The 63,577-nt window shown below is 37.9% G+C and overlaps 1 protein-coding gene across 6 annotated transcripts; it reads left to right on the forward strand.

Moving 5' to 3' along the window:
• The first annotated feature begins 3,769 nt into the window (after positions 1-3,769).
• Positions 3,770-59,879, forward strand: MAP3K1 (mitogen-activated protein kinase kinase kinase 1). Of its 6 annotated transcripts, none has more exons than XM_082783225.1 (20): positions 3,770-4,334; positions 37,526-37,676; positions 39,146-39,352; positions 41,078-41,278; positions 42,134-42,250; positions 42,799-42,947; positions 45,412-45,533; positions 46,270-46,351; positions 46,474-46,651; positions 48,655-48,945; positions 49,394-49,515; positions 50,675-50,766; positions 51,021-51,210; positions 51,525-52,800; positions 53,848-54,000; positions 54,655-54,817; positions 56,035-56,166; positions 57,180-57,322; positions 57,785-57,916; positions 59,157-59,879. In XM_082783225.1, the coding sequence occupies exons 1-20, from the start codon at positions 3,811-3,813 to the stop codon at positions 59,304-59,306; spliced, it is 4,575 nt and encodes a 1,524-aa protein (XP_082639351.1). In that variant the 5' UTR covers positions 3,770-3,810; the 3' UTR covers positions 59,307-59,879. The 6 variants fall into 6 exon arrangements, with proteins under 6 accessions (XP_082639351.1, XP_082639354.1, XP_082639353.1 ...); XM_082783228.1 differs by lacking the exon at positions 3,770-4,334 and adding an exon at positions 4,723-5,142; XM_082783227.1 differs by lacking the exon at positions 3,770-4,334 and adding an exon at positions 4,723-5,049.
• Positions 59,880-63,577: the final 3,698 nt, after the last annotated feature.

Genomic DNA, 63,577 nt, shown 5'->3' on the forward strand with positions numbered 1-63,577 from the left:
AACACAGCCAACAAGAACATCCAAGTCAGATGTCAATTATTGATATTATAAAAAAATAACTGAGATGACAAATATAACTGATTTTAGTAGTTTATGCAAAATATACTAAATAGCAAGAAAAAAAAAAAAAAAGTTTAAAGCAGCAGATAGACTTTTGCTGTACAAGGACTGTAGTCTAGATTGGGAATTGTTCCATTTCTCACCTGTCTGTCATATTTAGATTGCAAACTCTTTAGGAACATTTCACCTCGTTACTTTAGATAGCATGGTGCATAGACCAAAACGTTTGCCAGTTCATGACTAGACCACAGAATCACTTAAAGGTTTGTGTTAGAAGGGGCCTTAAAGATCACCCAGTTGCCCACTGCCATGGGCAGGGACACCCCCTACTAGAAGGTGCAGTAGACGCTACAGCCAGAGAACTGACAACTCTAGTGAACATGGCTAGACAGTACAGGACTGTTAGAAGAAATACTAATTCTCATTCAGAAACAGAGAACTGTCCTTTGGCAGAAAAGGGAGGTTGTATATACAGCTATTTTCATACATAATGTGTTCGACGCCTAAGTCAAGATGTAATCTCATGTCTTGTGGACCCAAACTATTTTTAACAGTTCAGTTGTGTGTGAATGGAAATGTGAGGGAAGAAACCTTTAAATGCATTTTGCATAGAAATCAATGCTGAAATCGATAGGTAAACTGAAGAGAAAAATAAGTAACAGTAAGACTAGACATTCCCAGCATCTAAAATGAAGCCAGAAACATCCCTGTAACAGATCCTGTTTCTCCCTGGCTTTCTCTCTCTTGAAAAGTGATATAGCATCCTGATTTTCTTAAGTGGAATAGCTTCTAAAAGGCACACCTGTTACATTAGGAAGTGAGCATCAGCAAGATGGCAAAGCATTTCTAAAGGCAAGAGAGATGCCAGCATATTCTCAGCAGGTCTGTGGAAACACGAATGAAAAGGACCTCAGGCTCTATGTCCTCATTTAGTTGCTTGACTTCTCCATTACACAGAGGAATAAACAGGAAAGGATTATGGCTCAGGAGCAGTTCTGCTTTCCCTTTCTCACAATGGAAAGAATGAATGGAAGATCAAGGTGGGGATAAGTATTTCTCCACAGAAGAATAAGGCAGGGAGAATCTAGTCTCTATACAGTATTAGCACTTTCTGCATGTTTAGTCAAGACCAGAAGCTATGGACTGTGTTATCTCTCATATTTATTCTGTTTGTGGATGATGATGCCTACTTTATGTATTCAGAGGCATGGCAGATTCCTATCTGTAGCGTGTTGAAAATTGTTGGTTATTCATGACACTGTTACAGGTTTTATGCAACAAGGAAACTCCTTGGCTTGCAAAAACTTAGTGTGTTCCCAAACAGAACTTTCTTTGTGTACAACGGTTGATGTTCCAAATGTTGCACGATGCTAATTTGAGGCCAAAGGCTTCTGTTTCATAACAAACCCTGAGTGCCGCTACTTATGACTTAGGGGAAATTGGCCCACTGGAAACTGCTAAAAGTCTCATATTACCCTCCACAACTGTATTCTAAATTGGAACCTTGGAACTCAGCACTGTGACAGACTGAGAAAGAATATGTGCAAGAGGTAACTCAATATCTTTCTGGGTTCCTCAGTAAGTTTTATGGTGGTTTGTTTTTTTTTGTTGTTTTGTTTTATTTTCTACAATCAGGTCAACTCCTTCAATAAATGCAAAATAATAATAATAATAATAATTTAGAGCAGATCACAGGAAAACACAGACCTCTGAATATTCAATTAATGATTTCAAAATTTAGTACTTCTAACAGAGCACCTGCCACACAGTATCTCTCTATTGTACATAAATCCGTGTTGCATACAGGCATAACATTATCTAGCATTCTGGAGTGAGGCATGGGAGATGTCTTCTCATTTGCCACTGTGTTCCCCTAATCAAGGCAGAGTGGAGAGACATCCATCTGAAACAATGGGATGAATATAAGTATCAGAGCCAAACGTAATTTATTAGTTGGATTTTAGTCAAAAATCAGGGGATAAACAGACCTTATAAGGCATGCCTTGTATCAATACATAAATAGTAAGGTTTGCTATTTAACTAGCTGCTAGATTGCTTTTTGCTATCCCCAGAAAGTAACTCAAAACCTTGCTAGTGCAGGCCTTATTCAAATGGCAAAGCCATGTCTTAGGAGGAATGGTGACTGCATCTGTCGGCATGCAGGTGCCTCACAGTACCCCTGGATTTCATGTTTTGTCCTGTTTTTCTAAGCTGCTTTCCAGAAACCATTTCATCTCAGTGCACATGCACATTCCTCAGTACCCAAGTCCACTCCGACGTTTTGCCTCAAATTTCCTGTGTTTCCTTCTCCTGTAGGCTTTCTTGGAGCCTTGGCACCTGGGAGAGCTGTGCCCTGTGATTCTGTTAGACCAAAGGATCTCCCAGATCTAGTTTTATAAGAGATTTGCTCTTTTGTTCTTCTCTCTATCCCTTTCTAACCAAGTGATTGCTATTCAAAGCTGCTATTCTCCATGTGACCTGCATTTAGTACATTTGTAAAGTTGTTTTACTTCTTTTCAGAATACTTCAGAAATGCAGTATGTTTATTTTTCTGTGAATGTGATTTTACAGCACAGAGGAATATACAAAAAAGGTATAATTGTGCACTGTTGTTTTATTCCTGTTGAAAACTACTGCACATGCAGGTTACACTGCCAACAACTGGTAATAATTTGAGTTCATTTCAACCATCTGCCTCAGAATTTGCATGCAACTAATCGCCTCCTGCTTCTACAAAACAAATACTTTTCTCTGCTCTTCCCACACTTACTAACATACTGACTGTGACAATAAGGCCTGCTTTAGGAATCCTGCAGAAAACCGTCCCTAATTTACCCATAGTTTAGGCTCTAAACAAGGAAGCTATCAAATACTATATTTCTGAAATTCAGAATGACTCTTCCTTTAACTGCACAACCCTGAGCTGCACATTACAGGAGGATATTTAGACGACCCGTTTATCCCAGAGGTGCCTTATTTACAAGATGACAATGAATGCAGCTGACTTTTGCACAGCATCTTTCACTGGGAAAACTTCGGTAAGGACAGTTGCAGCGTGGCATCTTGACAGACCATCCAAGTGATCCACTCAGCATGACCTTGAGGCCACGATCGTGCTGATATTGATCTGTAATTACACAGAGCAGCATTTGAAACACTCTCCTTGGGTGTTTTGTCTTGCGTGTTTAGAGGTAAATAACTCTTGTACTATGCTTGTGGCAACCTCCAGAGAGGACGCTATGTTTGGGTCAGCATCTGACCGTGTACGCTAAGGCAGATTGTGCTTCTGTTAGGAGCAACGTCTCGTCCCAGCTGTAGTGGGGGGACACACAGCAAATTCTGCGCAGTATGCGTGAGATACTCTAAAGAAGCGTGGTTCAAGTGGTGCTGAGGGCACAACCACCCTGTCTGTGGCTGCGGGGAAAGGCAGCAGCCCATGAGGGCTCATGGCCAGCAGCAGGTACCCGCCCCTCCCCCCCACCTCCCCTCACGGGGCACGCCCCGCCAACGGCCCACACCTGCGCGGGGGCGGGCGGGGCGGAGCCACGCGAGGCCCCGCCCCCCACCCCACCCCACCCCACACCTACCGCCGGCCGCCCCGCCCCCTGGGGGCCAATCGGCGCCCGCTCCCCGCTACGCCGTTTGCGCAGACAGCGCCGTTTGCGCAGCGTGAGGGGAGCGTTGCCCCCCCCCTTCCCCCCCCCCGCCCCGTCCCGCTCCCCGTGAGCCCGATGTGACCCGCCAGAGAAAATGGCGGCGGCGGCGGGCACTCGCGCCTCGCCGTCGGGACTGTCCGCCGAAGCGGCCGCCGCCGCCGCCTCCTCCTCCTCCTCCTCCTCCTCCTCCTGCGGGAGCCCGAAGGGCGGCGGGGCAGCGGGGGGGAGCGCGGCCGCCAGCAGCAGCAGCAGCACCAGCACCAGCGGCGGGCCCCTGCGTGAGGCGGGCGGCGGCCGGGAGCAGCGCTCCGACTGGCGGCGGAAGCAGCTGCGCAAAGTGCGGAGCGTGGAGCTCGACCGGCTGCCCGAGGCGCCCCTCTTCCCCGCCGCCTCCTCCTCCTCGCCCTCCTCCTCCTCCTCTTCCTCCTCCTCGCCCTCCTCCTCCTCGCCGGAGCCCCCCGAGGCGCTGCTGCTGCACTACCTGCCCGGGCCGCGCTCCGGCCCCGCCAGCCCGGCCGCCTCCCCCAGCCGCTGCGCCGAGCCCAGCGAGCCCAGCGAGCCGCCGGCCGCCGAGAGGAGGAGGAGGAGGGCGGCGATGGAGCCTCCCCTCGCCGCGAGGTGAGGTGACAGCGGCGGCGGGACGGGGACGGCAGCGGGGACAGGGGGGGCTGTGTGTGTGTGGGGAGGGGGGGGGAGAGGCTGTGGGACGCGGAGGTGCGGGGCGGGAGGGTTGGGAGGGAGAGGAGGCAGGCTGCGAGGAAGGCTGCGAGGAAGAGGAGGCTGCGAGGAGGGAGGCTGTGAGGCAGTGCCCCCGCAGCTGTCAGCGCCCGGTGCCCCGCGGCTTGCCCGGCAGCTGGCTGCGCAGCGCTGCTGCTCCTTTCCCCCCCCTTTTTTTTTTTTTTTTTTTTTTTCCTTTTTTATTCCTTTTTTTTTTTTTTTTAAAGGGACTTCTGGAAGGTCTTGAGGCCGGTTCGCGGCCTCGCGATACTGCCGGACTCATTTTGTTGTTTGTTTTTTTTTTTTTTCCTTGAGGCTTAGCCATAGAGAGGGGAAATCCCACCGCACTGCCCCGTCCGCGCTTATTTCGGAGCGAAACGACGTGGTAACAGCGAAGCGATAATTAGCGAAGCGGTAATTAGCGAAGCGGCTTTGCAGCGCAGCCTGGGCACTGCCTTCATGCTGTTGCCTTCACCTGCTGGTCGCCACCAGCCCCGAGCCCTGAGGTGCCTGCCATGTGCCCTCGCCAGCTCGGTGAGGGTGTGAGGCCGATGGTGTGGGGCTGGTGGTTCCTTACGGGTGCCTCCTAAGGCGCTGGGTGGCTTAAGGACTCAGGGTGAGCATCAAGAGACCTGTTCTAATGAGAGGCCTTACTGCTTGGCTCGTTATTCAAACCTCGTAAGAAGTGCGCTCCCCGGTTTAACAGATGGTGTGTGTTCTTTATGGCTGTGTCTTATGCCGGTTAAACCTTAAGGATATATTTTAAAGGTTAACTTGCGTGGGAAAAGCTGTAGTAAGAGCTGTCTTCTAGACCAACGTCTTGTTTGTATGAATTCTGAGCTACTCGGATGAATTTTGGTCAGCGCCTAGGGCAGTGAGAAAATACTTGATGTGGTGGGGTCCTAGCAGATAAGAAGTCCCTCTGCAGTTATAGAAAGATTAGTGGAAATCTGAAGTGTTTCAGGAAGGTAAAAAATCACGTATGGATTTTAGCAAGTAACTTAATTCTGACTCTTTAGCACCATCTTTTCCTCTGTCAAGTCATGAAGGTATAATGAACTGTATCTTGTAATACAAATTGTTGTTTTATGGCAATATTAAGAGGGAGTTAGGCTGAATATTAGAGATTCGGGAAGGTCAATGTATGTCACATCAGTGCAGGAATATTGACTCCATCCTTGCTAGTCAGTCCCAGGGCAGCAATGACAGAGCAGCTGTGGAATTTTTCCTTTCGCATGGACAATTTTGCTTACTTTAAAGTACCTACATTTGGACAAGTTAGTGTTTTGAGTGTGCATGCAAGTTATAACCCTTCTCCCCCACCCAAATGCTCTCTCACGTTTGACTAGGAATGTTCACAAATCACAGAAGATGGTAAATGGCAACTGCTTGTCTCTTATTTATTTATATGTCTCTTCAGAGATGGCCTATTTTGAATTTATCATGAGTATGGTTGAAAATACATGGCAGCGTTAATTGTAAGTGTCCTTCAGAAATACTCTACACAAGGATTTAAGGAATATCTCAGTAATTCTGTATGTCCTGTTACTAGTAAACAGATGTTAGATAAGTACTACTTTGTCAGGCTATATCAAGAATTTAAAACGTCTCTGCCCTTGTTGTGATTTCATTAACTTGTTCTAGCCAAAGGAGGGGGTTATTTGTTTGTGAGTTATGTGAGTATGCAGTTAGCATATTACACGTTAAATAAGTCAGTACATGCAGTTGTTACCCAGACACTTATTAAGAGGCAAGCTGAAGGACGTGATCAAAATAATGTGTGGAGGTTTTCTGTTCTGGTTTTAAATAGAGCAGTTATCCTCTCCCATAAGGATCTACTGCTCGTTAAAAGATGCTGTACTTGCTCCAAAGTCCCCTTGTCAGTCTTTTTGGTATTACAGTCACTTACTTTCTAAATAGATTTTCTGTTTGTGCGGGAAGACCTGCATGAGCCTTAGAATGAAGCTGAAAAGGGAAACTGACTCTGCTGTTAAGTCATAAATGTAAATATTACCCTTTTTCTTCAGTCTCTCAAGCGCTCTGTTTGTCACAAGAGCAGATCACATTTTCACTAAAAGCTGTGACATTGTAAGCTATCTCTTTATACCACTGTAGGAGGAGAAGGGAGTTATTTTACTAGGAAATGCAGCTTCCACGTAAAACATTAGAACCTTTTATTCCATGGCAGTGTAATGATTTGATTTATATAAATAGGTCCTAACAATGAGTTCAGTGGTAACTGTACTAAGATTTCTTGTAACTTAAGCTGTAACTTCTGATTTGGGGGGAAATCCATGAAGGCAAAATGCACCTCCTCCTGTGTGATCTTAACGATGTTCTTTTAAAATGTTCAGACAGTTCAAGTGATGTTTATTTTTGTCTAAAATTGGTGTAGGTAACTTACTGCATTCCTGGGTGCAGTGTTGGTTATGCTGCCATAACCTCATTTTTATAGAAACAAAAAGCAGGAAATGCTGTGATTTGTCTTCTCTTTATACAGTAACCATGCACTGTGTGACTTGCATGAAAATTTAGTGTTCCAATTTCAGAATGTATGTGCTAGATACAGCAAGCTTGTGGGTTCAGCTGCAAGAAAACCTGTGTAGATATTTATGCTGTATTATCTGCAATTCCTGTTTGACGCCTGCTAGAGACAGTAAGAACACAGTGAAAGCAAAGTTTCGACAACAAGTACAGGAGTACTGGTAAAAGCTTGCTCGTCTGGGGTTTGGTTACAAATTGTAGCACCTTTAAAGGAGTGCACGAATGCATTAACAGAGCACTGGTTTGGGCAGCGAGGTGGGAACAGGGTGAGCAAGTTCCGTCAGAGCACAGCCTAGTGAAGGTTTGATTTTTCTTTTTCTTTCCACTGAAATGATACTTGTCTTGGCTCCCGTTGTCAGATCGTACTTATTGTAAAATATATAGCCTATTTACTGTAGCTATTTTCAGCTAATGTAAAATATAATCGCGTGTTTTATTGCTTTTCATAACTCTTGATATTTTTCACTGGCTGCTTAAATAAGCCACCACATTTTCTGCTTCCAATTTAAGCTGAATCCTCCTGTGAGAGAAATTCCACTTCCTACCTCTTCAGTGCTCTGTGGCTCGAAAGTATTTTTGGAAGAGGGTCACCCTCTCCCATGTCTGATTTTTATCACTCTTAGTTATTGCAAGTGGTAGGGTTCTGCTTAAATGGCTTGATCTGCTATGGCAGTTTCTTTGTTCCTATGCAAAGTAAATAGATTGTAACTAACTAATCTGGAGCTTTCTGTCTGGTTGGATTTAGTGATACTAAAGATCCAGTCTTCACTGTCACTGAGGGAAGTCTAGGTGCTGTTACTGAAATGGATACCTGGGGGCAGACATGCGGAACCAGGCCTTTCCCAAAGCTGCGAGATGTTCTGTCAATTACAACACATCTTTGATGATCAGTTTGTCCTTCTGTAGATAGATTTGAACCTCAGAAGATCTTCTGGAGCGCTGATGCGTTTGTTATTGTTTGAAGTCAGAGTAAAGGTAATGGTGCAGCTGTGCAAGAGTTTATCCTGGTGCGTGAGAGGATGAGGTGGGAGTGGAAGCAAGCAGCTAGGGGTGGGGTGACTGTGGGAATGCCGCTGTTGGCTTTTGCTGGCTTCCAGTATTCGCGAAACTTGGCTCCAGTTTGCTTAAAATAGAAATTATGCGCTGCCACGTAATTGTTCTTCAAACAAGCTTTCAGAGGTAGTTCTTAGCAGTGGCTGTGATAAGAGAACGGATCTGTCGTGAGCTCTGGAGTTTCTAATGCTAGTCTCGGTGTTCTCGGAGAGCTCAGTGAAAACCCCAGGGTCGTCTTGTTTTACTGTCTATCTGCTCTGCTCTCACTTAAAACTCTAGAATTACAGCTCATTCTTTTGCTTGAGACAAAGTGGACAGAAACCCTGTAAGAGGAGGGCTTCGTTACTTGTCTCTGGGTGACTAGGCGAATCTTGTTAAATGGTATGTGGCTTTCTGTTGCTTCCCTCCCTTTTTATCTTTACCATGCTGCCTCCAAAAAGCTTACTAGTTCCTGCTTGACCACCATGCAGAACTTGAGAATCCTGCTCAGTGGTGAATCTTCTTGATTTTTTCTTTTTACCCTGTAATATAAATGAGGGGGGGGGTGTTCTTTTTTTGTGTTTTTTTTTGAGGGGATGTGGGAGGGATTGTTTGCATGGAGTTTTTTGTTTGTGGTTCAGGGATTTTTTTGAAGATTGATTTTTGTCAGATCTTGACTGAAAATTGTCGGGGGGGGGGGGGAACAGCTCTCTTGACTTGATGCTTAAAAATCATCTGAAATTGGGAATTGTTTACCTTCTGCCTGGAGACTGACATGGCTTTTGAAATGTATTAATACAATAGTAATGATCCCTCACTCCCCCCCTTAATTTTGCTCAGAAATACTTCCTAATTTTTTGATAGTGCTTTGTGTCCAATGGCGATGGACTTGAAGGTGTTTGCAAAAAGAGTTCTGCTTCTTTTTCTGTAATGTTAGAATGTCATTGAGTATTCCTGTTTCTCTGCTATGAGATGAGATGGGAATTGAAGTCACAACCTCAGTTTCACACTTTCTCAGTATATTTCTTTTGTATCCCTTAAGTGTAAATTATTTGTGTCATTGATGGAAATCTTACATAGTCCTGCATGTTCTCATCTCCCTTGTCCTAATATTCTGGGTTGTAATGGAATAGCCACTAATGTACTTATTACACCAGGGGACTTACGTCCTTCCATAGTGGTTCTCATCGATACATTGCATATCATTTATTGCTGACACATTGCTGTTGATAATTAACCACTTTATCCAGGGTCACTGTGGAAGATGGGAGTGAAACACTGGAGAAATGGATTGTGTCTGCTAGTCCACACTGACATCTAACCACATCTGATGTCTTGTTTTCTGTGCTCTTTTTCTTTTTCAGAGCATCCTGTCATCTTGCTTTTGAGCAAACAGAAATGAGCTTTTGCTCAGTTGTCAGCAGTGATGATCAGGTCACTTAGTGAGCTGTTAGTTAACCCTCAGAGGTGTGCAACTAATACTCCTTGTTTTAACCCACAAACACGTATTGCATTTCACTAGTTATTTCTGTCAAATAACACTCTTACATCCTGAGGGCTTTTCTGTATATCCTAGTGACCACTATGCTTGTATCTTCAGAATTGTTCCTCTCGGATACTGTTGAAGAAAAAAAATCTAATGTGTGAAAATACTAATTTGAGAAACAAATTTATTTTCTAAACAAATTCAGTGTTACCTCCCCTGCTACTACCAGTAAATGTCTGCAGACTTGTTTTTAGTAATTCTGTAAATAGGCAGCTTCAAAGGTTAGTAGGTAATCAGGTCTCCCGACTACCTACGGGTAACATTTACCTGTATTTGAAGAGGCACATGAAATGCAAGTATCTGAGTTGTATGATGAATCTTGCAATGACCTCCCATTTGCAGTTCATGTAGAGTTTACTGACCTTGTCAGATTAATACACTCTAGCAGGCAAGTGTTTGTTTATTGTCATGGTTAAGACAATATTCTAATTGTTTTGAATCATGACAGAGTCCTTTAATTTCTGGTTGCTAAATGTGTTCTTTGAAAACTCATTTGTAGTCAGGGACGGTTCTTTCAGTCTATCAATGTCTTGCACTATTTTTTTTTTTTTTTTAATTTTGTCATGTTTGTAGACTGCTGAGTTGTTTGGTATGATACTAATATTCCTTCCAATTTTTTCCTCATACTAATATTCCTTCCAATTTTTTCCTCTTGTTGTAGGTTAACTTTACAATCCTGATTACTTATCTAATGATAAATGTTCCATTAAAATGCATCTGAAATGTTTGTTTTTTTTCTCCACTAAAGTAAATATCAGTACAGATGCCTAGCCTATGACTAAAGACTTGTTTGCTTAATCTGCGAAAATATTGAAGTTGTGATTAGTACAGAAACTCACTGAAATAGTGCTAGTATGTTCTTTAAAAAAAAAAAAAAAAAGGGAAGTATCTGCCACATTAAGGATCCATAGTGCTTATTAATTTTGCTGATTTGTTCATAAAGTAAAACATATGTGATGGTTCGTGGAGTTGTGTAAAGTTCATTCTGAGGAATTTCAAACCCGAAATGGAAATGTGAACAGCTGGGTTTTAAACAGAGGGGCTGGATGGAGTTCCTCTTAAAACTCCAATGTAAATATCAATATGCAGAAGTTTGTTTTCAAAAAGTTATTTCAATAACATCTTGTATTTCCAGCAAATGAGCACTTCCGTAAATACAGAACAGACATTACTTTGTTGTATGGGTTTTTTGTTTTGTTTGCTGTGTTGTTGGTTTTGTTTTTAAGCTGTAAGTTCTGCATTTATTTGTAATCACCGTTTCAGCACAGTAGGCTTCCTGTGCTCTGCAGGCACATCAGATGCCCCAGCCGGTCGGGAGGGCAGGGGCGGTGTGCTTTCTGCAAGGGTTTCCTTCACAAGCTATGGAAAGTAGTTCGTCCATGCTGCAGAGGAAAGTGCAGCCACTCTTCCATGCCTACCCTGCAACTGTGGCCCCAGGCTGCTGGGCAGGCAGAGCTGTCTTTTCCTTCCAGCCTCCAAGGGCAGGGCAGGAATCTCCTGCACCGGTACCTCCTGCTCCACGTGGGCCCGTTCGCGCCCTCAGACGTCTTCCTGAAGTTAACTCAGTTCCCATTTGGTGGCCTGGCAAAAACTTGTTCTGAGTCAGAGCTGTGTGTTTCTTATTCCTCCCAGAGGTGCTAGGGAGGAATAGCAAGGGAAGAGGTGGTGGAGCAATGCAGGTTGCTCGCTGTTTGTTTAAAATCAGCATTACGGGAAGAGGGAGGGGAAGGATCTCCCTCCCCGCCTTCTGTAGGAGAGCACAGTATGGCCCTCCGTAGGCCACGCGGATCTCAGGCAGAGACCAGCGCAGATAATCTCCAGGGCTGTCATTGTGGGAATGCGTCGTGCCAAACCGATTCGGAAAAGGTTGGGTGACTGTTTTATGGTTTCTCTCCCTGTGAAAACTGTTACGCAGACTGACACTGAAACTGCCTCCTTTGTGGAAGGCAGGCAGACAATCCCCATGAAGGGACTGAGTAATGAAACATTTCGGATTAAGCTAAAAAGCCTTCCATCTGTTAAAAGTTGGAAGGTGCTTTCATGTAGGGATGCATTAAGTATTATAAACTGACATACGCTGATATCTTCAGCAAGCTGAAGGAGAAGAAATATTAAGGACTGGCAGAGTGTTTAGTTCAGGCGAAACAGGGCAATTTAGAACTGGAGTAGTGCCTGGCCATTGCTTTTGCTTTCTGTTGGAGGTCAGCTTGCCTTTCTGTTGTCTCTGACCCTACCAGAGCTCTGTAAAGTGATGGGGGAACAGCAGGTCCAGTAAGAGAGGATCAGCAGGCATTAAGGAAGCGCTCTCTTCTACCCCTGCTTAGAAACACCATCATCTGGCTGCCTTTTCAGAAGCCAAAGGACTTCGGGTCCGTTCAAAAGTGTCTGTGTTGTCAGTAATTTCAGCTTTATTGTTGGTAATGAAGGATTCAGTTCATAACAGAAATAAAGCTTTTTCCTTTCTCATGTATTTCAAAGGCAGGTGGGTCAAGTGACTTTCCTGGAAATGGAAATCATGGAGGAAGGGTTCAAAAGCAGCAGATCAGTAGAATAAACAAACAGAAACTGCTTCCTTGTACCTGAGATACGCATTACTTCACACGCTATTTCAGCCCAAAAGAATTTCTCAGATCAAGCTTTTTTTTTATTAGAGATAAAAATGAAATCAGCGCTTGCAGACTGCACTCCTAACATATCCTATGAATCGTGTTTCACCTCTACAGTTGAAGCTAGATGTCGCCTTCTGAAGGGGAAACAAATATTGGAAGGCTTTGAGCTGAAAGCTGCCCGATGAGATGTCCATGAGAAAGGTCTTGATGCCATCTCATTCGAGTACTTTCTGTACCATCAACTGTTGGTGGTGGTACCTTTCCCTGACTGTTCCTGAGATACTGTATATGATGCAATTTTACTCATAACATCGCAAGCCTTTAGGAAGACTCTAGCATTTCTCAGAAAGGTACTGACTTTTCCCAAAACTCTTCCCCATTTTAGATGGTAAACTAATTAAATTGTTTAATGTTCATCTTCCTGAACTCATTTAGAGTATAATTATATTTGGTCTTGAAGTTGCCAAGTATAATTGGTAACTTACATTGGAAAATTTTGAACTATAGACGAGCTCTTTAGAAAGTTGTTGTGTACGTACTGTAAGAGAAACAGCACTAATGTTTCTTCAGTCTCTTGAGCATGTGTTCCTGCATGTTCAGGTACAATGGTAAGCCATCTTGTCCCAGAAAATATGCTGAAGCGTATAATTCCCCTCAATACCTCTGCAGAAAATTAGTATGCTGAAATGTTTGCTTGTTATGACTTGCTCAGCATCACGCGTGTGTGGCAGTATTTTAGTTCTGCTACCAGCAGTGGGGGTGCCCGATGAAGCCAGTTGGAGAAGGACAATGGTTTCAGTATTTTGAAATCAACTACGTATGAATTGCATTCCTATATTTTAAAATGTACTGCAAAAGGGAATAGCTATTCAGTGCCAGGGCAGGCCACTTGAAGACCCTGGGAATCTAGTCTGCCAGGAAGAGTGCAGCCAGAGAGTTTAGGTTTTTGGCTTCCTTTCAGCCCACAATGTGGACTGCTAAGAGGAACCAGTAGGAAATCTGTCAGCTTTTACCATGTAGACTAAGTTCCATAGGGACTTCATCAAATTGTCTTTGACTTTTTTTGATTTAACAAACGATTTTAAAAAACGAGTTTCTTTCCAGGCTGCAACTTGTCTGTACTCATAAGTAGTTCCATTACCTTTACTCACAAATGTAGAAACAACTGAGAGCTAAATAACCATAAATAGCGGGACCTAGGGGAAAACACAGGTTTTAATCTTGTGATTGAATCTCTAGTAAAGCCTCAATGCAATTGTGGTGCCTTATAAGCTTGTTGTTCTTTGTAAGCAAGTGTCCATTTTCATGTATTTCTATTTGTGGTGTTGGTGCCTCAGGCTGAGATAAAGCAATGTGTATCACTAAGTAAGTGAGCCTTTGCTAATCTGTGTTTCATTCAAAGCCTGATCCCAACTCAGAGGGAAATCAGAACCAAATTACCACTCTGTTCACCTTGGAGTGGCATGTGACTCTTGCAGTGTTCTGGATGAATCTTCTCCGCTCATCAGCCCCACAAAGCTACTGGCAGCGGGGTTATGCTAGCACAAAGACTGCTGTGCTCACAGTAAGTGCTGTGCATCTTGTAGCCCTCAGCTGTGTAAAAGCTTGGTATGGGCCTTACAAGATACGGGTGCTTATCAGAAAAAGACAGACTTTCTGTGATGCTTCAGGTGACTGTTGCGTATAGACTGGGCTTTCATGGAAGAACTTTAAGCACTGAATTTGTGATTCAGACAAGAAAACAGCTGTCAAGAGTAGGGAACCAAAGGCTTGAGGACAGAAGTGTACCTGGAAGAAGATGAAAGGAAGTAGAAGAGGTAACACGTTAGATGACGGGATACCAACATGAAGAAAACATGGGGCTGGGTCTGGAAAAAGAGAAGCCGGTAATTGAAAGACAGAGAATAAGTAGATAAATGAGTAAGCTGGAGGACTGGAAGGCATTTAGTTGGAGAGGGTGCAGTAGGAGAAGCAGTTGTCCTGAGAGGAGCTGAAAGTGGAGGAAGGGAGCTAGAGAAGATCAAGCGAAGGCTTAGAGAGAGAGAGAGAGAACACCAATCCACTGAATTTCAGAGAGGGAGATGGGAGTACACGCAGAGACACATGCATATACGGCAAAGAAGCTGGGAGAGATTTCAAAGGGTGACTGAAATAAGAAAACTTGGGAGGAAAGCACATGCAGAGCTTGGTGGAATGAAGGGTGTAAGATCTAACACATAGCGCAGCATGTGTTAAAAAGTGCAGGACCCCATGCTTTAACAGAATCTCTACAACCAAATGTGTTTAAATTTAGGTGCATTTATTACTGTAAGGCTGCTTCTGCTAGATCGTGCTGATAGTGTTTTGATATATGCCGATTTGAGAACTTTAAAATTATGTTTCTGCCACACTTAAAACCCTGATTCAAAAGATACAACAGTGAAACTATAAATAGCTGTGCGTTAGAGGCCCTACAGTTTTTGAAAAAATACTCATTTACTTTTTTTTTTTTTTTTTTGCTTAATGGGAAATTATTCTACTCTGTTCCAATACAAGTTTATAAGGGAAAGACCACTGTACAAATTAATTCTTCTATTACCATTTGTACAAAGCTCAAATCAAGTTTCTCTGATCTTAAAGCTGAAATGTCTACACATCTCCCTGATTTGCACAACTGGTAAGTAGGTAAATTGGCTTGGAACAAAGCCAAGAATAGATGAAGACCCGATTTATGCAACTGCTGCGTTTTAAGATCTGTGAAACCATCTATGCAAAAGAGCTGTACAGGTTATACTAGTGGGACCAGCTGTGCTTTGTCTCCCCTCTGTGGGGAGTATATAGCTTGTGATATAGGAGCTGGTACCTTAAGCGTGACATGCTTTTTTTTTTTTTTTTTTTAACCTAAATAATTCCAGTAAATCTTGTGGGGAGAAGATACCATTGCCTCTAGATTTCAAAATGCTTTCTTGTGCAGCCAACGTGATGACAAATTTATGGTTTGGTGGAGGCACAAAGCAGGCCTATGGATCTTGCCCTAAAGAAATGCTTAAAACTAGTTTTTCTTGCTTGAAACCACAAATATCAAGTGGGTAAGCATAATTACAGTTGAATTTCTCATTGTAGTTAGGATTATTAGCCAAGGTTTTTAGCATTTGTCAGTAATAATCAGTCTATCCAATCTTTCTTCATGTTTCTTTACAATCAGTTTCAGAAAATAAAGCAATTACATGGAACTTGTTCTTTTTTACTTGTAAGCTCGCTTGCAAGAAGCAACATCATGCTTTCCCTCCTGAAGGTCCAGCGTCTGCTTCATTGGATTTCTGAGCCTTATTGTGGTGAGGTTTGCATTTTGATACCTAAAAGGAAGTGGGAAATGATGCAATCTGGGTCTAGCACTGTTAACTCCCTTTCCATGTTCAAATAAATGGCATGTTTTTATTACTGGGAGTGGAAAAAGCTGGCTCTCGTGAGGGAAATGGTCAGTATAGCTAGTTCTTACTATGGCAATTTTTGATAAGGATTTGTTGGGTTACTGTATACTTCTGTGCAGTTGTTAAAATAATCTATAATTACATGAGTAAAAATGTTTAACTCTTTCAGTTTAACTACGTTAGTATTTCAGAAGTTGTGAATGAGCAGTTGGTAGAAGTTGTGAGAACAGTGCTATTCTGTAACCGTGCAGCAGTTTTTCTGGTTTTGTGTAGATGAGTGGCTCTCTGGCTAACGCTTAACCCAGACATGCTACGCAAGTAAGTGGAAAGGCTCTCTTTAGAACACGTTCACCACTGTGGACAGGAAAGGTCAAAGAGATGCAGCTTGAGTCCTTTATTTGAATGTTCACATAGTATTTGTTGTTAGAAGTGTAACTTAAACCAACTGTGCCAATGTCTTTGGTTTTCCAGGATAGAATTGTTTGACGTTACATCCTTCATTTTTCCTGCATGATCTGGACTGAAATCAGCCCAATTGTATTTCAAAGGCTGCATCTTCTGACATCCAAGTGGACTTGAGGGGTGCAGTGACCGTAGTCATGGATTCTGCAGCCCATTGCCCGTAAGTTTAGTGTAGCAATTAATCCAGTGAGGGATGCTGGTCTTCAGTGACTAGTTCACAGCCAGGCCAGTTCTAGTACCTGGTCTAAGATTAAGCTGTTCCGAAAAGTATTTCCATAAACAGTCCATTAGCATGGCACAAGGGCATGATTTGTTTCATGCACAGACTCACTTCCCCAGCTAAGGTTCCATCAGTATTTCCTGGAAACTAGCTTTTATTTTTGCTTTCTTATATATGTGGTGTATTTTTGTAGTGGTTTGAAAAGCGCTTAATGCACCTATTCAAAGAAATGAGACTGCTGCTTTCTCAGTTAAGTTATTGTCCCATTTCTGAGAGACTGTTATTGTGATATAAGTCCTCATGGTCAGAAGTAAAAAGAGTCTAAGCCATCTTAAGTCATCACAAATGTTTGTTTTAGCTTTGAATATTTTGCTAAAACTTAATAAGGAACTTACCTCTGTGTTAAAGCAAATGCTTTTTTTACATCTACACCAGAATAGCATGCTTTTCAGTGACTTTAAAACCAACATATTTCAAATGTTTCAGTGACAGTAGTTAAACTTCTATGCTTTCTATTTATGCATTGATTTGACAACATTCCTCTTGTACTTGCTTAATACGTGGGAATGCCATTAACCTAATACAGTAAACCTCCAGAGTTCTAAGGTATGGATTCTTTGCACTTTTTCTTTCATGGTAAAACTTACATTCTGTAGCAAAGTAGGAAAAGTGAAATCGGGGTATGAATTTTTAATAAGAGCCGTGCACAAATTACTGTGTCATATCAAGATGAGCTGTTTTTAACTCTAAGGTTGAAAGTCCAATCAGAAGAGTCCTAACACAGCAGGGTGGTCAGAAATGGGGCTATAAACCAGTACAGCTGCCAAGTTTGCCAGACTGCTTGGTAATCATCTGTTTAATTTGTTGCTTCTTTATCCTTTCATACATTGCAGCACAGCTGATGAGTAAAAGCTGTCTTAGTGGCACCTCTAGGAGAACATTCAGATTCAGTTGTTGGTATTGGTTTCTTCTGAGTGAAGGAGGTTTCCTCAGAAACGAGGGGGATATTTTCCCCTTTGTAGAGCTGGTGTGCTTCTATTTTCCCACATTTTTGTGGGTGTTATGTTGCTATAAGAGCTCATAAGTGGTTTTGCCATGATTGTTACTGTTACCAGTGGAGTGTACTTCTTTCTCAAACCCTGTGCCTTTTTGAAATATAATGAACACCACTGGTTGTACACATCAGAGTTTGGCAGCTCCTTGCCTAGCGTGTTTTGTAGGAGTTCGGTAACATGAAAGAATCTAGAATGTTCACATGACAAGGTGGAAACTAACGTTTCATTTAAGAAATTATTTCAGGTGTTGATAATATTACTATAATTAAATTATATTCTCAGTTTCAGAAGACTTTTTCCTGACCTTTCTCATACCCTATATAAGTATTTTAAAAATATTTTTGGTAATGGTAAATTTGGTAAAAATCAGGTGTATTGTTAACTGAAGGCATTAGAAGGCTGTCTGTTCAGGTGAGATTGCGTTGAACAAGGAAATTTTGGGGAAGTCAGAACAACTCTAGCTGTACTTTACAGAGAATGAAATGAGCTACAAAAGCCTCGAGTGCCACTTCTGTGAATGTACAAACTACAGTAGTCATGAAACACTGTCCAGCTTTCTTGAAGGTGTGTGCTAAGTACTTGTTCTGGTAATGGGTACTCGGCTTCTTCTACCTGTGAAAGAAGGGGTAGTGGGAAGCATGGGTTGCAGGTCTTCCATAAAGTTTCACCATATATTAGGCTCTCAATTTAATTCAACAGGACGGATACCTTATTTAAAGGTAGGGTGGAATATTGTGCGTATCGGTGCTGGTTCATTCTGGTTATATAATCATGTACAAAAGGTTAGAAAGTTGTTAAGACAAGTGACCTTAGGGCTCTTTTATGGCGGTGGTCCATCCTTAGGATATGCATTTGTCTTTCAGTTAAAGTTAGCAGATCTAATTTTAATACACGATTTGAATGAGAGGAATAATCATCATTAGCTTTGTTCTTTTTCTAAGTTCCAGTTCCCTACATTAATATGGCGAAGCTATGTTATAGTCTAGTTCAGTACTGTTTGGATATCGGTAGCTACAACACTTTTTTCATCTGTGTTTTGTTTCCTTTCAGTGCTGATGCACAGAAATTAGTTTCAGGTTTTAGTTGGTATTTGTTAAAGGCAATTTAATAAGTAGCCACTTCAGTAGTCTTCTGTGTTGTTGAAATGTCTGTGTTGGAGGTGTTGTGTAAGAGAGACTTTCTTGCCTGTTTCTTATCTTTTAATGCATTGCTTAAAATAAAATCCTTCTTTGGGGTAATGCTGATCTCAATATGGGTTCCATTTTTAAATCCTCACAGATTGTCAAAGGGTGGACAGCAAGCAATTTAGTGAGGTGTTTTACTTACGGCTATTCCTGAATAAAATATCTATGAAATTTTTGGAGGAAGGCTTATAAGACAGGTATGAAAACCTGATCTTTCCAAATAAGAGTGTGTCTTCTTGCAGATAATCAGTTCTTCATTTTCATTTCACTAAAGTAAAACAGCTATGGCTGTTTGCCACTGATTGTTAAAAATAAGTTGTTGACTTAAGGGGACAGTGAGTTAAATGTAGTGAAAATAATGTATGTAACAGTAAATTGTCACCTTAGTAATGGAGGAGATGTATAGAGTTTTCTCTTTTACAGCAAGTAGCAACTGATGAAAATGTTTTGCTTTCATATCACACCTTAATAGATGGAACTGCTGTGAGTTTGTGCTCCTTGTTTAATTTTTCTCATATAGAGTTGGATTTTCATTCATTGTAGTCTCATTTTCCCAGTAGCTAGGCTTTTTTCAAAGTAACTGTCATATTTCCTTTTCATTTTTTTGTTGAAAAGTTGAAGTTGGAAGTGATTAATGATCTTCCAAGCATAATGCCAAAATTCTCCTCATCTCCGAATATATGACTTTTTTGAGATGCTTTTCATTAAACTCCTGTTTTTGAAGAGAAACTATGTGGCTTCATTCAGCAATTCAAAAACTGGTAAGGCTTTTTTGAATGCACATTAATGTGCCAGAATTTGTTACTGCAGGAAGAAATGATAACGTGACTTCTAAAAGACATAAAAGATTCAGCTGTTATTAGTTTAATGTCCCTTAGACCGTTAAGTTAAAATTAACTAGAGACGTTCTGGGAACCAGAGTAAGACACTTGGAAGCACAGGTGCACTTACTCTTTCTGGCTTTAGGACATCATGGTATTCAAAATTACTAGAGAATTTTTCATGAGAAACTGTTAATAAATGGAAATAAAAATCTGCTGCAGGAATGCATGTGTTAGTTTCAGAAATTCCTGCTAAAACCGTAGTACAAGAAGAGTATCTCACTTAGTAAATTTTATGTTTTGAAGTAGATAAGGAGCTCTGTTCTTGCAACGTCCAAAACTGAAATGTCAAAATCTGCAAATTATCAGGCTTTTGGACTTTTTATAAGAGAACTCCCTGGAAAAAGAGGGCTTCAGTCTCCTATCTCAACCTATTTTATTGCTTGTTACTGAACAAGTTTACCAGCAAGCTTGGGTATGCGTCCCTATGGAACAAGTGACAGTTATAAGGAACTTAAGAAATGTGAAGACAACTTGCTGTGTTTTCTTTCCAGATTCAGTTTTAATTGTTTGCTCGTTTAGATAGAATTGCTTAATTGATTTCTGGGGCTACCATTAACACCAGCATAGCTCTAATGTCTTTTGGTCTGATTGCAAGTGGTCAGTATGTTTTATACTAGAAGCCTTGCTTCATGATAACAATTTTTTGAATCAATGAAGGGATATACAGTGGAACATCATCTTCGCTTTTAACTATGTTTATTGCTGAATATACAAAGCTAGAAAAAGATGCAGACAAGACAGCTGCTCCTTACCACCCCAAACACTAGTGGCATTTGCGCATTGTGGTGAGTTAGATCTAGAAAATTTTTAAATTTTTGCTCTCATACATTCGAATCCTACTGTCCTTCATAAGGAAGAAAAACTACAGATGGTTATCTGGAGGTTTTCTTTTAGTTTACTGAATTAAGCTAACTAGCTTAACATGTAATTGTCATTTTTTGTTAGCGACTTTTTCACACATTGGCTAGCTTTTACATCGCAGAGAAAGTTGCTTTTAAGTTGATGTTACATAGATGTGAATACCTTTTTTTTTTTTTTGCTTATGGGTTTTGCTTATAGAAGAGAAAACAGTACGCTGCTCTGTGGATCACTGTAGGTAATTTGCTCTGTGTGCAATGCCTTGTGTACCTGATGGTGGTAGTTAGCAAGTGGAATAGTCTGCTGCCACTTGCTACTTAATAACTCACACTCCTGGATTAGGTAATATTTTCATTTACCTCTTCAAACTAGATTCATTATATGCAAATGACACAAGGTTTCTTTTGTAAAGATGATAACTTTATAAGATAAATATTTGCATTTTGTGAACAGTAAAATAACTCCTCTCCCCCCTGACCAAATAGGTCTGAATTTCTTTCTCCTAGATGAGCTTTAAAAAAAAAAAACAAAAAAAACAAAAAAAAAAAAACTGCTGTAGAAGTCTCTTGAGACAAACTGTAGATAACACTTGCTTATACAATTGTAGATAATACTTGCTTTAATACAAGGGGACCAAAGGCTTGCTGCAAGAAAAGTTCACCATGAACTGTGGTGCAAGAAAACAAAGTACTGATCTCCGAGTTAATGTTTCCTGTTGTGTTCTTAATGTGTCTGTCATAGTAAGCTTTTTATTATTTAAGCAAATCTTCTAGTGAATACTACAGATCATATGGTATAGCAAAACTCATTTCTGTGCCGATCCTCTGTATTAACTTTACTATTATGTACTTCAAATTGAGCCAGCTGTATACCATGCTATTCATAACAGTTCAGTGTAAAAGTCACGTAACACTGTTTGTCACACACATTTCCCTTCTTATAATTGTTAAAACAAACAGCTGTATTTCTGCATTGTCCAAACCAACTGCTTTGTTTTGGTTGGTTGTTGTTTTTTTTTGTTGTTGTTGTTTGTTTGTTTTTAATCTAAGGATCCATAGAGTAGGAACTGCTGCAAAAAATGTGCTCAGGCATTAGGACAGCACTTGAAAATAACCTCTGTTTCACAGATTTCTGCCTTCCATTAACTTAGTAAAAAAGATTTGATGTGTTACACAGAAGGGAGAAGGGGCTTTTCTTAGTCAGGAGTAACTGAATACATGCAGCTAACTTCTGCAGAATGGTTTTTCATTTCCCACTTTTGCAAGGGAAGGATTCCTTCTGAAGCCTTCTTTAGCTTCCCCTAATAGCTATTTCTGTCTTCGTACTATGTGTTGTCAGACACAACTTTCCCAAGTGTATTGAAACTTAAGTATTTGTTCTTTTTATTCGTTTCAGAGAGAATAAAATGCATCTTTCTGGATGAATGTCTAACTCTCCTCTGTTCAGGCCTTGGGAAGGGATTGCCTTTTGTTATTCATGCCTTCAGGAGTTTGGGTTTATGTTATTGTTTATCTCTAATTCTGATGTAAGCTTTCCTTCATAGCTGAGGTACCATTTTCAGTGTGATAATGAAACAGTATTAACATCCAGCTATGTTAATCTATTCCTGCCTGCCTATTAAATGTTAAGAAGGTGACTTAATAGTTTAGATAGTTTTTGCAAAGCAGGAAATTACAGACTTCTTACGCTTTGTCACTAACTTCAATGCCTAGAGCAGGAAGAACTGCGAAGATCCCTAAGAATCTGTTCCAAGATGCAGACACATGGTGTTTCTGTTTTAGCTTCAACACTTATAAGGAAATTGGTTTAAGTGCCTTAAAAGTGCAGAAAAGTTAATTTTGATAGAAGATGATTAACAGCTGTTAGTTAAGGTACGACTTTCAATTGATATTTTTCTCAACCTGGGGATCAATCAGACCTTGTATCTAAGAATTTATTGCTATAGTATAGTTACCATAGAAAAAGCCTTAATGAAATAAAGCTTGCCTTGCTGCATCTGCTGTTTTGGGCTGTATGCATGTGATACACTGACAGATCTGTTTTTGTTGTTGTTTGTTTTCTAAATGTCTTCTTGCATGCACAGCTTCTTTTGGAGTTTTAACATAAACCATAGTTGCATAGTGTCTCATTTTCCCTCTCCAGAAGGTGAAGTAGGTCGTTCCAAATTCCCCATCTGCCAATTTGGTCTGTTGAGTGAAGCATCCATCGAATTCTGAAAGTGTTTTATTATCAGATGTCCTAATCTCAAGCAGTATTTCTGTCTCCATCCTCCATCCACCTTTACCCGTAAAGGAGAAAAAGTTTTAGGGAAAGCTAAGGTGATAAATTACATGTATTGCTAGGAAATGCTGACTGTAAAACTGCTGGTAATATACTGCTAATATGTAACTCTGTAGTTCTCCACATTGAGAGAACAGTGGTGTTCTGTTTTCTTTTCTTTTGTAGTTTAAATGCATTTGTATATAATGGCTTTTCTGGCATAAGTTTGTCTCAACAATGAAACAGTGGGATTTTTTATCAGTATTCTTGCGTGTTCATGCTGATAGTGTCATGTGTAATCAAGAACATGTAATCTCTTTTACCTAGGGCAGCTAACTACCTTCTTAAATTATTAATAGGAAAAATAAGGAAAGCAAAGCCCATGCTCTTATGGACCAATTAGTCTTACTCAGTACTCAGGGGGAGCTCGAGGTGCTTGTGCCTTTACAGGAATTCTTCAAGTTACTGTATCCCCAAACTTTCCTTTTTTGTTTCTGTCTGTGGGGTTGTTCTCCAACCTTCATTTGTACGCAAAATCGGTATATAAGCTGACTGGAATAGACAGTATGCATTTACCTCTGTGTTCCTAGCATGCCTTTCTGTAACTACAGTTAATCTTGGCTAACAGCAACCTTTGCTCTTTTCTCGCATTGTGGTGTGGTAAGTAAACTTTTTTTCCCTGGAGGTTAGCTTAAATTTTTTTAAACACCTTGGGTCACGTCATGTGACATCCCTTGGTTTTCAGCATGCAGGCTACATATAAACCAGAAGGTGAAAGTTTACAGCAGGTCAGAAACTGATCAGGCAAACACATGCAGAGACATCCTCCTCCAATTCCACTCTGAGGCCACAAATTGTAGGTGATTGTGAGGAAGAATTTGAGTAGAGGAGTTGCTCCAAAGTTGTCGTTGTAGTTTTACCGTGCTATCCACAGATAGTTGCCATTTGATGTAGGATACTGGGCTAGATGGACTTCGCGTTTGATTTTATAAAAATGACCTTAATAAAGATGCTGTCATGGCAGGGCCTGTGGAGTTGCAGACTGCAGCTGGAAGCCTTATGAATGTGCAGTAGTTAGTTGCCTGTAAGCTGATTCCTATGTTTGTGTTCAAATAGTCCTATCACACTTCCTTTCTGTCCTGAAAATGTTTTTCTTCCTACTGTAAGTAGTGAACAAAGGAAGTAGTTATTTTGGGGAGTAGCCTCTTGAACAGAAAAATCAAAAAGTAGCATTAATCGCTTTCAGAGCGTTAAGTCCTCCAATACAAATAACCTCGTGGCTGCAGGTCCTAGCCCTGATATCTTGCTGAACAAATTCAGGTTGAAAGAAAACAAACTTCAGATTTTGGTGGGGGCTGTAATTCCTACTTCTTCAGCTTCATTTTAGTAATAAAACTTTCTCCATCCTATGAATCAGTGTTCATCAGTTTGGTAAACTCCCTTGCTGTGTTTGGGACATCTTCTCCACTGGAAAGTGTATCACAGTTTATATATATATGCTGTGTGCATATGGAAGACCTAAATACTGTGTCTGTAGAGAATGACTGAAGCTTGTTGCTCAGAAATGCCATCCTGCCTGTTTTCTAGGGAAACTGTTGTGGGACCGTGCTAGGAATCGCATTGCAGAGCAAATCGAGCTTGATGCTTTTCCATTTTTCCTCCTTCCTCTCCATCCTCAAGTTTCAAAAATGTTTTTTGAAGTCAGATCCACAGCAGTGGGAAGGAATAGAAATGAATAACATAGATGGGAAGGAGGGACTTCTTAAACTGACATTGCTGCTGAGAAGATGGAGAACGGAACTATTTCAGCAAGTCACCTACCAAGATTGGGATAGCTTCTGACCCTTTCTTCCTCTCTATTGGTATATGTAGCTGTTTATTCAGGGCCTAGGTATTTAAATTACTTAATATGCTTCCGTGCTCTCTATCACTCCAGTTCTAATGTTAGTACTTGATCTAAGATTATTCTAGTGGCAAATCCAAGATCCTACTTGCATATAATCTTTTATGTACTTTTTGCTGTTTGACTTAAAAAAAAAAAAAAAAAAAGTGTAGTTTTTCGTGTTTAAAAGCATCTTAAACACTTCAGAGTTTTGTAGATTATGGCTGGGACTTAGATTTGTAACTAAACTGAAAATCTTGGAGTAATGACAGCATGTGAAACTGAAAGTCAAAGCTGATACTTTACTGCATAAAAATAAAATCATGCAGGGATAATTTGAATAAAATCTCTGTAAAGCAGAATCTAAGTTTCTTTAGAGCCATTCTAAATAAAATGCGAAAATATGGTTAATTCCACTGCTTCATGAATCACTCTCACTAATTCCTAGTAATGATTATTCTTTTAACCACGCACTAGTGGCATTGGCATCTAAGAAGCTGAGGAAAATAAACAACATATCTGTACTTCTACGTCTGTTCAGGTGGCTTCAGGAGGATATCACTTGAGGATGTTGTTTTTGAGGGAGTCATTTTTAGAAATGTAGGAAAACATCAGTTAAGCCAAGAAAGTGTTCCCAGTTGAGTGTGTTTGTTGGTAGTGAACTTCTGTGCTAAAGGTTTCAAGGGTCGAATACAAATGAATAAAATACAGCCACAGAAGAAAAAGTCATGCTGTTAGCCTCCAAAACTACTTATTGATGGAAGACAACTTTTTTCTTTTTTTTTTTTTTTAAAGGTGGTGGGGGGCAGGGGTGAGGTATATGGGGGAGCAATTTAAAAGTCTGAAAGCATGCTTATGTATTCATGCTTTTTCTTTGAAGCTGTGGACTTCACTGAATATTGCTGTCTCAGCTGAAGCAACGTTTGAGGATACTGTGCAGATGGCTAATAACCATTTCCTATCTGTACCTTTCTGGGTCCTACAGCATGGGTTGACTGCGTGGCCATTCTTAAAACCATGCTTTCCCTGGTGATATCACTGGTCTTAAATGGTAATTAATGACTGATTGGCAACGTATAAGAAATCGGAACCTACTAGCTTGAATGCTGGCAGTCAACTTCTGACAACATAAGTATTAATAATTTTGAAATATATTCTTTCAACATGAACATTTTTCTCAATTAAATGTGAAGCCTGGAGAGTACATTTACTCTTGGACTGTATGCATAAGGCCTGGGATATAATAAATCCACTGGGTATCTCAATGTTTCAGAATGAGCAAATAAATTAGGTTCTGGAAATTGACGTGAAACTGAACAGGGAGGTTTGGTGGTGTTGCCATATCAGAGGTTTGGAGTTTGCTCATTTCATGAGGGTTTGTGTTGTTTGACTGTGGGCTCTGGTAGACAAATTCTTGTAGAGTTTGACTGCAGCAGCGTAAAATGGCACCACTGTCCGTGTGCACAGCCATACAGTGTGGGTGGAAAGGGAAGCACATTTGTTTGGGTGGTCCCAGTTTACCCCAGTCTAAGTAATACCCCAGTGTAACCTATACCTGCCAAGTAAAATTGATTTGGTATTGTTATTTGTCCAAAGCCAAGTGGCTGTTCTTTTTGAAGTTATACGAATGCATCGTGTATATATATGATTTATTTATGATATATCTATATATATAAAAACAGCAAATGCTAAGAGGAAAGAAGGTAGATGTAATAAGAAGCTGAAAGTTACAAGGAAAGTTTTGATGCGTTTCTAATGGAAACAAAAGATAAGTACTAGGATAGTAGGAAAATGGAAAACAAGTAATGCTAGAGCTAGTATATGCAGTCACCAATTGCCCTGAGCACCTTTTCCAGCACTAATGAATGAGGATCTCCTGTTACTTAAAGCATGAGGTTTCATACTAAGGTGGAGCTCATTCTATCATTGTGCAAACCTTTTTAAATTTGGCTTTTTTTTAGAATGTTCAAAAATATTTTAATGCATTCTATACAAGAAACTTAGGGGCAAATAATTGATGAGAAGAATCTGAAGTCACACACTTTCAAATATTTAATACTGACAAACATCCAAGATGGAATAAATACTGATATTAAGTATTTTAAAACAAGCTCCGGAGAAACACAAACTTGAATTTTTAAGTATATCAAAATATTTCTATGTAAGTTAATTTTTTAAGAGAACATGATGATAGAGAGATAATTGCCATTGAAAATGTCTCCTCTGCCTGAAGTAAATACATATATGCCAATGCCTTAGATAATTCTTATATGTTTGGCACACATCTCACTGAAAATACCTTAGGAGCTTGTCCTATAACCAATGCTGTTTAATGCAGTTCCCTCAATAAGCAACTCAATGCTTTTTTTTTTTTGAATAGTGTAGTTTCAGCTGTGTGAGTCTACTTCCTTTTCCAAGACAGAGAGGTTGTTTCTTTTTGTGCTTGTAGGTTAGGATGAATTAAAAAGCTTTCTTATGAGTCACTGTATCCAAGTATCAAATTAAATATGAAATTAAAATTACCTAAGGGCTGCAGTTGAAATAAGTGTTTTTGAGGTTCCCATAAAAAATACTAGTGTCCACAGAACTTGTGTTTTTGATCTGTGCTTATTCCTGTTTACAGATTACATGCTTTTCACAAGTTTATTTTTTTCATTCCCAGATTCTTTTAGATCAATAAAAAGATAACATTGGTAAATTCAGCTGCTTTGATTTTTAATGATATTATGTCTGAAAGTGTGAGTTACTGTTGTAACTTCATCCTGGTCAAAACCAACACTGTTACTTTGGGGAGGAGATTTCATAGAAAACTTTGAGGAATGCAGAAAAGAGATTTTCTTGGGGTAGTTCATAGTTCTGCCAAATATAGCTGCAGTTAGCATGATCTCAAGTGTATTACTTATATTAAAATAACATCAGTACTTATTTTCAATGTATTTTATGCCCTTAAAGTCCCAGATGGACCAAATCTGTCTCTAATTTCAACTACCATGTAGGTATATACACCAGAATATTTGGGTAATGTAATACTGTGAAGCAGCTGAAAATCAGGGCAGATTTTTTTGTTCCATGCTGTGGTTTGTTGTCATGTTGGTCATTTCTTTCTGTACTTCCTTAGATACAAAACTGCTTTCAGCGTTCAAAATAGCATGGTGGCTTAATCAGTAGAGTCATGATACTTTACTAAATCTTGCAAAATGATTGCTTTACACAGCCTTGGTGGAAGGAAAAGATTTCTTGTAGCTGGGGAGCATGGCAGTCCTGTAAAGTGCTATCCTTAAGTCAGAAGTTGCTGTTAATTTCAAAAAGAGATTCAAGAAGTGAGAAGCCGGTAGACTGCTGGAAGGCAGAAGTGAAATCACCACCCCCAGACTCTGATTATTTCCTTGATTTGAATCCAAAACATTATCTGACTTTCTGCAATACATGCAGGTTTGCTTTATTATTATTTTTCCCCTGTGCAACTTTCCCTGCACTGGTTACTGAAGCTGTTGATCTAGAGAGTCGTGGGTGTAGCCCAAGTGGGATCCAGCATGAAGAGCTGCACGTACTCAGCAGAGGGTTCAGGAAGCAAAGGGTTGACAGAGTTCTTGGTGGCCCACAAACCCTGATGGAGGCTGGCAGCTGTACATTGGAAGTCACTGTCTTAACCCAAGTCTGAAGGTAACGGGGGCACCTCTATTTATACAAATCAGACCAATGCCTTCTTCAAAGTAAGACATAGCACTTTTATATCAAGTAGTGATGCTTTGTGATGAATCTGGACTTAGCAGGACCACATACGTTTTTCTAGATAAAAAGAAGTTTTGCTTGCTGTATGTATTAGCATTGTTTCACAGGGAGGAAAAAGAGTGATATCCAGCTGAATGATTAGCTCTTACTTGTTGCATCTTCCTTCAAATATTGTATACATGTTTAATACTATTTCTAGTTACTGATGCACAGTATTTCTTAAGGGAATTTGACTATTCTTCTATGAGTGTGTTTTTGTAAGTAATATGCCTGTGCTCATACATCTTTCTAGGTATACGTAATGCTATTTGTATCTTTTATGGCAGGGTGCCCATCATTTTTTGAAACTTTTTTTTTCCTAGGTGTTTGCTTGCAGGAGTAATGTGTTGTCTGGCATCCTGGGAGAGGGTGGCTCTCTTGAAACCTGGATGTGAGGACTTTATAATCTAATTCTGTTTCCTCATGGACACATGAGGGAAACATTTCCCTATGCATCCTTTCTCAAATCGCTGGTGACAAAATAGAGCTGTTGTAAAATTATGTTTCTTTACTGGTATGCATTCGCACTACTTACTATATGAACGTGTTTGCAGTTATGTCATGTTTTAAACAAATGCTGAAGATATCCTTTTTTTCTTTATCTAGACCCACAAGAAAAGGGTGTGAATTCACTGCATTTTTTTTTACTCTGACAATATCCAATTTAGTATAAATTATATTTCTAAAGAAGTGTGTATGCTATAAGTTAAAAACCTGAAAACGTTGTTAAAAATTACGTAGAAATGTAGTGAAGTTCCTCTCTCTCAGGAATAGACTGAGAATGATAACAAAGGTGGTTTGGTTTTTGTTTTTTTTTTTTTTAAGGAGCAGTCCATATACTTGCTGTCCCACAGTCAGCTTCCTTGCTTTGTTGTCACAGGTGTATTTGTTTATTACTCGTTTTTTTTGCAATTGCTTGAGTTACCTTACTAAATATTCTCCTCATCAGGTAAGATAAAATAAGTGACGAATCTTTATATTCTGTGGATTTTAAGGAAACTGGGATATGAGATGCTGAGACCATAACCATTTTTAGCCATATGCTTGCAGAAGTTTTGAATGCCTTTTCCTGCCATTTGTTTTGTCATGCTAGCTTATTATTATCTTACAAAAATAAACATTTAATAGCAGCAGCCATTGTTAAGAGTGGGTGTAGTTACAGTGTGCTTGGCTTGTGTCTAGACTAGTTAATGGACATCTCCAGGTAGTTGCTCCCAGTTGCACAGAGAGGTAGTGCTCTCCCCATACAGCACGCAGAATTTTGGATAGCATGCAAGAGCACTATATGTGCCAGAGCTTAGGAACTGAAGATCCTCAGTCTGTCTGGAAGGCAAGAGCAGAGAGAACCTCTGACTTTCTGCTGATCAGAAATAACCCATCCATGATGGATCTGCCATGGGTGTGCGAAGGGGTTTAGTATATCTGTATAGGCTGGTGTTTCTTCACCCAGCAGTTACTCAAAATAGATTGGCAAGGATTTTTTTTACTTTATTTATGCACCCTAGGAAAGATTTTTATGCTGGAGTCAGAAATATATGCAGAGCTGTCTAGTCCTATTTGGCTATTGGAGCAAAGCTCAACATATGCATGAGTATTTGCAGGACAGGGACATTTGAATAGTGTCTGGTGACCAGTGTCAGTGAGACAGACCTCTCTGTAGCATGGCTTAGGGCTTCTTTAGTACACCTAATTGAATCTCTATCATAAAGAGTCAATCAATGATATTAATTCCAGTGTAACTCAGTTTTTTTCCTCTCACTTTATATAGTTTGTACATACACTTAACAAATAAGAGCATAAGATTCCAAAAGATGAATACCAAATAACAAAACCAGACACAGGCAAGATACATAAGTAAGAAAATAAATTAAGATGATTAGCATAATAGGGTCCTGCTTCAAGCATGCTAATTGCTGCTTTTGTCCAACTCGTAGATGACAATTTGTTACAATGCCATGAAACATAACCCTGGGGAGAAATCTGATTTTTACCCTGGATGCATGGAATTCAAATCATTCTTCAGAAGCAACCAGAGCAAACTTGTTAAAAGTCTTTCTGTGTCTCTGGCCTCCTTCTGTAAGGCTGTGGATTGGTGGGTTTTATAACTTTTTATGAACTTAGCTCTAGGTCACTTACAGATTTATTATTTGTTTCAAAAAGAATTAAGTTTGGTTCTCCATTTGCCTTGGATACCATTTGTAGTCTAACCAGTTATTTAGACTTAAAAAAAAAAAAAAAAAAAAAAAAATTAGACTTATGTTGTTTGCTAGAAATAATATGTTTATAACCTCATATTTTTTATTTGCTGTCTTATGTGGCTATTTTTATGATCTTTTGCTGAGTGTACTTTAAAATTCTCATTCTAGCAGCAACCTTGGACCAGCTAATATCTGCTGATAATTCTAGTTTTGAGCAATGCCAGAATGGTCCAAATTCCTTTTTTTTTTTTTTTTTTTTTTTTAAGTCCTTCAGAAATGATTTAATAGGTTGTAGCTTCAGAAAATCTATGTAGCTAGTCCAGTCCAAGTTACCTCTTTGTATACTTTCTTATTTACCCCATCCATTTTGAGGTGGGGTTGTATTGTGCATGGTTCTATCTTCTCATCCCTGTCATCTTTAGCTGATTCAGAGTGTAACTTTTATTTTAAATGTCTGATATTCTTATCTGTTGAGGCTAGGGGAGCCAAGTTGTCTAAGAAAGTTTATCCCATGCATTATGGGTGGAGACAATCACTCAACATGCAGTAGCCAATTTCAGCTTTGAAGCAGGACAGACATGAACTCAAAATGGTATGAATGTTCACGTTTAATATATGTGTGCAATAAATCATCTGCATTGGGAACTTTATGACTTCTGTTTTGGGTTTTATCATACCTTTTTATTCCATTTTTCTGCTAATGATTTTAGATTTCTACATCAGCAAGGATCACATGTATTTTGACCTGACCTCTTCTGAATCTAGGCCAATTACTTTTCACCTAATACTCTTGTTTTGGGGTATGACAGACTTAAAGAAACTGAAGCCGAAGTTCAGTTTGGTGCTTAAGAGATTAAACCAGTGAAGAATTTGATTATTAAAAGAGGAGTTGAGTTAGGTGATGCATGACCAAGCAAATACTTGGTCTTGTACTTCGGTGCAAGAGAGCAGAGGGCTCAGATGGAGTAACCTATGGAAAAGTCCCTTTCTGATACGCTACGCATGCAATCCCGTGACTTTGTGTAGATGAATTAATTGCATAGTTGACTGTCAGTGAGCATTCGTATTGCAATCTTTGTTTTTAATGACATTACTGCCGTTCTTGGAGTAGTGCCCAGTAGTGTGTCACACAGGGATGGGCGCAGGACACGCGCATTCTCTTCCGTTGCCCCAGTGTGAACTGGGCATGAACTGGATCCTTCTTTCTGGGTATCTGGAGTTTGTCATATAGTAATAAGTTTATTGAATCTTTGTGTAAGCTCTGTTATCACACTTAGATATGTTCAAATACATAGCTTTGAGTAAAGAATTAAGCTGCACAACTGTTAGTAGCCTTTGGTCTCCATCAATATAAACAATTGAGTATTTCCCATGAGACTGTGCGTCCAGAAATTCTACTCAATAATGGAATAATCTGAGCTATATAGAGATGAAATACCAATTTCCCTCTGCAAATCTTCTGGTATGAAAGCATAGTGTTTGAGGGATCCTGTAAAGGAGCTGCTGTTTTTACGTCTTGAAAATAGCATAGCACATGGATACCTTGATGCATTTGAGTTAGTATTGAAAGATTAAGTAACAGTAGGAGGGATTAGAGAGACCTAGGAGCTGCTGTCGTATTTGCTTCAGATGTCTGACTGCTTTCCTAGGAAGCCAGGAGAACAGAAGTGCATGTCATTACTTCTCTGGTAAGCATCTGTTGCAGACAGAGGCCAGCATTTCTAGTCCTGCTTTGTAGGAGAGCTTATTTTCAGTGGTACTAAATAGCCCCTATGGCTAGGTGGCTTCAGAGCAAACAATCCAGCTAACTTCCTAGGATTTGACTTCCTAGGAGTTAGAAAATGCAGGCAGGTGGTGTATCTTCATAACTTTAGACATCTGTCTTCTGAAGGTCTGAGTCTTTGTCTTTGAGTGGTTCTTCACCAGAACATACGAGGTTCTGCTGGAGCTGGTGGCTCAGCTTGTATGTTTCTTTTATGTCCTGTTATTAGTGAAATGTTTTCTTTGACAGATGTACCTTCTGACATGTCCCATTCTGATATGTACCATTCAGATATGCTTGGCTGTAGTGGCCTTTGAGGGCAAACGATGTTATAGGGAGAGAAGATGACGAATTTAACCAAAATAAGTAATGAATATTACTAAACTAGCGGAGGATCAGTAGCTTTGGGTTTACAATCAAGTAACAAAATTCTTTTCTGCCATGTTTTCATATTCTGTAGATTTTTTTCCCTTTTGCAGAAAAATTGTGGAAGAAATAGCGTAGGCTCTAGCTTCTAAAACTCATTTGCCACGAAAATGCACTGGCTGTCACCTATAGTGGTGTTTTCCACAATGTTTCTCACACTGTTGTCTGGATTCCAGACATCAGTGGAGGTTCCACAGAAGCCTCCCTGGTATTGAGTTTTGCCTGTTTCATTACTTCACAGGCCCCATTTATTCTTTTTCTGTTTTGTTTATTTTTCTCCTAGCATGTAAATGTATATATAATTAGTAAGTACATGTATGTTTCAAAATGTCTGTAGAAGATGAATGTTAATGTGCTTGAGGTAAATAGAAAGGTGTTTGTAATGCAAAACATTTTTCAGTGGTTCATCAAAGTGACATCTTGCTGATGTGAGGGAAAGGCAAACCATAAATGCAGAGCACCGCTCAATACATTCTCCTTGTGAGCTTCAGGGGACAGGGTGTTGGTCAAACATCACAGTCTGTGTTCTTCTCAAGGAAAGATGATGAAGCCAAGGGAGTTAGGAAAAAGGGAATACTATTTATTGTTTCCCCTTTTGTATTTGTCAGCTACTCTAACAGAAGAATGGAACTTAATTTCACACTTACATAACTTTTGGCCGATCCCTGTAACTATTTTAGGAAGCCAGATTCATTAGTCTCTGCGAAGTAGTGTGTTTAGTGCTGTCTTTTTGTGGCAGTTGTTGCCATTTAGTTTTAGGTCAAGAGAGTTTCCTGTGAAGTTTTTCATTGTAAAGGAAGCTGTCATACTTCATCTTTTGCTTTGTTAGGATGGACACAGGTGGTTAGGTGATGGATGCCTGCAGTAGTTGTTCAGGAGGAAAAGAAGCGGAAGACTGTCAGGAGGTCAGACTGTCTTGTGTGTCTATCTTGGTCTGGTTTTAATGATCTTGATAACAGTACAAATATTTAATTGCAAAAGAAACTCTAAGGACTAATGCAAATGTTAGTGGCCAGAAGTTATCTAAAGCACTAGTAGCTGACCTTCTTAGTCGAGCGAATTTGCACTGAGAAGAATATAGGATTCCTCCCACACTCTTTGCTTCTCATTCACTGCTTTTCCTGTCTAACTCCAGGCTCTCCTCCTCACAACCTGCTGTTAAATGCATCAGTTGTTCTCCGATAGAGCCTCCTGTGTGACCACTTCTTCATCAATATTTTACCATAGCTATGATCATAGTTTGACTGCTGCTGGTATAAAAGTCACCCTTACTAACGTGTTTCAGGCAAATATTTAAAAAAAAAAAAAAAAAAAAGTTACCCAGCAGTTAATTTTCCCCCCTACAATTGGGTATTTGTGGATATGGCAGACAGAGCTTCCCTTTTACTGATGAATTGATTCTTTCGTATTTCAGAACTTTCAGACCTCTTTCCTGTTTTCCTACTGCTAATAAGAAAATCTGGTCCATTGTGGTTTTTGGATAAAGCTGTTCACCCAAATAAGATAGCAGAGAAGCCAAGAAATTTAACTAACAGTTTCTAAGCATTGAGAAGCTCAGGCTTCTCAATTGAAGTATTGAAGCTACCATTCAGCTTTTTTTATACTGTTATATGACCTTTGTAAGAAAAATACTTGCAAAGAATTAGTATTAAATTCACTGAGACATTCAGAAGTAAAATTTGTTTGTATTTTTCACAATAGTTTGCTAATTAACATGTATATTGCATACCTGGTATTAAAATATTAAATCATTGATCCATAGAGATCCAGTTGTTAATAGCCTGTTTGCAAGCCTTCAAAATTCAGACAGAAGCAAAGGACGAGGTTTTGTCTTCTGTATTTCACAAGATTTCATTACTTGTGTGTTCCCGTACAGTGCATTAATCTTAGCGTTGTAGTTCATGAAGCATTCATTCACAGTGAAAAATGCAGTTATTGAGATGCATACCAATGAAATTCATAAAAAGCAGTATTTATCAGCTATGTAGTTGTAAAACTGCTACAAGAATTTAAAGGATGCTTAGTGCCATCTTCTTAGTTTGGCAGGGCAATGACTTCAAAAGTTGTTGTTTTCTTTTTCCTAGAAAAAGCCTTGTATTCTTTTTGGTTGATTCATGAAAAGCTGAAACATTTAAGAGCAAAGTCCTTGATTCCTGATGAAGCAGGGGGTGGTATATCAAGAAGTGTCAGGCTCCCTAGTCCAAGCTAGCACATTAACCGAGATTTGTGTTTTGACCTGCTCTTTAGCTTTGAATTACTGTTCAGATGAAGTACCACCAGACAGTCACATCATTACCTTGACTCAACGATGGTTTTTGCTGTATCGAGATCAGGATGCACGGTACCTTGCAGGGTCAAGTCCTCTGTGGTGTGCCCTGTGGGTTTTCTACTATTTTTATTTAGTACTAAGTTACAGCAGTACGGGGACTGACAGCCCAGTCACGTGGGCAAACCTAAATTTGACTAGAACAATTTTGTTGTTGTTGTTTTAGATTAAAAAAAAAAAAATAAACAAAGCCTCTGTAGGTTCGAGCCACAAAATGAGGGTGTCTGGGAGTATACAGGAGACTTAATGGAAACAATATTTTTCCTCTTAATGCACAGACTCAACAGCAGAAGAATACATAATAAATTATAATTTTAGCCAAGTTTGAGTTAAAATCTGAAGATTTCTGAAACATACTGGAAACTGTTCTAGGAAAACTCACACATTACTTAAAATCTGGAGAGAAAAAAAATGGTTTTGCTAAGCAGAAGCTTTCAGACTTGTTTTTTCCACCTGCGTGTAAGAAAAGCACAAGAGTTCTTTGTGCAGGCAAGAGCAGATTGGTTTAACTGTCACATGAGAGGAAGATAGTTGCTTCTACTTTTTAGAGAACAAGTACAAATTGTGAAGCCTTTCCTGTTGTATTACATTGTTCATGAATTTGAGTCCAAGGACCTCTATAAGACTTTTTAATATCTGTTGGGAACTCTAATCAGGGTTATATAAGAAATATTGTGTCATTCTTTCACTGCTAGGATAGTTTTCTCTCTTGTATACAAAACAACTGAGTATCTTGTATTCATGCCACTGAAATAGTTTGTGTCATGGGATACAAAAAAACAAACTAACCTATATTCTTAATTTGCACCTATATATTTTTATTTTTTTTTTGGAGCTCTGTTTTTCTTATGCAGATGAAGATTTTTGTCTTTGGGCTTTACATTTTTCCCTAGACAAAAAAAAAAAAAAATCAACCCTGTGTAAGAATAGACAACAGGTCTGTCTCTCCCCCTTCCCCCCATTTTAAGCTTCTGGCATATTTGAACTCTTCCTGTTGCTGTCATGTCTTTCTGTGAATGAAGAATCACTAGTTCTTATGTCTCTTTCTAGAAAATAACAGTATAATTTCAGTGCCAGAACAAAAATAATTTCTATGTCACTTGCTTTAAGTTAAGGCTTAACATCTGGAGAAAAAAAAAAAAAAAAAAAAAAAAAAAAACCTTTGGTGGATTGTTTTTCTATTTTTAAACTTTCTTTTTTTCTGAGTCTTTAATCATTAAACATGGTTCCGAGTATCTAAAATTGGTTATTAATGGTAGGTTTAAATTTTGCTTGAAAGAAAATGCATTTTGTTTATGGTATCCATCTGCTTATTACATTTCAGCACTGAACAGGAAGAGTTATTTCCTGTCTCAGAATACTTTGTTTCCTTTGTCTCTACAGTAAGAGAAGAAAAAACATCATGCATCTCTTTCTGATCAGTGAAATCTTCTCATTATTCCAAGTCCAGATTTGTAATAAATGAACCTCAGTAATGTAGTGCTGGTGAAGATAGATGTTGTAATTTGAACGTCTTTTTATTCCAGGGAATATTGTAGGGAAAGTTGTAGGTCACGCTGTCATGCAGTCATACAGTACGCAAATGCAGTTGTAACTGCATAGCTAAACATTTTAGATGTTGAAGACTGCAGGCGTGAAAGCTGCAGCTCTAAATATGTAGTTACTTCTTGTTGAAACTAAGTTATGATCTAGTGGTTATCACCTTCCACTTAGAGTTGTGACTTTATTTTTTTGAAATCAAACTTCATCATGAGAGTTGGCTTAATTAAGATTGCTTATTTTTAAAGACAGCCAACATCAAGAAGGTGGGCGGGGATCATGTGCTGCTGCTTAAGAATGTGGTTTTCTTGGTGATTTAGCAGACAGCTCAACAGAATCAGGAAATCTTCCAGACTGCTCATATTTCTTTTTCAGTGTCTGAGAGGGATTTTTTCTTTCTTTCCTGTTGTTGCCAGCAATCACAGGCAGCTACATTGCTGTAGGTCAAAAAAGTACAAGCCAGATGGATTACACTTTCATTTTACAGATGTGAACTTGCTGTGAATTTTGCTATAATTGTAGCTGACTAGGAGTGCTTTTGAGTCATCAGTCACTCAAAGCAACTCCCAAGGACACTTGCATTACTTTCGTGATTTCTGTGCCTGGTTTAAACATACTCTGTGTATTAGTTTACAAGCCCTTTTTTTGAAGAGTTCACGTATGGGAAGAGGCACTACATAGTTGCATGCTTTTGTGTCCAATGAAGATGTGAGCTTTTCATTTATACTCATTTTGCAAATTGTTTTTGAAATAGAGATGGCAAGCTTTGAATTGCTGATGCATACACGAACAACACTTCTGAAACTTTTGGAGATTGACCTAACATGTAGGGGTAATTTTTCTATTGGTTTAATATTTGCCAAGACTTCCATTCTTAGTGGGTGTCCAATACAAGCAATAAATACATCTTAAAGAAATACCCCTCAGAAAATGTATGCTGCAGAGTGAAGAATAGCAAATTAGTTGCAGCAATTCTTAAGAGGGTTGCTGCAATCAGTTGGAATTAATGTTTCAGTAGCTTGATTGTAAGGAAGAGGGAGAATAGGATGGTACAAAGATTAAGAATGCTGTAGTATTATACTTAACTAAAAATAAATGTATGAATTTTTTTTTTCTTTGCTGTAGTCGTGACATGGAGAATAAAGAAACCTTGAGGGGGCTGCAAAAGATGGATGACCGCCCAGAAGAGCGCATGATCAGGGAGAAACTCAAGGCAACATGTATGCCAGCTTGGAAACATGAATGGCTGGAAAGAAGAAGCAGGAGAGGCCCTGTGGTAAGTAGCATTGAAGGGCGTTATCTGTAACAACTATTGCAAATAAAACTTTCTTAAGTTTTTCTTTTAGAGACCTATTTATCTTAACAGTTTGCTGGCTTTTAATTGTGATCCTCTTGTTCATTTTTTTTAGTCTGTTTAACAGGAAACTGTGGTTCACTTTCTTAAACGTACACATTTATTAAGCTTTTTGAAACAGACATATAGCTGCTCTGCAGGTTTTGTAGTATAGAGTACTGCTGTGGCAATACTGCCCTCTAATGTCAACAACAAAAATAACTTTTTCATTAGGTAAAAAACTGAGTGCAAAACTGCAATCTAGTAGTATTCTGTACTTCATTCTTAAAGGTTTTATGGCTTTATTTCCATAATTTGAGAAAGTTAAATTGAGGTTTTCAGCATGTTATAATGTAAGTATATGGAATTTTTGTTAGATAGGAAAAATGAAACAGCAAACAAAACACTTGCAAGCATACTAGAAACAGAGAAAAGCAAATCTGAGTACCTTCTTCACATAAGTCTTAACTCCGATAAACTGTGGATGCCAGAGAACCTCGTTAGTCTTTTTCAGTAATGCTTTTTGTATAAGTGGCTTAGAAATAATTTTAGAATCATAGAGTATTCTGAGCCAGAAGGCACCTACAAGGATCACTGTGTCCAACTCCTGGCTCCACACAGCACCACCCAAAAATAAAATCAGATGTCTGAGAACTGATGTCTTTAATTATATTTTCTCATAGTTTATATCACTCTTCGGTCCAGACATCTGAAAGTTGTGTTGAAATATTCCATATCTCAGTGCTGAAATTTGGTGTCAACTCAATCTGTATCAGGAGTGTAAATGCTCACTCTGGTTGAGCACATACCTGTGCAGGTAGTGTGGCACTGGGCATGATGATTAGCTCGCTTATTAGAAGTGATGTAGCTGTTCCAGTTGTATTGCAGGGTTCTCAAGGGGCACAGCACACCTTAATTTTGGTGTATTTGGTTCCGGGTTTAAAGTAATCTTATTTTGCAAAGAGTGGTCATATTGTTCTGTAGATACAGTAACCCTAATATTTCTCAACTGATACCTAAAGTAGTTGGTAGATAACTAATATAGGTGGTCAGTGTCTGGAGGAAAATATTCCTTCCGATCTTACCGTCCCAATGGGGAAACTGTTGTCCTTTGATATACCGTGAATGACAGAGAAGCACATCAAGAATAAATCTGTTGCTGCAACAATTAACATAAGTGGCACAAAAGGACAGTAAAAATATCCTTTCTTTTCTATGTTTTGTATATAGACTAACAAGATATAATGCCTATGAGATGTTAATAATGAAGCTTAGGAAATGTGCAAAATCTGTGTGTCTGAATAAAGGCTTAGTTATATGATGCTAGCAAAGAAAGTTTTGATGGATTTGTATTGCTTTAATATAAAATGAATAATTTGTAATTCTAACGTTCATGGTTTAATTCCTGCAAGGTGGTGAAACCTATCCCTGTGAAGGGAGATGGATCTGAAATGAACAAGCTATCTCTAGAACCTCAAGCTGAAGGACAAAGCACTGCTTCTTCACCTACACAGAAAGGAAGGCGTAGTCCTTCTCCTAGTAGCTCTTCTTCATCATCCTCTAGGACTGTTAAATCTGAGTCACCGGGTGTTAGAAGAAAAAGGGTGTCTCCAGTACCTGTAAGTTGCAAGCTGTGATGTAATTATTGATTTGGATATATTCTACAATCTTTTGCTTAAATAGAGAGGCAATAAATACATAATTCTCACTAGGTACGGCAAGGCAAGATGCTGATGTAGAGGTGTTATGACACAGTATCACTTAAGAGTGAGATATGCAGATAATATCTCATGTTACATTTTTCTCATGTAGAATTTTATTCTATGCTCTTAGGGGTTTCTTCCTTTTAATTCAGTCACGGTATCGATTTTTATATTTATTTTTTTTAGGAAATAAATGAGGAAGTACAGATCTGAATGTTCTCTTAGCTTGATTTGCACAAGGAGATGCCAGGAGTTTGGTTTTACTGTAGTTTTGCATGTTAGTTCTCCAAGCCAGTATACTCCCTTGAGGACAGGATTGATTATTAGAGCAACATTAGGGAATTGCATACCTGGTTCTTGTTACATTACCAGTAACCAGAACAGTTATTGGTAGGCTATTTGTGATCCTTCGTTTCAGGACTGATATTTATCTACAGATTCAGAAAGTTTAGTACGTGCATTCTTAGAAGGTCAGATCTATACCATTAAATTTGAGATCAGGAATGGAATGGAACATTTTGAGCATTAAGAATTAGGTTCATCAGACAAGTTTGGGAATGTAACATTTTGAGCAATAGTGTCTAACAGATTTGTTATTGCAAATATACTCATCCTCGTTTGACTCATCTACAGTTTCACAGTGCAGTTACAGTAAGGATAAAATCTAATAGCCTTCACTGTCCCATTGTTCTAAACAAGGTTTCCAGAATCACTAAAATATATACTGCCGTTCCACTGAACTAGGGATGAATACCACACAGCACAGCATTGCAGAACTCCTTTCCTCCTGATGAGAGAAATGAAAATGTTAAAATATATAAATAAAATAAATAATAGTAATAATAAAATTATTCAGCTTTTTAAAAATTGTTCGTAATTGTTCTTTTTTTTCTTTTGTATAAACCTTTCACATGAGAAACCTTGAAGTTCAGAATATCCTTTACTTAACTGATGGGCAGTAAGTCAATTACAGCCCTCTGCATCATAACTTAAAATTCCAAGTAGATGCAAGTCAAAGCAGAAGATTTGAAATTGGATAGTCATTAAAGTATTTCATAACATTAGAAATGTGAAATGAAATGTTAAATGTTAATGTTAAATGAAAACAATTCTTATAAAAAAGGGCCATTTTCTTGTTGTTTCTCATCATCAAAAATAACAACCTGAGCCAATAGTTGCTCTAATTGTGTAAAGGACAGGGAGATGTATCCTTTTTCTTTTTCTTTGGAATTTCTTAAAGTAAATTCTTATTTCCTTTTGTAAACTCTAGGCATAGAATTTCTTCACTTGTATTAATGTTACAAATTTAATTTAATATTGATCTATTGAGCCATAAGCCAGTGATGATCTGGTTGAATTCCACATTCTAATTCAGTAGTAATATAGAAAGTTTATTGATGAAGATTTGAAAATTTAAGCAACTTAAAAGACTTTCCTTTGTAATGTCAGACAATTTCAGTTACAAAGTTGCAGTTTTTCTTCTGTCGTCTTGTTCTGATCATAGAAGACAAAATGAATCCCTTTAAATTCATGAAGTCTAAGCAGGTTGTAGTTTCAGGTCTGTACACATACTGTATGTCATTCTAAACAAAATACATAGCTGAACTGATGGAACTGGAAATGATGGAACCAATTCTGTAGTTTCAGAGTGGACGTATAACACCACCTCGAAGAGCCCCATCTCCAGATGGCTTCTCTCCATACAGCCCTGAGGAAACAAATCGTCGTGTCAACAAAGTTATGCGAGCCAGGCTATACCTGCTGCAGCAGATAGGACCCAACTCTTTCTTAATCGGAGGAGACAGCCCTGATAATAAATACAGAGTCTTTATTGGGCCTCAGGTAATGAACATGTTTGTGTTGTCTATAGCTTTTAATAACTCATATTTACTCTTGGAAAATTGTGTACAAAACCAAAACAGATTCAGTCACCAACTTATGTTAATGTATCTGCAAAGATACGTAATTGCTTAAAAGGTGCAGTCTGTGCTTAGCTTGTATTTTTGTCAGATATGTCAGATATTTATAGCAAGTACTATTTTTGTCCAGAGCTTCTCTTATGCTTTCTTTAACTAGAGTCTTTTTCTTTGTAAATTTATTATTCCTACAAGTGGCTCCCAAGCATGTCTTATTAAGCATTTTTGTCTAAAATTTGGCAGCTTTCCTAGTTTCTCACCCTGAAATACTTCCTTTCATTTTTTTTAATGGAGTATATATAAATGACAAGCAATGTCACAATAATTCTAATGGAGTGATATTACCATTGATACCCATAATTATATCATTTTCAGAGACTTCAATAGTACCTTGATTCTGTATTGGAGAACATTGGGTTTTGTGTAAACAGAAGTATCTCATTTAAGTTTGCTGTTATGATAGAGATATTTTTTAAGTTTAAATGCATAAATTTATTTTAGTATGGAGAATAGCTTTTAGTTGACTTTTTAGAAATGAAAGGAGAAAACTGGTATTATAATTGTCTGATTTTTTTATGGGTATTCCTGAACAATGTTTTGGGAATTCACTTTATGAATGTAAGAAGATACTGATACACATATGTAAGATGCTATTTTGCCTTTTTTTTTTTTTTTTTTTTTTTTTGAAAAATAAGAGGGCCTAGTATATACCCTCAGCGTGGAAAACTGATGCATGTAATTATCTAGTCAGTAGAGCCCTAGCATATATTTTTCTTTGCAGACTTGTAGCTGTGGTCGTGGAACATTTTGTATTCATCTGTTGTTTGTTATGCTGCGAGTGTTCCAGCTTGAACCCTCAGACCCAATGCTATGGAGAAAGACACTGAAGAACTTTGAGGTAATCAATCTCATAAAGATCTAATGGCAATCTAAAATCTGCCAGGTAAAAGTCTTCAGCGCACTATTTTAAAAATGCTGAAAACTGCTGTATTTCAAAGCCACGAGAATTAGTCTTTAATTGTTTTTCATTTAATCTTAAGAGATATGTAGGTAGAAAAAAAAATCTGCAAATAAAAGGTGTAACTAAAAGAATTACTGGAGAGTTGCAGTGTAGTGAATGATTCAGATCTTGGATTTTCTAGTCAAACCTATTTATTTGCATCTCTGATTAGTTGAAAGTTAAATAAAACATGGGTCTGCAGAAGGATGTGTGTATACTTAAAGCTATTAGTTATTCTTAATAAATAGGGTTTTGATGTAAACAGTGTTTTCTTGTGATCTGTTTATTAGTAAAACTTCTGAAATTCCTGGTACTTCTGCTGCTAATATATTATTAAGAAGGTCATTAGATCTCTTCTAGTAATAGTTAAGCTCCAGTAATGTTGTCTTTAAATACAAGCTATTCATAGCATAAATGCTACTGTTGCTATCTTTTTCTGATGTTAGGTTGAGAGTTTGTTCCAGAAATATCACAGTAGGCGTAGCTCGAGGATCAAAGCTCCATCTCGTAACACCATCCAGAAGTTTGTCTCACGCATGTCAAATTCTCATACATTGTCATCATCTAGTACTTCTACATCTAGTTCAGAACACAGGTTAGTATTTTTCTAAAGGAATTAAAAGCTTTGTTATGTAGTTGTATACAATTTTGGAGATTTAGAATCACCTACATTATTTTTGCTTAAAGCTGCTTTCATTTCAAACCATGTTAAATCTCTATATTTGCAAACAATCAAGACTCAAACGTGTGTTAGTCATTGTGGTAAGAAGTGGGCATATTTGCTTTATGTCTTCCATTTGAGAAATGTTAACTAGACTTGGGAAAAGAATTTTTAGTATTAATTAATTTGGGAAACAAATTTTAGAAATGTGATTAAATGCAAGACTGAAGCACATATTAACTTTAGAAACAATTGTGTGCATTTGTTCAAATACAGCAGTTGTGCAAATGTTGACAAATGAAGAAACAGGATTTCATTTTTTCTCTTGTCCTGGTAAATATGTACTACTTTGGAGATATGTTTGTACATAAGAGAGTACACTGAAAATTTTCTGGGTAAACACACTGCTTGTAAACAATACTAAAATATGTGAGCATATGTTTAGATAAATTTTTTAATAAACTTTTTCATGTAAAATGAATGATTAAAATATTTTGAAGGGAGTTACTAAATTAATGTGCTTTTTCTAGTTTATACCATACTAAAATATGTCTTCTGTTTTAAGTGAGATTTGATTCTTTGATCGCTTTCTTTTTTTTTTTTTTTTTTCTACTAACCTCTACTACTCGAGTGCTCTTACATGTTCTTTTCCTGATATTACAAAGATCTTGTTTCTTAAACAAATGAATTGTTCATGAATTAGTGGGTTGAATGAACTGGGCATCCTCTAGAGAACCAAACCGCAATCAGAACTGAGACTTTTCCTGTAAAGTGAAACTCTAATGTAAGGTCTACCTTGGTATATTATTTTTCAATTATAATCATATGGCTGGATGACTATAATCAGACATTTATAATTCTGATGTACAGACTGTGACCTTGATTTCCCATTGTCTTTCCATTGTCTGTTTTTTCCAAATTGTCAAATTGTCACTACATAGTAAACTACACTTAAAAAAAGAAAAAAGAAAAGAAAGAAAAAAAGAAATACATAATCTACCCTGAAACCACTTAGGTGGCCAGTTTTTTTAATTAGATATCTTGTTTAGAATAATTTTTTTCATCAGGATGGCTTCACTGGATTGTGAACTTCATTGTAGTGCTTATCATTTTTGGCAGGATAAAAAGTGTTTCCATTGTTTGCCAGTACACCTCATGGCTAGTTTCAAGCATTACTGGTTCAATGGGAGAGGTTACCATTTTGTGCAAGTCTGTATTTGTCTTATATGAGTATTGGAGAACACTGAGCATCAGATTCATTTGAGATAAAAGTTTAGTTGGTTCTGATACTTACTGTGATTTGCAGTTATTTTTTGGTTTATTACTAATTCTTCAAAAATAAGTTTTAAATTAATATTTGCGTACTTATATATAGTGTAGAGGTTTTTTTTCCTTAAAAAATCCACAAAAACTTACAGTGGAAAAAAATTACAGTAGAAAAATCACATCAACAGTTTGCAAGGAAGTGGTAATGAATATATATATGTAGAGAAACAAATATATATACAAAATAGTTTTATTTTAAAAACTACTTTTGCTGAACAAATACAAGATTCCTTAAAACTTCTAGACATATGCCAACTATAAATTAAGATTTGAATATGAATAATGAATTTTGCACATTTAAGGAATAGTACAGAAGATTATATCTGTTTTTCTTTAAATGCTGTTTAACTTTTTATTTCTTCTGTTGAAATCATGAGTTATATGAATTTAAAACTTAAGGTGTGGGATTGTTGAAATGGAAGCAACGTGCAAAATAGGCAAATGGTATTTTTTTAAATCTACTTGAGATGTGTAGGTATATTCACTTTATTAGTGAATCTATTACATCTGTTTCTGTCAATAACAGAAAACGTGAGTGTCTGTTATTTTTTATTAATTCTTGAGTTTTACTTACATTCATCAAATCGTATTTACAGTTTTCTGTAATGCTCTAAACACTCACTCATGACTCAGTCCTCTGAAAGGAGTATGATGGGGAAAAAAAAAGTATGTAGTTTTCAAAATCTGAAAAGCTCCTAGCTTTTCAAAACTAAACAATAAGTAAAAAAGCAAAGCTTGGTTTGTTAAAGAAGCCTTGGGGGGTGGGGGGGTGGGGGTGAATCTAAGTGCCCTAGGCTGGGCCTTTCAGTCTCTAATTGGTATCTGACCTAGTTTGAAAAGATGTCATGCGTTTTGTGACTTTCATTTCAACAAAATGTTGTCTATCCTCAGTGCTTCTAAAAATTTGGTTGCTTATTTATGCAGACCAAGTTTTAGGGAAAGTGATTCCTGAATAGCACATAGTCATTTAGAAGTGATGGTTCCAAACTGGAGCTTATTTTTTTTATGGTTAAAGTCTGTTCTGAATTCTGATATGCTGTTTTAATAGTCACGATTACCTATTTTTTTGTAGTATGAAGGATGAAGAAGAACAGATGTGCCCCATTTGTTTGTTAGGCATGCTGGATGAAGAAAGCCTGACTGTGTGTGAAGATGGCTGCAGGAACAAATTACATCACCACTGCATGTCAATATGTACGTTGTCATCTCTGTCTCATTAAATTGTGGTGACTCTCAATATGCAAAAGTATTATAATATAGTGAGTTTCATTATTTTGTTTGTTTTAAAAGATAAAAGTTAACAAACAAAAAAAATGCCCTTATGTGCTAATTGCAACTCTGTGAGACTTTGGTTCCATTCTAGGTACTACTGATATGCTGGGTTTTATCAGTTATTCACAATCAAGCTTTTAATTTTGTGTTTTGAGAAGAAGTTAACTGCAATGATAGAAATTTGAATCTCTTTTAACTTTAAGAGTATGTCCAATCAGAGTAAGGTTAGGAACAGACTTTTACTCCTCAATGACTTGCCATTAGAATGCATGAAAATCCTCCACTGTCAGCTTCGATTATGTAAGGAATTACAGAGTATTCTTGCATGCTACGTTAAATGAAGTATACAAAGTTTGCTTTAACAAATAGAATTCAGCCATATGTATGTTTATACTTTTTTTAAAAAGTATGTGTTTATGTTTGAGGTATAAAAAGACCCATATTTCAGCTCATTACTTGTAATATTACAGTACTCAAATGAAGCACTTCTGCAAGGAGAAACGTTTAACTACACATTTATTAGGCTGCTGCAGATGGCTCAGTTCAGAAGTGTGTGTCCTGAAACTGACATTCTTCAGTAAATCTTGAACATACTAATGCCATCTTCCAGTTACATACACAGTAATACTTGAATATATATCCTGTTGCTTTTTTCCAGGGGCAGAAGAATGTAGAAGGAACAGAGAGCCACTTATATGTCCTCTTTGTAGATCTAAATGGAGATCTCATGATTTCTATAGGTAAGTGGTCAGTCTGAATATAACTGTTTCTGGATCTCTATTTCTGTTCTTAGATGTAGTAAAGTGTTTACTTTGGTTAACGTCTCATTTGTTAATCTGTGCTGTTGGTTGTTAATCTGTAGTCATGAATTGCCTAGCCCTGTGGAGTCATCTGTTCTCCGTGTGGTTCAGCAGCAAACTCAACAGCAATCTACGCTTGGATCACAGAGAAGAACCCAAGAGAGCAATTTTAACCTTACTCATTATGGGGTCCAGCAGATTCCTTCTGCTTATAAAGATTTAGCTGAGCCATGGATTCAGGTAATCTTACTTTTTAAATCTCAGGCTTGTTTTACAAAAGCATTTTGAACTGTATCACTAGATTTGCTGCTTTTAGTGAACATTATGTTTGCACAGCACTTACGGAAAACTACTTGCATTTCCTTCAGAAGAAGCTAAGATCATTGTCTTCTGGAAACTATGAAATATGCTTATGTGTATTCACTCTTCTATTCTTAATTACTAAAGGATTTTTTGAAAAAGCTTGGAATAAGAGGACTAATGTTTTGTTTTATACCTCCAACTTTGTTTCACATTTAAACTTTGCATTGTTGATGCAATCTGTGGATGCAAATGTGCAGAAAAGAGGAAAGAGTGAGTTTCTGAATACTGTTGATTCTGAAAAAGGTTGTGGTGGTGGTGGTATCTATTGAATTGACCTGGCATAAGAGAACATTAACACGAAGTTCATAGGAATCATTGGTTTGAGTTGGAAGAGACCTTATAGATCGCTCAGTTCCACTCCTGCCCTCTCCATGGGCAGGGACACCTCCCACCAGCCCAGGTTGCCCAAAGCCCCATGCAGCCTGGCCTTGAGCACCTCCAGGGATGGGGCATCCACAGCTTCTCTGGGCAGCTTGTGCCTCATAGTAAGGAATTTCTTCCTAATATCCAATCTAACTCTAAATTTTTTAGTTTAAAACCATTACCCCTTGTTCTGTTACTACACTTGCTGATAAAGAGTCTCTCCCCATATTTCCCGTAGGCCCATTTTAGGTATCGAAAGGCTGCAATAAAGCTGTACCCAGAGCCTTGTATTCTCCAGGCTAAACAACCCCAGCTCTCTCAGCCTGTCTTTGCAGGAGAGGTGCTCCAGCCCTCTGATCATCTTTGTGGCCCTCCTCTGGCCCTTCTATAACAGGTCAATGTCCACCTTAATGTTGGGAGCATCAGCTGAATGCCAGGACTCCGGGTGGGGTCTCACAAGAGCAGAACAGGGGGCGAGAGTCACCTCCCTCACCCTGTTAGTCAGTCTTCTTTAGATGCAGCTCAGGATACAGTTGCCTTTCTGGGCTGCAAGTGGTCTTTGCCAGCTCATGTTGAGCTTATCATACACTGGTACCCCCAAGTCACTCTGCGCAGGGATGCGCAATCCAGTTATCACCCAGCCTGTATTCATGTTTGGGATTGCTCCAAGCCAGCTGTAGGACCTTGCATTTGCAAACATAAATCACGTGTTGTTTGCATGGCATCTTTTCTCTTTGCTTAAAGTGGACAATTTGAGGTAGAGCTACAATAGGATTCTATTGTATGAGTGTCTAATTCTAGAGCACTTGTAACAATTCAAAAACTTGCTCTGAATCCTATCAATTTTATGGTTGGTTATTATTGGGAATAATCATATTTAATTTGCACAAAGAAAAAATGTTTTCCGGTCATGTTTTTACTTTTTTTCTTTTTTAGTTTCAGACTTAATCTCAGGCCTATTATTAAAGGTCCACGTAATAAAATGTAATATTCCTAATTCTCATCTTGACTGTGCAGGTATCACATAAATACAAAGTTGTCAGTTACTGTTACCTACTATGGGTTGCTGGAGCCATATAGGCTATAAATACTTTTTACTGGAGGTGGGTTCAACTGAGCAGGGATCACACTCTTTAAAGAAGAATGGTGGAACTTGTTTCACCTTTATTTCTGTTGCAACTTTTGTCTAGTAGAGCTAGAACTTGGCTTTAGGGTTGTTTATACCAACGTATACAAAGAAACTGAATACTGAGTGATTGAAACATAGTGAATGAAACTGGCCACACCATCTCCCAACTTGTCCTAGCAGAGTTTCTGGAAAACTGATGACACATCATTTATGAGAATTCATTTCTATCATACAATTTTTTAAGAAATACTGTATACCCTCTGACATATTCTTGCTATTAGGCTTATTTAGATGGTATTTCACCAGAAATGTTCTCTTTTCTGATTGCTGCTCTTAAGCTGTAGTGTTATTCAGTTTGACTCATGCAAGGTTGCTTCTTCTTTGGCAGGTGTTTGGGATGGAGTTAGTTGGCTGCTTGTTTTCTCGAAACTGGAATATAAGAGAGATGGCACTTAGACGTCTTTCCCATGATGTTAGTGGTGCTCTACTACTGGCTAATGGTGAAAGCACTGGAAATTCTGGAAGTAGCAATGGAAACAACACAAGTGCTGGAGCTCTGGGAGCAGCTAGTGGGTCATCTCAGACCAGTATCTCAGGAGATGTTGTGGTAGAATCCTGCTGCAGTGTGCTGTCCATGGTCTGTGCTGACCCTGTCTACAAAGTGTATGTTGCTGCTTTAGTAAGTAGTTGTTTACTCATTGTATTTGGATAATTTCAAAGTTGCTTCACTTCTGAAAAGGGAGGGAAAAGGTGTTGGTGTATGAAGTCGGGAATTGTAAATATTGTTAAGCATCACTGATGACTTGACTATTAAGTATCAAAAAGGATGTATAAAATCCGCAGAAAGAATGAGTTGGCCTGACTCTGCTGGATAAAAATAAGGAAATGCTTGCTACAATGCATAGTATTAACAGTAACTATATTGCTGACTTCTTGGCAATCTCAAAGGATACATGACTAATTCTAACAGCTAGTACCTATTAAGCTATTTTTCTTTTTAAAATTTCACTGATATTTTTAATATAATTTATATGAAAATATTTGCAACTTTAATTTAAAAAAATAAATATATATATGTATATAACTAAACTAATTTCATATATATTGTTTTTTCTCCTTTCTCTTAGAAAACCTTAAGAGCCATGCTGGTATATACTCCTTGTCATACTTTGGCAGAAAGGACTAAACTACAGCGACTTCTCAAGCCAGTTGTAGAGACAATATTAGTTAAATGTGCAGATGCCAACAGGTATGGTGTCCCATGAACATCATGCTTATTGTTATTGAAATGCCTCGAAGATTCATTTATTGCTATTTTATGTGAAACTAGAAGACCATTTACAGGTGGTGGTAAAGTATATATGGATCATAAGTATAAACATACCATGGTATGTTTTTGTTAAAGAGTAGTTGCTACAGACAACTTCAGTCTTGAAAGATACGGGTTTTGAACACATCTGATGCTATTTTTCCAGTGTTTACAGATCTTATGTGATGCTTTGCTTTCATAAAGACTTTTTCCCATAAAATGAAAGAAAATGTCAGGTGCAGTCTTCAGCCTTTCAACAACCTTTTCAGCCTGTTGGACTGCTTTAGTTTAATTATCCTGACTCCCCTTTGAAACTCTATAGCAAGTACCAATTACCAGGTTTTATGTGTTTAATATATTTGCATGCTTCCTACTTGAGCAAAGTCTGTTGTAGATCTGCTTCCTTAAGTGTTAATATAATAATACTGTTAGTTCTTACTTCGTAGCATAATGATAGAAGATGGCTAATCTCTAATGTCTTCTGGCAGTTCTGGCTTGAGCAGGCTTTGTCCTCCTGTCCCCCTGTCTGCACTGCCAGACCAAGCATTTCTTTAGCTGTGTTTGGTACTAGATGCAGAAGACCATCAGCATGATTTTTGTCTCTTTCACTTTAGTTCCTAATAAGCCGCGTTGCTTCTGAAACAAGCTGGAGATGTGCCCCACCCCCACTAACAATAGTCTAGCAATAGAGTACCTAAAGTAAAATAAATCTGTTGTTGGATTCCTGAACTTGTTCTGTTTTTACAAGAGACAGTTCTAACGCATTGTTGAATTATTTCTGTAATAAAGGAGATTATTGCCTAAAAGTATCTCTCTCAAGAATTTGAGAAATGGGGATGTACTGAGAGATGGGGAAGCTGATTCCTATTTATTTTATTTATTTGTTAGTGATAGATACTAAGTTTCTGGAAATGCCCTTGTAAAAATCTCACAGTTAGTGGTAGCTTACAAGGTAAAGCATTGTACAAGGTGATTGGAATAAAATGATGAGAAGTTGATTTCCAAGCAGAGTTCCAAGCTAATGGTCAGTAAAATGTTTTAATGTTTTCCCTTGAAATCATCAGCTCAAAGAGATAATTTTGTTTTTAATTTCTTGTAGTCGAACGAGTCAACTTTCAGTCTCAACGCTATTGGAGATGTGTAAAGGCCAAGCAGGAGAGCTGGCAGTTGGGAGAGAAATACTTAAGTCTGGTAATAGTAGCTCTTCATATATAAATGAATTATAATTACAAGCAAATACACTTGTTTTAAATTAAGTACAAAATTTATCCAAAAACAGCAACAGCGTTGCTCTTTGGAGTTTAGAGATGGGGTTAGTACCCCATAGAGAGATGGAGTTAGAGATGGGCACAGGTGTATTTCTGTGTGACATGGTTCTGATCCCTATGGAATTTAAACAGTGAAAGTATATATCTAATCCTTATTTTTAACTACTTTTTTTTTAGGGTCCATTGGTATTGGTGGTGTTGATTATGTCTTAAATTGTATTCTTGGAACACAAACTGAATCTAGCAACTGGCAAGCGCTACTGGGACGACTTTGTCTGATAGACAGACTTCTGTTGGAATTTCCTGGTGAATTTTATCCTCACATTGTCTGTGGAGATGTTTTACAGGCCGATACTGTAGTAGACAGGTACGTGCTTACACTATTTGACTATTACTCTTTGTAGTTGAGCATATTGTTGGTGATCTCTCAAAAAAAAATGGCAGGTTTAATTCCTGTAGACAAATAATATATATTACAGGAAAAAGTGAACCAACTTCAGAGCAAATGGTTGCCATTTGTAAATTTCTCATCTGTTAAGTAATTCTGAAGCATTAGTGCAGCAGTAAGTCTTTTTGCTACAGCAGAACTGATAGGTAAATACTTTGTCTTGAAATGGCTTTCTTAGCACAAGTTAACTAGAGCGTATCATTGTATAAAACACTATCTTTTTTTCTTGTCAGGTATAAGAAACTTCTCTCCCTCTTAAATTTCGCCTTGCAGTCAATTGACAATTCCCACTCAATGGTTGGTAAACTGTCACGGAGAGTATTTTTGAGTGCCGCAAGAATGGTGGCAAGAGTGCCTCATGTTTTTGTAAAGCTTTTAGAAATGTTGAGTGTGACAAGCTCAACTCATTATGCAAGGATGCGTCGACGTTTGATGGCAATAGCAGATGAAATGGAAATTGCAGAAGCTATTCAGCTAGGCATGGAAGAAATGCAGTCCGGGGATTGTCGACATGAAGATTTTTTGCAGCTACCTGTACCAGATAACTCTCCAGAAGCTACAGAAAATAATACGCCTAACAATACTGTCCAGTTATCAGGGAAAAGTGGGAAAGGATTAAGTGACAAAAAAGTGAGTGCCAGTCCAGAGGACATTTCTGAGACACTGGCTGGCCTTGCTGTGGGACTTCCTGTTTCATCAGTAACCACTGAGCAACCAAAGCCAGCTGTTCAAACAAAAGGAAAACCCCACAGTCAGTGTTTGAACTCTTCTTCCTCAGCCAATCATTCCCAGTCACTATTCCCAACACTTCTCTCTCCTTCAAACCCATCTGTACCAGCTGGCACTGTAACAGATGTCTCTAAACTCAGACCTCAGGGATTCGTTCCCTGCAAAATCCCCTCACCTTCTCCTCAAACACAGCGGAAACTCTCTCTCCAGTTTCAGAGAAACTGTTCTGAAAATAAAGAAGCAGAGAAACTTTCTCCAGTTTTCACCCAAGCCAGGCCATTGCCATCCAGTCACATACACAGGCCAAAGCCATCACGACCCACTCCATGTGATATGAACAAGCAGGGGGAAACTTCAAAAAATGGTATGACGCTTGACCTGAATGATATTTCACAGTGTGACGGCAATAGTAGTAATAGCAGTGCAGTTATTCCAAGTGAAGAGACGGTGTTCACACCGGTAGATGAGAAGTGTCGGTTGGATGTTAATGCAGAGCTTAACTCCAGTATTGAGGACCTACTCGAGGCTTCCATGCCAACAAGTGATGGCACAGTTACGTTCAAGTCCGAAGTTGCAGTTCTTTCTCCTGAGCGGGCGGAAAATGATGATACGTACAAAGATGATGTAAATCATAATCAAAAATGCAAGGAAAAGATGGAAGCTGAAGAAGAGGAAGCTTTAGCTATTGCTATGGCAATGTCAGCATCTCAAGATGCTCTGCCAATAATTCCCCAACTACAGGTTGAAAATGGTGAAGATATCATAATTATTCAGCAGGATGTAAGTATACACATAGAAATTTAGCATAAATGTCTAAATTGAGATTCATTGAATTTAAAGCAGTGTTGCTGTGTTTTCAGTTACAGAAACACAAACTCAGTATCTTCTCCTAGAAGCCGGGATATAAACATACACCCTCGGTATGCACGTTGAGTGTGCAAATAGAAACCTTCTGTGGTTATTAACAAGTTTAGAGAAGGTGTTTGGAAGAGAGACATTTAATGTGCCAACATTTAAAAAAAAAAAAAGCAAATAAGGAAGTGTAAAAGCGAGGGAGTAGAATATGAGAAAGTTTTCAGGAAGGAGTAGAACTGAACTAGGTCTTAGTGCTGACTTACTGTGACAATTGTAATACTAAATCAGTTTCTGTAAGAAAAAGAGGAGTAGGAAGAGATCATGCTGTCAGCACATGTTGAGGCAGAAGCTGCAAGATATTTAGAAGCCAGAAAAACAATGATTGCAAGTGAACAGAAGCACAAGAAATAAGAATAGAGAAAGGAGTGTTTTATGAAAGTTCACCAAAATGATTGAGTGTATTGACTTGATGGAATAAGAGAGGTGCTGGAAGCTTTTGAGGCTACTTGTCTAGGAAAGGTGGCAGAATTGGTAGTGCTGCTGGAAAGAAGAAAGAAATCTTACATTTTTTTGGCAATCATTTGCATGAGATAACAACATGTGAAGCACAAATTGCCAGGAGTAAATTAAATAGAAAACATGATTTTGGTTCTTTAAAGTAGATGATAAGTAAAAACCTGACTAGAAATGAGTTCAGAAATACAAAAAAGCCCTGCTCCTATTTGCGACTTTGTATCTTGCCTTTCACCTTTGGTCACTAACACAGAGGAAGCACTCTTACTAGATATTGTAGGAATGTGTGGACTATGGAAAACGTGTGTGCTGGTCTCATCTGAAACATGTCTAACATGCGATATAAATAACTGTACGGGCAAAGAGAGGCATATAAATTTGGAAGTTTCATAGCTGTCCAGAAAATGTACATTTTAGATGTGTGCTAAACAAGTAATTGATTTGGAATTTAACTTTTAGACACCAGAAACCCTGCCTGGACATACCAAAGCAAAACACCATTACAGAGAAGATGCAGAATGGCTGAAAGGTCAGCAAATTGGTCTTGGAGCTTTCTCTTCCTGCTACCAAGCTCAAGATGTAGGAACGGGGACATTAATGGCTGTAAAACAGGTAAATATGTCAGTTCCTTCAATGTATTCTTCTTGTTCTTCAATATTTTGGGGGGGAATATTCTATATAAAAACCTTCTGCTCTCATAGACTGTTCCCTAGTTCTTTTGCTCCCTGTCATATATACTCAAATAACACATAATACAAACTCTTTATACTCATGTTATTAATAGAATATTTTCTATTTCTTTCACTTTTTATTAAAGTAAAAAATACTCTACTTTCTAATATACATTTTGAAATATATATTTTTATATGGTCTTTTTTCATAGTTTTTCAAACGCATTTTTGCTTTTATCAAGTTTACACATCAGTGACAGAGTTAGAACTGGAGCTCAGATTGCTGGGTTCCAAAGTGATACCCTATTTTCCTAGTTTAAACAGAGCAAAGTGAAGAGGAAAAGTTCTCTACTCCAGAAATTCTGTTAGTGTCTCCCCCTGAAGATCAGTCTTATTTTTCTGTGACTGTCTTGCATGGAGATGAATTCTCAGCTGAAGGGACTTGAGATTAAAAGAACAATTGAAGTTTTTGGATGGTGAACAGAGATAGAAAGCCATCCATTCTTGTTGCTCTACTGAAAGGGTTTGGGGAGGGGGCACAGTTACAGAACAGATAATTATGTAAGGTAAATCTGAATATCATATTTCAAAACAGGTGACGTACGTCAGGAATACATCATCTGAGCAAGAAGAGGTAGTTGAAGCACTGAGGGAGGAGATACGTATGATGAGTCATCTGAACCATCCTAATATTATTCGCATGTTGGGTGCTACATGTGAGAAGAGCAACTATAACCTCTTTATTGAATGGATGGCAGGTAATCAACTGCATGTGGAAGAAAATTAAAGTATCGGTTGTCTTGGAACTGTAGTTTCTGCAAAAATATACAGCAAAACACTCCCTGTGTTGCTGAAGTTTGCAAACTTCTCTTCATTGCTGATGTACGGATTTGTGCTGATTAAAGATTTACTTGCTTACAGAACAGTTCGAGCAGTCATAGCGGTTTTCTTACTGGGATTCTTTTTTGGCTTGAAATTTTCCATGTCTGATTTGTTGTACAGCTAGTGCAGTTGAAAGCCTTGAACAGAAATTTTAGTACTTTAGTCATATTTTGCATCTAAAGAAGGAGCCAAACTGAGACAGACACCTTCAGCTTTATATGTTTCCAGAATTTTCTGTGTAGCTCTGTTTAAATAATTTAATAATTTAAATAAGTTTAAACAATTATTTAAAATAACTTTGCTAGAAATTTTGCAATAACTAACTTTTTTGTGTCGCAAGCATTTTCATAAAAACTGTGTCAGAAGACACACAAAGGCATTTGAAAACTTAAAGTAAATTTCTAATAATATACAGTAAGTAGGATGCTTCAAGGAAAAAGAAAAAAGTAGTTCAAAATCTATTCAGTTGTAATTCAGTAAATTAAATATTTAGTAAATATACTAATTTAATAACAAATTAAATTTACTAAATTTAGTAAATTTTTAAATGGGATTTTATGTTGTTGTGATCTAGTTACCAAGACTAGATTTAGTGGTTTATACATTCTATTGCATGTTTCCTATGCACGAAAGCATTGCACTTCATGGTCTGTAGCAGAAACTACTTGGTAACACCTGGGTGCTAACAAACAAAGCTAAGTTATGTGTTTTTACAATCGGTAATGCAGAAAATCTTTTTTTCTTTATTTCTCTGAAATTATATTACTTAGGTAATAAAATGTTAGGAGATGTCTTTACATCACTCAAACCCAAGATATATTAATGTACTTTGATAAGCACAGTGTAAAATCCAGATCCTTGAGGATCTATATACCAGTACGTTAAAGTGTTTGTTTGTTGTATTGTAAGGAAGGTTGATGTTTTTAGGAAGCATAAACATCTATGTCATTATAATATGCACGGTTCCTGGCAGAAAGTAATTTAGTAATCAACTATATTTCTGTTTACCTAGAGAACTGCTATTTTAGGAGGTGGTGCTGCCTTCCACTAATACGAAATACGAGTGTTGATAAATTCTGTTTTGATCTTCTAGGGGGATCAGTTGCTCATTTGTTAAGTAAATATGGAGCTTTCAAAGAATCAGTTATTATTAATTACACAGAACAACTGTTACGTGGCCTTTCTTATCTCCACGAGAATCAGATAATCCACAGAGATGTTAAAGGTAAGAATTATTTAGAAGGTCTCCTAAAAATTAATATTTGGAAAGCAGCATCTATTGTGGCTAGAGAGTTGTTGCTTCTCTTGGATACCATCTCTAGAGTGGTATCTGTTGAGTATGTCTGATCAGTTTAAGAACCTTTGTTCTACATAAATTAATCAAAACATTCATAGCATGCTTGGGGATATTTCCTACTTGTGCCAGTGGTATAGAAGAATTTGTTTTCTGTATTGCTAAATTGAAATATAAAGTCACCATACAGCTTTAAATGTTAATTAATTAAATTTGTGTAAATACTTACTGTGAAGTGATAACTAAATCTGAACAAGACAAAACAAAGAGGTCAGCTTTCTACTGTATAGCAATATTGTGATTTCTTCCTTTATCCTGATCAAACGTAAACGCAGTTGTGCTGTTTGACAAAAACAAAATTTGGACTTTACTGGGAAGTTCAAGCATTATTAAACTTCTGCCTTTAATATCACTATATCTGTCCACAAACAAGAGAGAGATCCAGATAAGTATCAACCTAACTAAAAATGGCAAACTCTTGTCTTTTAATATTTCTCCTTAAAATTGGAAAACTTTCATTTGCTATGTAATTCTTTTTAAAACATTCTTTTTAAAGAAAAAAAGTATTCTTAAAAGCTACTAAAGGATGAAATAAGTTTAAATTTCACAGGGAGCTGCAGGCAATGAAAACCTCCAGGGTTTTAGATCACCATTTCTTTTATTGGTAGAGCTCCAAGCATTGTTCCAGAATCCTGTGTTTGCCCTATTTTGAAAGTTTGATTGCTTCTCTAAATCTCTCAGATGGCTTAAACCTATGTGCGGTATCCTTTGGGCATAACAAAAAGGTGACGTTATTGGACTAGTCCTTGACTTTTTAGATTTCATTGATAGTGGGGGTGGGAATGTGAACATACGGTTTTGAAATGGAGGGAGGAAAATTGTCTGTTCATCCATTTGCCTTTAATAGAAACCCAATAGCAGTATTTTTATTATGCTGTTGACAGGTGCCAATTTGCTAATTGACAGCACAGGTCATAGATTAAGAATTGCTGATTTTGGAGCTGCAGCCAGGTTGGCATCAAAAGGAACTGGTGCTGGGGAGTTTCAGGGACAGTTGTTGGGAACTATTGCATTTATGGCACCGGAGGTAAGAAAGCAGTTTTGGAAGTTACTTGAAAAATTGTTTGAACTCTGTAAGCTAATTCATACAGCTAAATAACAGGAGACTGCTATAAATGCTTCTAATGTATATTAAATTTAGTTGTTCCAAAGAATAGGAGTGATACCAACATAGAAATAATGACATTTCTTTATTATTGTCAAAGTTGATATATTTAGATTTTTGCAAGATACATCATGACTATTGTTAAGAAAGCCCAAGTGACTATTTGGTCAAAAGAGTGCAAGATTATTTGGTTTGTCCCTTGATCAGGCACTTCAGTGGCTCTCCTATATGGCCGTCTAGTGGCATTTATATCACTGATCACTCTGTTAACCAGAAATGTTGATCAGAATGCACTTGATTTTTTTTTTGGACAGAATTTATCGTACTTAGAGTTAAGAGACTTTGAAGTGGATAATCTGAGCTTTGTTTTGTCTATCTGTTCAGGTTCTGAGAGGTCAGCAGTATGGTAGGAGCTGCGATGTGTGGAGTGTTGGATGTGTTGTTATAGAAATGGCTTGTGCTAAACCTCCCTGGAATGCAGAGAAACACTCCAATCATCTTGCTCTAATATTTAAGGTGAGGTATTTGTTGCTACAACTATGCTTCAAAAGACACCAACCAGTTTCATGTATATAGCAGTGTGAATCTTAGAAAAGCATACAGGTAGTAGGAGTTGTTGCAATGGCCCTTTTTAATATGCAGAAAAAGCTCTGTTCTGAGATACAGAATGTAACAGGCCAAAAAAGAAATTGGGAATAGAGTTGATCAAATCATCTTCCTCTAGTCAAGGTTCTGAACTTTCATACAGCTCTGTAAAATATGGGAGCAAAAGAAAGGTGTTTCCACCATAAAACATTTCTGTGTATTCATATTTCATAGTGGGGAATTTCCTTTGGTAAAACCTGATGTTCCACAACCAGATTTCACTGAAAGATTATCTATCATTATGCCATGCTGTATATAAATATTGTCACTCCCTTTTCTAGGTCATCAATTTCAGCATTCATGCTTCTTACTAAAATTAATTAGAGATATTTAATTCTAAAAATCTAGTTGAACTGTAGGCATGAATGAAGAAAATACTGCTATGGGTAAAGAAAGTGATTATAGTATTTACTAGCATGACTGAAGAAAGTATTTCCACAAAAAATTAGCACAGTAGTATTCAAATAAAAAACATAATTGTCTTATGATTTGATGTCTGTGTGAATCTGGTGGTGTGACCCTAGTGTTCTCAATCATCTTGCCTAGTGAAGTTGAAAACGAATCTGGGGAGTAATCTTCCATCTGAAAAGGATTGTCTTGTGGGGTGTTAGCAGAAACACAGTAAAGAGAAAGCAAGAGAGCATATCTAGATTTAACTGAGCAATGTTGCATGGCGATATGCCAAGCTACGTCCGTGCTTTCTTCCATCATGGCAGTTAACACCAATGGCAAGTAGTAGACTAAAGAATACCCGCAAGTTTTGACATAGAAGCTTTTTCTTATGGCTTGTCCTGCAGTTGTTCAGTAAAGAATTTTGCTGCAAGAAGAAAAATGAGAGAAAAGTGCAAATAGAGAAGCTCTGTGAAAAGCAAGTGAGCATACATTAGTGGGGAAAGAGGCATAAAGGGAACTTAAGACCCATTTTATAATATGGAAGAAATTAATGTAATTCTCAAACTGTAGTGGGAAATGTGCTAAGCGTATTAAAACTACGCATTAAAAATATGCAGTATAATTTGTCAGCTGAAAATTATCAGCTTGTTGAAGGATTTTGGGGTAGAAGAGTGGGCTTAAGAGTCACTGACTTCTAATTTTTTTTCTCTTTGTTCAGATTGCTAGTGCAACTACTGCTCCATCAATCCCTTCACATCTGTCTCCTGGTTTGAGGGATGTGACTCTTCGGTGTTTAGAACTTCAACCTCAGGACAGACCCCCATCGAGAGAGCTGCTGAAACACCCAGTCTTCCGTACTACATGGTAGTTAGTTATGTGTAAGGCTGATACACTGAAGAAGATGCTACTGAATATGTAATAACTGTCTTTCAGTGCAGTTAAGCACAGCAGCTTGTGTTATTCTGATGGCCTTAATGACAGATACATCAAGGACTTAAGGCCAGTGGAGGACCCTACCTAAGTATGTGATTGACAAATCGAGATCTTTACCTAAGCTTAGTATGCATCATTTCACAACTTGTTTAGAGATTTTTAAACTGTGCCTTTTCAAACATCTGGCTCTGTGTCAACACAAAAGCATTTTGCTTTAAGTCTGCATGATTATTTAGCAGATAAGTGATTTTTATTTTATTTGGAGCACTTTTTCAGCAATATTAGAGGCTGAGGGGCTCAGGATCTATTTTAATATAGCAATCACTGCTCCATCTTACATCATGTACATGTAAGCAGAGGATTCTGCAATTACAGTCAGTTTTCAGCACTGGTTAAAAGGAAGTTATGTATCTGTCCCTTTTGATTATACGAAGTTCTCTGTGTAAGAAATCCAAATGTTGATGGATACTTAAAAAAAAAAAAAAAAAAAAAAAAAAAGAAAAAATTGCCTTCCTTAAAGTAAGAGCAGGCAGTTGAGGTTCACTGTGCATTTACTGCTGGCTGTGTAATTTCTTTTGAAATTAAAGTTTTGTGCTTTCATTGTATTTTTAACTTTCAGGGAAAGGTGATCTTTTAAAATAGTCTTTAGAAAAAGATGCAAACAAACTGTGTCAATTAATATCTTGCTGACACAAGTTTTAAAAACAGATTTGCTGGAAATACGAAATGAAATAAAATGCCACCTTCAACAAGTCAGTGTTTCAGGCTCTCATAGTATAGTTTACTATAAAAAAAAAAATGTTCTGCGTAAAACAATTCAGAGCCTGAATCACGCAAAAAGTTGTTGAGCCTTCTTTTCATATAGCTTTTCGTACAATCTATTCTGGCAAATTAAGTAGAGAAACTACAAGTCAAAGGCCTCAAACCCAGTTCACACTGAAGTTTATGGGAGACTTTGTCCTGTACTTCTGTGGGAGCAGGTGCCAACTATGAGTAAATCTCATTCTTTCTGTAGCAAAACTGAGGCCGCATACGTTACTGATAATAAGTTTTACCTGCTGTTTTCCTTCTGCCATACATCATCTATTTACTGTAGCTGTTAGTGATAAGTTAATTTCTAAATGTTTAAAAAAAAAATTACCATAAGAAAGGTATTTATTTTAACAAGAAACAAACTTGGACTTGAAAAGCAAGATAAAATGTGAAGTAAAGCTTCACCTATAGTGCAAAACTTTTGTTTTTAGCAGGTGTGTTTTTAAAACATGTTTTTAAAATGATTCTAAACGCAGGTTTTTAGATTCTGATGCATGTAATTCTGAAGGAAAATGGCAGCTTTTCTTTTGCTTTTTTTAATGGGGATATTTTTAAATCATATACTGATTGTGTTTAATCCATTTGATAAAAATACTGTTTGTGTTTTAACTCTTCAGAAGCCAGTTGAGTTGTGGGACTGAAATAGAATTGGTTATTCTCAAAGACTCAGGACAAACTTAATAAGCTATAGTACGTTTAAAAATGTACAATACAAATTGGAAGTAAAACATCTTAAAGATAAGTTTACAGTAATGATAGTGCTCATACTAATACAAAAAAAAAAAGCAGTGTCATTAGTTGTGAATGTGTTTCTTTTGGAAATTTTACATTCCTTTGTCTTGGCAGATTGGCGGACTTTGAAGAGTTAAAAAGATAATACCGAAATGTGAAGTTTGGTAGCTCTAACTGTTTTGTACTTGACTTTTTTTTTGACCACTTTAGAATTTCTCATTCTAATAAGATTGTTTCCATGTCTTTCTTATGTGCAAGCTTTAAAGGATGCACTCTTGCCAATTCATGTACTGGAAGATCAGTTGTCAGATTAATACTGTTTCTGGCAGAAATTTAAACTGTATAAACTGATGAACCTCAGCTAATCAGTATTACTTTGTAGATCACCATGCCTACCACATTTCAAACTCAAACTGCCTCTAGATGTCCAAATGCATTTTGTTTGAGTTTGTTTGCGTTTCCCTCAGCTTGCTGGTAATTGTGGTGTTTTTAAAATGCAGATGTGATGTAATATTCTTATTTTCTTTGGATCAAAGCTGGACTGAAAATTGTATTGTGTAATTATTTTTTGTGTTCTTAATGTTATTTGGTACTTAAGTTGTAAATAACGTCTACTGCTGTTTATTCCAGTTTCTACTACCTCAGGTGTCCTATAGAGTTTCTTCTACCAAAGTTCACTTTCACAATGAAATTATATTTGCTATGTGACTGATTCCTAAGATTTCCAGGGCTTAAGGGCTAACTTCTATTAGCACCTTACTGTGCAAGCAAATTTTACAGAAATCTCTGGGTTAAGAAATTTGGCTTCATTATATCCTTTGTTATTTTAAATATATCAAGATATTTTAATTAAAAGTTTTTACCCCATTGAACCAATTTTATATAGTATAATTTGTACCTATTTTGGTGTTTTTGTCTTTATAGTAAATAAAAGTTTTTGAACAAATACTGTCCTTTGCTTATTGTCAATACGTTCAGTTTAACAGTGTGCTCCAGGTCCTCACAACCCTCATCATGATGGATTTCTTCATTATATCTAATCTAAACCCTCCCCATGTATAGTTTAGAAGAGTTACTAAATACCCTGGAAGTTAATTCTCTCTTTTATGATTTTCAGTGAAGTGGTTCTGCTGCTTCTGATTTAAGTAGCAAACATAAATTCTTTTTTTCCACCAGACAGCCTGAATATGTATTGCAAAGCAGTACAGGTGATTTCAGGTGATAGCCTCTTTTTTTTTTTGTTTTGTTTTTTTTTGGAGGGGTGGTGGGGAGGAATGAAGGGGGAATATTTTTATTTAAAAAATTATTAATTTTAAAGTGTTGTTTTGTGACTACTAAAATCCACATTTTGCAGGATCAACCCCTTTATTTCCTTCATTACTTACGTGGTTTTCTGAAAATGGCGGTTAATGCAAAGGTATAACAGCAAAACTTGGCAGCAGCAATCTGCAGTTAAATTATGATCTTTAAAAGATGGAAAACACACTGTAATGTCGAGAAGGCAAATACATGATAAAACTTAGATAAATAGGGTATAAATATTCCTGTTTAAGAACAAGGGATGGCAGAGAGCACCTGTCCTCAGCACTGGGCAGTAAAAGTCAAGACACCTGTTTTAGGAAATACCTTTTCAAATGAAGACACATTCGGTTCTTCCACAGGCAAATAGTAAGTTATCCTAATTTTGATTTCCTTTGGTGAGAACAATACTAAATTTCTATTTCTAACTAAAGTTCTACGTGATGGTCATAGGTCGAGGTTTGACAGTGTTTCAGCTTTGCAAGATCTCACAAAGTTAACAATTGCTTTCAGAGCACATGGGAATGTCAGGAGGATCGTGCATCAGAGTGGCCGTTCTGTCCTTACTGTGCCTACCTTGCAGGACCTCCCCTTGTTTACCTTTATATCCATCCCCTTATTATTTTTTCTCATGGCTTAGTGTTCCTTGCTGAGCTGAGTCATGACAGTCGTCCTTTTAAAAGTCACAATATACTGTGGCAAATGTGTATGTTATTTTCTAATGAAGGCACGCTGCTGTTTGAATTCAGTTGTGAATGTTTCTTCAGTGTCATTACCCAGAAAGTCCCGAAGAGGGCAGGAAAGCACTTTGATGGAGCCAAAACCTAAGGCTTACGCTGACACGCTGTGCTGCTTCCCATCATTTCCCTGGGCTATTTTATATCAGTTTGCAGTATTATCATCGTTCAGTTCCTGCACTTTGAAGAAATGTACAGGGCCAATAATAGAATTAAAGCAAATAGGGAACAAATTAAGAGGCATTTGCAAAGCTCTGAGGTGTGAAGGGAATTCTGTTCTTGTCATAGCACTGCTGGGCATGGCGCGCAGAATCCCAAACTCTTGTCAAGAGCTCAGATGCACAGTTAGGAGTAAAATAGGAAGATGTGGCAACTGGCGGCCATCTCGGTCACAGTGACCATGAAGTGTTTTGAGTTTGGAATTTATGGCGACAGGAGGAAAACTGCCACCAAAACTTCAGCCCTGGGTATGGGGAAAGCAGACTTCAGGCTGCTCAGGAACTAGTCAGCAAGGTCAATCTTTAAGCACTGCCTCCTAACAGCACAGGATCAGGCAATTCCAGAATAGCGGAAGGCAGGCAGGTGGGGCAGAAGGCCAGCCTGGCTGACCAGGGATCTTCTACTG

This window comes from Aythya marila (assembly GCF_965140915.1).
Source record: "Aythya marila genome assembly, chromosome: Z".
NCBI lineage: Eukaryota > Metazoa > Chordata > Aves > Anseriformes > Anatidae > Aythya > Aythya marila.

Coding starts and splice junctions, on each gene's coding strand:
- MAP3K1 (XM_082783225.1), top strand. CDS start 3,811: ATGGCGGCGGCGGCGGGCACTCGCGCCTCGCCGTCGGGACTGTCCGCC. Junction 46,652..48,654: donor TAGCTGAGCCATGGATTCAG/GTAATCTTACTT, acceptor CTTCTTTGGCAG/GTGTTTGGGATGGAGTTAGT. Junction 57,323..57,784: donor TTGCATTTATGGCACCGGAG/GTAAGAAAGCAG, acceptor CTATCTGTTCAG/GTTCTGAGAGGTCAGCAGTA.